General features: G+C 41.1%; 2 protein-coding genes across 2 annotated transcripts; both read right to left on the minus strand.

Annotated features, from left to right (window-relative positions):
* Positions 1-38,437: 38,437 nt before the first annotated feature.
* LOC115750808 (putative clathrin assembly protein At5g57200) lies at positions 38,438-43,216 on the minus strand. The gene is made up of 14 exons (XM_030688365.2): positions 42,994-43,216; positions 42,805-42,874; positions 42,493-42,590; positions 41,848-41,986; positions 41,621-41,748; positions 41,429-41,521; positions 41,205-41,321; positions 41,046-41,111; positions 40,852-40,932; positions 40,672-40,749; positions 40,398-40,583; positions 40,243-40,318; positions 39,757-39,884; positions 38,438-39,062 (listed from the first exon to the last, which is right to left on the minus strand). Exons 1-14 carry the CDS (start codon positions 43,081-43,083, stop codon positions 38,634-38,636), a joined length of 1,779 nt encoding a protein of 592 aa, XP_030544225.1. The 5' UTR covers positions 43,084-43,216; the 3' UTR covers positions 38,438-38,633.
* A 6,873-nt stretch (positions 43,217-50,089) lies between these two features.
* LOC115750809 ((DL)-glycerol-3-phosphatase 2) lies at positions 50,090-56,576 on the minus strand. The gene is made up of 6 exons (XM_030688366.2): positions 56,405-56,576; positions 52,964-53,188; positions 52,796-52,856; positions 52,461-52,608; positions 52,259-52,338; positions 50,090-50,459 (listed from the first exon to the last, which is right to left on the minus strand). The coding sequence occupies exons 1-6, from the start codon at positions 56,460-56,462 to the stop codon at positions 50,327-50,329; spliced, it is 705 nt and encodes a 234-aa protein (XP_030544226.1). The 5' UTR covers positions 56,463-56,576; the 3' UTR covers positions 50,090-50,326.
* Between the last annotated feature and the right edge of the window lie 7,687 nt (positions 56,577-64,263).

Here is a 64,263-nt window from a genome sequence, read left to right on the forward strand (position 1 = left end):
TTGTACATCTTTCGATCGGGCGGAATCCAACGAGCGACAATACACAGAATGAGCAACGAAACCACCATGAAACGACTAATGGATACTACAAAAACACTAAGTGGTTGGCTATATTCAACAACGAAACTATCCAACTCTTTAAGCCCTCCTCGAAGCCCGTGGCCGAATGCCCTCCCGAGCACAACATCAAATCTCACCGAGCCGATGTCAACCAACCCGATCGGCTCTCATAATCTAGTTATCCGAAGTCCGAAAGTGCTAAACCAAGCAAGCAGTTGCGCAATTAACCCTTATTCCAGGCTCAAGACAGAATACCCATCCATGATTTTCTAGTTCAATTTGCTCCAATTCGATGACACATAAGACAATCAGCTTCCATATCCTTAATACCCATGACCCAAAGACGCTATCTCAAGTGATGGATCGTCCGTTCAACGACGTTTTTCCCTCCATATACTCAAACACCCCCCCTTCCCCCATTTTCGAGATTGACAATCTGTGACGCCTAGGAAATTTGGATTATGTAATTTGCCCAAATTCAATAAAAAGGAAGAAAATTGAATTTTAGTCGATGCAAATTTTGGATCGCAAGGACAAAAGTGACGAATTTTGGACGATTCCCGAAATGTCGTTCGATTTCGATTGGGTCTCGAAATCGTGGTCACCGCGACTTAGGATTTTTAATCCTCGCGCCTAGCCTTTTTCCGGACCGAACCTAGCCCGTGAAATTCCAAATTTTATTCCCAATCGGTTGAGCCAAAAATCCGATCGGTCCCGATTTGTCAAATTGTGAAACCGCCCTCGGATATTATGCATAAGAGACAAAAAATTTTAATTTGAAGAGACCCGTGGGCCCCACTTTTGGTCAAGTCTCACCAACCGATCAACCAGTTAACTCTACCCACTCTCTCTCCTCCCTCTTCTCTCTCACCCGCATGATCTCTCTCTCCCCCGCTCTTTGTTTCTCACCCGCACAACAGCCCTTCCTCCTCCTTCCTTAGTGATTTTTGTGCGACACCACCACCTCCGACCAGTACCTAAGGCCCCCACCGTCGCTCAGCCACCTCGTCGCCACCGTCGCGATCACTGTTCACCGTTGTCGGACCCAAAACAGCCCCGGTGTCCAACGTGCTCTGTTTCAGCCACAATGGGCGTTCGGAGCTGTACCAGCCCTTGCGGCCACCTCCGACGACCACCAGCCGCCGTGATGTTGTCCTCTGCCACCACCACGAGCCTCTCGACATCAGCCGGCCGCCTGTCGCCCGCCGGATCGCCGTGAACAGCCGCCCAAAGCTTGCGTCCCCTGTTTCGCACCGAGCTGCTGTCCGCAGCCCTCGGCCGCGATTCAACCACACCCACCGCTCGCCGACCACCCCGTTCAACCACCAACCTCCCATCATCATCCCCCAAGGTCACCGGTGTCGCGACCCTCCCGAAAATTTTGTTTGTCGGTCGAAAGCGAGGGTTAACGAGCCGATCCTTTTCAAAACCCCGGTTATCGGTGGGATTTTTGGATCACGGGTCTCTCCCAAGACCCATTACTCGAATCGCGATGTGAAGAAAATTTTATCGAGATCGACCTTAGTGTGGTCGGGTGGCATGTGCGTAGTGTACATGCATTTTGGAGTCGCCACCGATCAATTTATTGGAGGGTGTGATCGGAAAACCCTACCGAGCGGTCGGGAGAAACCGTTCGGTTCTACGAGAACCGGAGATTTGGGTCCGGGGACTTGGTTACGCCAAGATTTACATTGACGCCCTTTCGGTTACCGATGTCGAGTGATTTTCTAACCTAAGAATTCATGCAGATGAAATTTCGGGTGAGGTAGGTTATAACGATATGAGGTATCATGTAGACGGGATTTTTCTACCTTAACAGTCACAATTAGAAAATTAATGTGCGTAATCAAAATAATCTCAGTCAATTAAAAAATCAATCATGTACATGTGTCTAGTACGGCCCTCTCGACCCACAGAAAAGTTGAATTTGAGTTCCGGGGTGGTTCGGGAAAATTTGGGGCGGAAGGCCCGGAAGGGTAGAATGGTCATTTTTTTGGGGTTCAGGACCCGAAAATCACAAAATTACGATCAGGCCAGTTGAATGTGGCCATTTCCTTTTTTTTTTTTGTGATTTTCTTGAATTTTTCTAATTTTTCTAATTTTTTTAGATTTTTTATTTATTTTCTAAAAGTCGGGAAATTTTCCGGATCGATATGTATCGACTCTCGAAGTCTCAAAATTTTTGATCCGGACTATAAGAGTCCCGAATCGATCTAGAAATTTTTTAGAAATCTTTTTGTGATAATCTGGGAATTTTTATGAGTTTTCTAAGTATTTTTGGATTTTTTGGAAATTTTTATGTATTTTCTTATAATATTTCCGGACCGGGTCAACCCGGTCAACGACCGACCAATCCAGTCCAGACCGCTTCACAAGTCACCCGACACCTAAAACGACATCGTATGTATTTATAGGATCATTTTTGATTTTTCGAAATTGATTTTCTATTATTGGAAATACTAAAAAAATGAATGGACGGCCGAGATTAGATCTAGAATCCATCTTGACCGTCGACTATCTCCCATATAAAACGACGACGCTTCGGCCTATCATCCTAAAACGACGCCGCACTGCCTAATCGAACGGATGGTCACGATCTAATCCGCATCTAATCTCAACCGTTGGTCGCCCTATAACCAAAACGACGCCGCATTGCTCAACAAATAGACGGCCGCGATTTGGACTAAAATCTAATCTAGACCGTTCACATCGCCTATTATAAAACGACGTCGAATCCGCCTTCTAGCCGTAAACGACGTCACACCGATTAAAACCTTGAACGGTCACGATCTATCTCGTAACTAATCCGGGCCGTTCGTCCTATCTAACACCGAAACGACGTCGCATTATATACATTAAACGACATAGTTTTTGATTTTTTGTATTTTTTAACTAATAAACTAATTATCCGAAAATACAAAAAGAAGATCCAACGGCCGAGAATCAAACTATCCTATTTATCTCGGCCGTTGGATCAGATCTGAGTCAGCCCGCTCGCGCCAACGGCCGAGCCGACTCGAATCCCGGCCGGCCCTATCACGCAGCGACACCTCAGCCTTTTGACCGCTTGACCGTGCCACCTCAACGTCGTCGTCTTCCTCCCGACGACACGGAATGGACGGCCAGCAATTCTCCGGCGAGATCCAACGGTGAGATCTCGCCGGAATGACCCCAAACCAGGACCAATCGACTCATTCAACACTTAGGATCAACATATCAAAAGATCAATCAAGTTCATTGGCTAAATCACAAGAAACAAGCTATATACGATCACGGCATCCCAGGCTTCAATCAAGCAATGTCTAGCATAACAATGCAATCCAAGCTTCGGGCACATTAAGATCAAGTTAAGAACACTTACCTCGAGCTCCGATTGAGCCCGGAGTTGCTAGATTTGCTTGGCCGAAGTTCGACCGGACCTTGAAGTGTTGGAGGCTCAACTCAGGTTTTTGTGCGAGATTAATGCAAAATAGTGACACGATCGTGGTTAGAAAGGGATGAGAAGCAAAAGGCACACAAAAATTTCAAAGATTGAACACGGGAGCACGAGATGCCATGATCGCACAGTCTGAAGCTCGGAAGGTCGACTCACCGTTTCTAGAGGTCCGAGGCCAATTGAACGTGCGCGATCGCTCCTCCAAAATGACAGGAAGCTTCTGGAAGTGGAGCGGTGAGTCGAGACGGCCTGGATTGCTCGGACGAACGGCTCACGATCCGAGCTCCGCCGAGGCGGTAATAGTGCTCGCGAGAGCCTCTCTCTCCTATTCTCTCTCTTTCTCTCTTTATTCCGGTATGAGACGAAAAGAATGAGCCTCTTGCTCGATCGAGAATCTTCCTTGCCTTTTATACTCGTTTTTGAAAAAATGGCGCGTCGGGTGTGAGCTGGCCAAGCCAATTCACGTGCACTCACGTGCCAATTGGCTCGCCGGACGGTGACGGAATCATTAGGATTCGGTCCAAGTCCGTTAGACGTCCGTTGAGCCCAAGCGAGTGCCAATTGCATGCGTTTTTGCAAAGGTTGACTTTTCTGTGACAATCGACGTGCCACAACCTGAAAAACAAAAGCCCAAAATCAATTAGTTCAATTAGGCATGAATTGACTTTCAATTTGATCACCAAAGTTAGTCTTCAAATCTGCAAAACCAGGTGCTCGCGCGAGGAAGAAGATGCACTGTTCTAGACGGGTTCAACCGGTCCGACCGGCGGTCGACCGGTCTCGAATCGGTTTAAACAATGGATTTTTGCAAAATTTCAAAATTAATTAAAATTGGTGGGGAATTTTTGCAATTAAACCTCAAAATTGCATTTAGGGGCTTGAATGTCATCTAGAAATGTGGTTTTGCGCAAAATTTTTCATCAATTTATGCAAAAGCCCCAAAAATTTTTTATTGCCCAAATTAAGGAAATGTTCAATTGAGTGTCAATTAGATCAAATTGGACCATGGGACCTATGCCAATCGATTCAGGATGTGTGAAAACCCTAGGGGGTAGTCCAATTTTGCCACGAAAGTCCATCAATAAAAAGTAATTTCAAAAATTGACAAGTTGAGGGACCTAATTGCAAAGAATTTAGGGATTCTTGCCCAATTTGTGCAATCCGCGCAATTGAGGGTGCAATTGATCAAATTGAAACTTGAAATGGCTGCAATTGAATGTCTAGACTCCAAATGTGCACAAATTGCAAATAAAAAGACTCAATTGGTATTTTTTGTGCAAATTCAACTCTAGGCATTGTAAAGAATCACCCAAAATGGAATGCAATTTTTTATTTTTCTTGAGGTCAATATGAAAAGGGAATTAAAATAAAAATATTGGACCTTTTTCTGTATTTTTGCGACCTCAAAAAGTATTTTTTATGAATTTTCTAATATTTTCCTATTTTCTGAAAATATTAAAAAAATGCGAAAATTATGAAAAATTATTTTTTGTTCCAAATTGGTTTCTTATGCTTGGCCAAGGCTTCTAATGTTGATTTTTTAATTTTTTGATTTTTTGTGAATTTTTGGTGAATTTTAGAAAATAAAACTAATGAAAAATTGATTAAAAATCGAGTGTCAACAAATGCCCCTTTTTGAAAGTAATCTCGATTAGAGGTTGCTTTCAAAGACAATGTGACACCTGAGTCCTTAATCGACTCTATTGGGGAGAAATTTAAAGAAAACTAGTCTTGACATCCAATTGCCTTACCTTCGCCGTTAAAGCTTTGACTCCCCGAGGAATTATTTCAGCTCATGCTCATTTTATGTGAAAGAGAGATGAGAAAAGAGAGACTTACCCGTAGCTTACTTGTACGTGGTCCGAGATTTGTTAATCCGAAGTTGAAGGAACGATTGTATGGAATTACCTTTAAATGGTTCGCGAGATTTTGTGATGGTCCGCGTCCGTCCGGTGTCGAGTTGTGTTTTGAAGATTTGGAAGAAAGGTTCACCCTTGTAACAAATGGGTTTTACCCATTAAAATGCAGATTGGTTATCCTCTAGGAAGGGACTCACCATCCGGAAAAAATTGGTTATCCTGTAAGAAGGAATTCACCATTCGAGATCTGGATCGGTTATCCTCTAGGAAGGGACTCGCCGTCCGGAAGAAATTGGCTATCCTGTAAGAAGGAATTCACCATTTGAGATACGGATCGGTTATCCTCTAGGAAGGGACTCGCCGTTTGGAAGAAATTGGCTATCCTGTAAGAAGGAATTCACCATTTGAAATGCAGATTGGTTATCCTCTAGGAAGGGACTCGCCGCCTGGAAGAAATTGGCTATCCTATAAGAAGGAATTCACCATTTGAAATGCAGATCGGTTATCCTCTAGGAAGGGAATTACCGTGCGGAAGAAAGGTTCACCCTTGTAACAAAGGGGTTTCACCTAGGAAAATGAGATTGGCTATCCTCTAGGAAGGGACCACCGATTAAAGTGAGTTGGCTATCCTCTAGGAAGGGACTCGCCGATTTAAAATGGGTTGACTATCCTCTAGGAAGGGACTCGCCGATTAAAATGGGTTAGCTATCCTCTAGGAAGGGACTCGCCATCTAGAAACATTGGCTATCCACCGGGGATTCACCTGTTAAAAGAGGAGGGTGCCATCTGAGGACCTAGGTTTACTAGTGTACCTACAGAAGCTCAAACCCAATTTTTAAATTTTTCAAATGAGAAGGTGCCATCTGAGGACCTAGGTTTACTAGAGTACCTGCAGAAAATCAAAGTTAGTCAAATCTTTAAAATATAACTTTTCTGAAGATTTGGGATCACCAGGGAACCTGCAGAAAATCCAATCAAATATCATTAGAATGACTTTCAAAATAATCCAATGAGTTGAGACCCTTGAATATCGGATAAAAGAGTGACAATTCTAAGTTCTGGGGAGAAACTTAAGAATTCCAGACAAATTTTCAAAGTACATTTGTGAAGGAAATGCGTCCAAACACAAGTTCGGACCTCCACTGGGGATGGATTTTGAATGACACATCCCGAGTATTATACAGAAGCGTTGTTTTAAAAGTTTTTCAAAAAGATTTTCCTTCCTCCAAGAGGGCTTCTCACCATTTTGGGAAGGTTTTTCTTGAAATTCGAATCCGCTCACAGGAAACCTAACCTTGAGGTTTCGGGATCATTCGAGATGCATACATTCTGACTAATCAGAGAAAGCATTTAAAAGGGACCATAATTTAGGCTAAGTCAAAGGTTTATCAAAGGATATTCATTTTGAGGCTTAGAAATGAATATTGATTAACAGGGTTTACAAGTCAAGAACCCCGAAGACATGATAAGACAGGATTGTACTTACATCTTTAAGCGGTAGCTTCCTGTGTGATCTCTTGCATTAACCCGATACACCTCTTAGATCAAAAAAGTTTTTAGTGATAGGTTGTAACTTGGTTCAAGGTAGGCTTTTTGAGAAAGGCCATATTTTCCAAAGAAGGGGTGAACTTGGGTGATCACCTTGATATTTCAACCAACGATCATATACTTTGAGGAAGTTTCATGATCGGCTTTCTTCAGCTTGCTTTGAGGATTTTCCTCCTTTTATCTTGATTTTTCAAACTTTGCCTTTTTTCGAGACGCTTTTTCATGGGTTTTGGCCTTGCTTTTACCAGGCACTTTGTTTTTTTCTAGCCCTTTTGTTTCTTGTCATTTTTTGCATTGGCTGGCTCCTTTGGAGACCGGGATCAAAATTCTTCCAATTATGCATTTTGATTTATTGCTGGTAATTCTTTTGGTTTACCCCAGTTTAGGGAGGTGATCACTAACAAGGGTTTATAAATGAAGATTACGAAGGCATAAATTGGCTTATCAAAGGATAAAGTGTTTGAGAGTATAGAAATGAAGCACTTTTCTTCACTTTAAGGTGTTCCAAGCCTCCGCAAGAAATCACCTGAAGTTATCACAAAAAGATTGATGCGGGTTAGTACAATAAAATCTTACCTTGATCTTTTCTCCAAAGAATCATCCAATGAACCTCCAAATATGCCCCAGTGTGGGGTGGTTCTTGACAAGGTTTTATCCAGAAAATTCTCCCTTTTTGGTTCGGAGTGGTTGTCAAGGGATATAAATGTGTATGGATAATTTTGAAATGGAAATGCCTTTCGTCATTTCAATCCATGTAATCATCGCGAATGATCCCTACGTCCCCAAAATTAAGCTCTTTCGCTGTCACTCTCACTCATCACTCAAGTGTATCGGGGACGTGTTTGAGGATAAAGTTTGCCTCTTTTCATTTGAAGGATCATCTTCTTGAAAAGCTTTCAAAATATACCCTTTTATAGAAACTCGGGGCATTTTTATCAAAATTCATCATTTACAAAAGTTTTCATTAAAAGGTGTATTCAAAAGATGTTTCTAAAACTTGAAAGGAATGTTTCTTTGAAAGGGCCTTATGGCTTTACAAATCCAAGTTTTTTCAATTTCAAACACGATAGTATATGAACATACTTCATAAAAGAGGAGAACCTCAAACCTGTCTTCTTCGAATGTTGACTTCTGTCTCCTGCGTAAATAAAAGGAAACAATCGGTTCAAAGAGGTTCAAAATTTTAAATCCCAAAGCGACTTCCTCCTGTCTTCTTCGGATGTTGATTCTTGTTTCCTGCATAAACAAAAGGAATCTGTCAATTAAAGATGTTTAAAATTTTAAATCCCAAAAGTGACTTTCTTGTTTGATCCATTGCTCTGCAGGATTCTACATGACTCCCGGTTCACCTGCAAAATACAAATGTATGCAAATGCATGTATGCAAATGTCATACGAATGCAAAATTTTATGTGACTCAGATCTGCTCATCAATCGCTTTGAAGCTTGATTTTATTTCAAGGATAACATCTCTTCACGGCGTCTGCATTTCTTGGACTTGCCAATTCCTCTCCATCCATGTTTACAAGTATAAGAGCTCCCCCGAATAAGATCTTCCGAATTACGTAGGGGCCTTCATAATTTGGCATGAACTTGCCTCCTAGGTGTTGAGCATTTGGGAGCATTTTCTTCACAACCAGCATCCCCGCTTCAAAATTTTTGGGCTTGACTTTCTTGTTAAAAGCCCCGGCTACTTTCTTCCGGTAGCTTTGACCATGGCAGATAGCCTTCAATCATTTTTCATCAATCAAATTCAACTGTTCGTGTCTCTACCGGTTCCACTCATCCTCCGTGAGTTCTACCTGAGACAAGACCCTTAAAGAGGGGATTTCCACTTCTACTGGTAGGACTGCTTCCATACCGTATACCAAAGAGTAGGGAGTTGCCCCAATTGAAGTACGAATCGAAGTTCGATAAGCCATGAGAGCATATGACAATCTTTCGTGCCGGTCTCGATATTTCTCAGCAGTTTTGGCTAATATCTTCTTGATGTTCTTGTTCGCCGCTTCCACGGCTCCATTCATTTGTGGGCGGTAAGGTGAAGAATTAATGTGTCGTATCTTAAATTGTTCCAATAAGTGGTCGACTACCTTGTTGTTTAGATTAGAGCCATTGTCTGTAATGATGGCTCTTGGAACTTCGTATCTTGATATGATATCTCGCTTGATGAATTTAGCCACGTTGTTTGCAGTGACATTGGTATATGAGCTGGCTTCAATCCACTTGGTGAAGTAATCAATAGCCACCAGAATAAAACGATGTCCGTTGGAGGCCTTTGGGTTGATAGGGCCAATCATATCAATTCCCCACATTGAGAATGGCCATGGTTCTGACATTTGATGTAGCTCATTTGGGGGCGCGTTTATCCTGTCGCCGTATACCTGGCACCGGTGACAAGATCTAACATGTTGATTGCGATCCGACTCGATAGTCATCCAAGAATACCCGAATCTCATAATCTTCTTGGCGAAGAGGTGACCATTCATATGCGGCCCACATTCTCCTTCATGGATCTCTTTCATAATGAGATTTGCTTCTTTGGCGTTTACGCACCTCAGTAGGATCGAATCAAAGGACCTCTTGTATAGGATCTGTCCATTGAGGAAGAATTTAGAAGCCATCTTGCTAATGTACTTCTTATCTTCCGGTTGATCGCCTTGTGGGAATTCGCCTTTCAGCGGGTAATTCTTGATGTCATGATACCATGGTTCTTCATTAGGTTCTTCTTTGATGACCATGCAGTATGCGGGTTGATTAAGGATGTCAATCCTTAAGGGCTTTATCTCAAGGCCATCTTGTACTTGTAACATGGCTGATAGTGTGGCCAAAGCGTCAGCAAAGTGATTCTGAGTTCTTGGTAGATACTCGAAAGTGATCTCCTCAAAATGTTGGATCAACTCTTCAAGGAATTTATGATAAGGGATAAGTTTGGGATCCTTTGTCTTCCACTCCCCTTGGGTTTGCAAGATGATTAACATAGAATCTCCGTATACCAATAGCTTCTTCACCTTTAATGAAATGGCCATTGTAATCCAAGGATGCATGCCTCATATTCAGAGATGTTGTTGGAGCATGGGAATACCAACTTGGCCGAGACTGGATAATGTTGGTCTTCGGGGGATATTAGAAGCGCCTCGGTACCTGATCTAGCGAGATTCACTGCGCCATCAAAGTACATTGTCCATTTATCTTCAGATATGTTCAAAATTTGGTCTCCCTTGTTTTGCTCTCAAACGTCTTTGGGAGGATTTTCAGCTAGCATGTCAGCAATTGCTCTTCCCTTGACAGATTTTTGAGGGGAAGTTTTAATGTCAAACTCTGAAAGCAAGACTTGCCATTTGGCCATCTTTCCTAATAAGGCTGGTTTTTCCAAGAGATATTTGATGGGGTCGTTCTCGGTGACCAGTTGGATATGATAATGCAGAGTATACTGCATCAATGCGTGGAGAACCCAAACCAATGCCACGCAAGTTCTTTCCACCGACGAGTATTTAGCTTCGGATGTTGTGAACTTTTTGCTCAGATAATATATGTCTCGTTCCTTTCAATCCTTGGGGTTAGTTTGGGCTAATAAAGCTCCCAAGGACTCATCATGAACTGTCGGATATAGAGTCAAAGGAACATTAGGGATAGGAGGTACCAGTACTAGGGGTTGTACCAAGTATTCCTTGATCTTCTCAAACGCTTGCTGACATTCGGAATCCCATTTCACTTTCGCGCCTTTCTTTAAAAATTTGAAGAAGGGTTTCGCCGTTTCTAATCGCTACGATATGAATCTGGATATATAATTCAATCTTCCAAGTAGACCCCTTACTTCCTTAACGGTAGATAGGGTCCCTATTTCCCATATGGCTTTAATCTTGGAGGGGTCGATTTCGATTCCACGATTGCTTACGACAAATCCAAGCAGTTTTCCGGATCTAGCACCAAATACACATTTCGCAGGATTCAGCTTGAGCTTGTACTTTCTCAATCGATCAAATAATTTTCTCAGTACTTGAACATGATCTTCTCCTGGTTTGGATTTGGCGATCATATCATCTACATAAACCTCCATCTCCTTATGTATCATGTCATGAAAAAGGGTTACCATAGCCCTCTGATATGTTGCCCCTGCGTTTTTCAGTCTAAAGGGCATGACTTTATAACGGAGGATCCCCCATTGTGTAGTGAATGAGGTTTTGATCTTATCTTCTTCTTTCAACATGATCTGGTTGTACCCCGAGAATCCATCCATAAAGGAGAATAGTTTAAAGCCCGCAGTGCTATCGACGAGTACATCAATGTGCGGTAGGGGAAAATCATCTTTTGGATCGGCTTTGTTTAAATCTCAATAGTCTACGCATATTCCGATTCTTCCATCCTTCTTCTTAATCGGCACGATGTTGGCGATCCAATCAGCATATGGGACAGCCTCAATAAATCCAACTTTAAGGAGCTTCATCACTTCCTCTTTGATCTTGTCTCGCAATTCGGGGTTCATTCTCCTGGATGGCTGATTAAGCAGTGTGCAAGCAGGATTTGTAGGCAGAGCATGTTCCACTATTTCACGGTCTAATCCCGGCATGTCAGCATATGACCGGGCGAAAATATCTTGATATTCCTTGAGTAATGCCGTCATTCTTAAAACATCTACTGCAGATAAGTGTCCTCCCACTTTTACTTCTTTAACGCAAGTAGAGTCCCCCGACTTAATAGTGATGGGTTCTTCGGAGATGGGAGGCTTGGACTCTTCAAAACAATCCCATTCTCTCTTAATATCGCTCACATTAGCCTCTTCTATATCGATTTCATATGCATAATCATCGAGCTGATCTGAGTCACATATTAACTTGTTATGCATAGGTGGGATGACATGCCCGAAATGCATCATGAAAGGTTAGTATTCAAAGATGATAAAATTAAAGAATGCATGATCTTTTTAACATGAAAACGTTTTTCGAATGCGATTTTTGAAGAAAAAGGAAAGAGAACTAGTCCACAATTTTTCGGACATCCTTGTTCTCAAAAAGCCATTTTTAAAACTCAAGATCATATGGCGGATCGGGCCTCAAGTTTCACGGTATAAGCAATTGTCATCATCGGACCAATCCGTTATTCCACATGTCTGTAATAAAACTTGAGATGACTTTCATTAATAGATGCAACTAAAAGTAATACAGTATCGCACTTCTTGGATCACAAGATGAGACCCAAAGGGTGCTAAAATAGCGAAAAGCTTTAAAAACAAATGCAGTAATCAAAATGCATTAAAAGGTAAAGTTTAGAAAGAGCATTTTACTCCAGGGTGGGGAAATCATCTTCCAGCCACTCAATGATCACGTGCACCCGATTATCCAGGAACGGGTTGAATAGGTCCAACTCGGTATCTTCAGAAATATCCTCATCTTCCAGCCACTTTCCTCTTTTGGAGAACACTTCGAATAAGGGATTTTGGAACATCTTCCCTCTAGCTTTCCATGCATTAGTACCGATAAAGCGACCACCTCGGTGTCCATGGCCTCCTCGGTCTCCGTAACAATTGTTTCGACCTTGGCCTCGACCCGTGTTGCGCCCTACTATCTCTTTATAGCCCGGACCTACCTTATGGTCATTAGAGCTTAGATTCAAAGGGTTACAAATCCCCTGACCGTACTTCCCTAATCCGGCACTCGGAATAAAACCATTTGAGAGTAGCACTCTTCTTGCCATAGTTGCAGGTTTAGACAGCTCCGAAGTAGTTATTTTTGTATCTGGCGATACATGCATGACAGATACGATGTCAAAAGTATGATAACTCAGCTCTTCCTCCTTTGAGGGTTCGATGTATGGAACCATTCCTTTTAGCGAAGCGCGATGCCTTGTCTCGCCATGGATGGTGATCAGCTGGCCTTTGACTACAAATTTTACCTTTTGATGCGGGGAGGAAGGTACCGCCCTGCACACGTGAATCCACGGTCTTCCAAGAAGCAAGGTGAAGGCACTAGGAATGTCCAGCACTTGAAACGGTAGAGAGAAGGTCACCGGTCCAATGGAGATGTCCAGTTCAATCTCTTCTACTACATTCTTGGAGACTCCGTCAAATGATCGGATAGTGGCCTTGGATGTCTTGATGAAATCTTCGTTTATCCCCAAGCTTCTCAAAGTGCTCGGGGGACAGAGATTAAAGGCCGAACCATTGTCAATTAGAACGTGAGGAACCTCCTTTCCGTGGCACTTTACGGCAATATAGAGAGCTCTATTGTGCACACGTCCTTCCCTTGGAAAATCTTCATCTGAAAAGGATATCTGGTCTTTCAAGAGGATAGCCCCCACGAAATCCCCTAGTTGAACTTCGTTAATGGTCTCCGGGACATGAACCTCCTCTAGCACTTTCGGGAGGGCATTCTTGTGCTTTTCTAAATTCTTGAAGAGATCTAATAAGGAGATTCGTGCAGGCATTTTCCGCAGTTGGTCGACGACCTCATATTCACTAGTCCTTACGATCGATTGTAACTTTTCAACCTCTTCCACAGTTGGCGTCTTCTTTTCAAGCTCCGCCTCCCTCGGAGGGTAACATCTTCCCGATCTCATAATGGCATCAATCTAGCCTGTTCCATAATCCCAGTGAACCGCCTTCGAGTTATACTCTTCCACAGGCGGCAATTTAATCTTCACCGGTCCGATCTCCTCCTAAGTTGATTCTAGTGCTGGATTCTTTTCCGAGCTAGAAGCTTCAGCCTCCCAGTTATCTATTTTGTTCAAATCAATCACGAAATGAATCGGGGTATCTACCATCCCGATCATCTCATCCTCATGAACTTCATTGGGGTTATGTTCCGGACATGGCCTTACGGGTGTGGCGTTTTCTTCATCCAGACGCCTTTGCCTTTCCCTTCTAACTCTCGGGATTATTCCCTCAATCCTCATGCCGATTTCCACCGGATGTTGGAATGAAGAATACGTGTATGCATACATGCGGTCAAAATATTCTGCCGGAAGGGACTTGAGCACGAACTCAAGCATCTCCCTTTCTGACGGTGGCGGTTGCACCATCACACCATGTTTCTTCCATCTCCTAGCAAAGAGCTCAAAAATCTCGTCTTCACTTTTTCCGATGTTCAACAAATTAGCCTTGGTAAAGTACCATCGATCCCAGACTTCAAAGTGCCGTATAAAGTGCTTTGATAAATCCTCCCGACTTGGGACCCGGTCTAGGTCGATTGATTGGAACCATGCCAATGCGAGGCCCGTCAAGCTATGTCCGAAGTTCCGGATTAACGTCTCGTCATCTTCATGATGGCTAACCATTTGGCGGAGATAATATGAGATATGCGCCGGAGGACATCCAGCACCATTATACTTCGTTCGAAAGGTCACTTTCGGGTTCACGCCTTGGGGCGGAACATTTCTCGCTTGAGTAATTGGCGTAATTAGCTCTTTCAACTCATCCATCTTCCTTGACACGTCACCACCTTGCTCTTGCAGTAGGGCGATCTTTCGATTTTGCGTCTCCATGGCCCGCCATATCTCCAGAATCTGCATATTCTCCTCTACCGCCCGGCATTATTCTTAGTCACTAATTGTGATAACTCTGCCACCATGGTCGTCAAATGGCGTATATGCGTCTCCGGATTAGAAACCCGCATATCGACCTCTTGATTTCTCTATTCATCATGAGGAACTTCTTGATTCTTAGCTTCATCAATTGTTCCGACGAATTCTTTGCTTTTGGGATCATCCATGCCACCCCAACCGTTGGGAACTATATCTCCAGAATTGACAAAAAAGCTTGGTGGGGCCGAATACAAGACTTTAAAGTTGTAACCGCCACTATCTTCCCCTAGGTTATCAACTATCTCGCCTCTCTCAAAGGCTTTTTGCATAAACCTTCTATCACCTCGGCGGACCTTTTCAAGGCGGAGTTCATACTCGTCTATCTCTTCAATTTCCTGGCTATCTCGGATATTCATCAAGTATCCCGATGGAACTCTCCGGGTTTTTCCTCTTGTAGCCTTCATTGTGAACTCTTCCGCCATCATATCTATAGTGATGTAGGTTCCTTTGAAAGAGGCATCTTCCATTCTTCCGATGATGCCTAGGTTAATTAGCTTCTCCAGGCATGCCTCCTTTTGTTCCCGGGAAATACTCTCTCCTTCCGGGTATTGCGAGGCCAATGCTAGGATGTCTTGCATTTTACACACATCCATTATGAACTCCAGAATATCCTCCTCTTCACCTTCAAAAATCGCGTTGACCTTGCGATGCTCGGGTAGAGGGTTTTATTGCACATTCGGTTCGGTCTTATCAAACTCTAGGACTTTTGCATCAATCGGGGCTTGCACTTTGTACTTGAGAGCTAGGCGGTTATCCACGTTGTGCCCCCTTTCTCCCATATGGTATACACATATCTAGGTCTCGTCAAACCCGGGAAATCTTGGAGGATTAACTCTAGGTGGCTCTTTTGCAACTATTCGATTCTCCAACAACATAGGTAGTAGTTTGGACAGAGGTCTAGGTAATGGGGTAAATACGGGTTGATTCCTTCTTCTAGGTTCTGGTGGTTTGGAAGTGGTCCGGGAAGGTGTTCCTTGGGTAGGGGTAGAAGATGAGAAACTTTTGGGCTTAGGCGGGTTTGGGACAAATGCCACTTCTCCGGTTTGCTCCATATTGTCCCTTCTCAAGGGGTATTGACGTCCGAAAGGTGTTTCGGGTATTTTTTTCTCCCTCGGTGCCCATTCATGACGTTCAGCCACTTTGATTAAGTGTGCGAACGTCCGACACCCAGAGGTGTTCAGCTTATCAAAATACTCAAAAGGCAATGCCTTGAGAAAAAGGTCTATCAGTTCTTCTTCGGGGACGGGTGGTTTTACTTGTACAGCCAATGCTCTCCATCTTTGGGCGTAGGCACGAACGGCCTCATTCTTTCCTTTTACGATTCTCGGAAGGTCCTCCCTAGTAAGGGTCGTCAAAATATTAAATTTATATTGCCGAAGGAACTCGTCGCCCAGCTTGTCCCATTCGGCAAGCCTTTCTCGCTCCAATTCGGTGAACCATACCAAAGCTGCCCCAGATAGGCTTTCCTGGAAAGTGTTGACCGGATGTGGGATGTTATCCGAGAACCGAGACATTCGGCGCAGATAATACTTCAGGTGCGCCTTGGGACACCCGGTCCCATTATACTTCCTCACAAAGTCTGGTTCCTTGTAATCAGCGGGAACCTCAATCTTTTCAAATGGCGCGACCTTGTCAAACCTCGAGAGTTCATATCCCTGGCTTGCCAAACATTCTTCGATCTTGGCAAGTCTTTTAATTTCCTCTTCCATTTTGAGGACTTGCTTCTCTTTCTTTTCTAGGTCAATCACAACATGAGGATCCTTAGGTGGTTGCTCCGGATTCAGAATGGGATTAGCGGCGAGTGCCGGATTAGCATATGCACTATCTAACGAGTCCGCGGGGGCTTGGGAATTAGGATCAACAGGGTATCTCCCCTGACTTGCAATCATCATCGCTTTCATTTCCGCCACCATTGTGGCGATCATATTCATTTGGTTCTCCAAGTTACCCACACGAGGTGCGAGCTCTTCCTATTCCATTCTTAATTGGCGCGTCTTGCTACGAGTCCTCGTGTTTATCAATCACCTGTTTTTCGGAACATCAAATCGGTATTGAGAACTTTCATGGATTTGGAGATGTTGATCCGTGGTAATTGAATTTTCTACATGTATACATGAAATGCTCATAAAAAAGGATAATATGCATTTATTACAAACCAAATTGTTCAAAAGTGTTTAAAAGATAACAAGTATGTGAAATCTAAATGGGGAGCAGATCTATCCAAGTCGAGGACGCTTCCACTCTTCTTGCTCTTCTGATCCATCAGAATCCCACGTATATGGGTCTTCTCCCTCTTCGGACACCCACCGCTCCGGATCTTCCGGAATGTACGGCTCCACTCCCGGGACATATGGTACTATATACTCGGGCTCATAGGACTCTACCTCTTCAATGCGAGGAGATACGCACTCGGGTACATACGGCTCAACCAATGATTGTCGGTACTCCTTGAACTTCTGAATATACTCCTTGGAGGCCCTATGGACATTCATCTCATCATCTAAGTAATCGGGCCATTCAACTTGTTGTAATGGAGAGCTCTTCAAAGCATGTAGAATGAGCTTGATCCGAGCCCGATACAACTTTTTCGTCTCCTTAGTTAGCTTTCTCCGTGTCATGTCAAATGAGAAAATCCTGGGACAAACATCTGGTGGCACTTCTTGTAAAATTCCAAATTGCCTCACCACACGAATGGGATAATATGCCACAGCACCAATACACCCTAGTAAGGGAATAGGGCTATCTTCAACACCAATGATGCGAGCCTCCAAGATCTTAGGCCAAGTCAAACGCCATCGAATATGCTCGGGCTTTAAATTATCCAATAGCTCAACCCACTTCTTAAAAGAGTATTTGGGTATGAGGGATTGACACTTGAGGAAAGATTTAAGAGGGTGAACATTCTCATTGATCTCATAACACCCCACTCGAAATTAGAAAGTTTTTATATGAGATGTGAACCACATGTGGAGTAACCCATTAGATGCTTGGAAAATGGCCTTTTTGGAAGTTTTGGAACGGTTTAGGGAGAGAAAGGTCTCAGCTAAAATCATGTATGAATAATTCCAACGACAACATGCTTGTCTGGCTATATGGATTATAGAAGGGTCAAAAGTGGTTCTAGAGGTTGGGAATAGGACGAATGCAAAGAAGGCTAAAATGAACACCTTTCCCGATTTATGACCGGTTTCGGAGGGTAGAGAGGAATAGTTGTCAAAAAGGAAGGAGAAGGTGAATTTGCCGGAGTTGGACTTATAAACTCTTTCTATTTCAGAGGTTTTGAGACGAAGAAAGCTCGATAGAGAACAAGTAGAATCCACGTCAAGGGGGGATTGAGCTATATGGTCGTCAAACTTGACCCCAATGATAGCGGTATACTCCTCAAGCGTAGGAGTCGGTTCAAGACCTTGGAAATTAAATGTCATCGTGTGCATATCCCATGCCTTGGCCAACGCTTGAATGAGGACCGGTTGATACTCGACTTTGATCAAATCCACCAATCGTCCCAAACGTCCTTCAACGTATGCTTTGTTGATTATGTCGAGGCAATCCCACCACAAAGAGAGCTCCTTGCGCGGTACGGGGATGACTTTGATATCTCTATTCCCCATGATCTAAAAAATGCAAAATGATGATCCTAAAGTCAATTACCACGGATTTAACATGAATATGCATGATATGTGATGCAAATGCACTAACCAAATTCCATGTCATCTTTTGGTAACATGAGGGTCAACTACTCTCATTTGACCCAAATAAGCCAAATAGGGTAATTATGGTCCAAATCTCACCCAAAGATGGCATGTAATTGATTAGGATCATTTAAGTGTAAATCGGGGTAGAAAGTCACTTTTACAATTTAAAATTTGACAACTCACGAAATTCACAAGTCTAGTACAATAAAGCCCATAGAGATAGGATATGAAAACATTAGAAGATGTTCGACCAATACATGTGAATGGGACATACATAATCGACTCAAAATGTAATGTACCCTAGAAATGCCCCAAAGTCGTACTAAACTAGGCAATCGAAATAGTGTCTTCATCCGATGAAATCTCCACTATCTCGGCAAGCTCAACATCTTCTTCATCATCGGAGGATATGGTGATGATTTCCTTCTTCTTAATCGAGGAGTGCTTTGGGGTCGTCTTGATTGCACGAGGTCGCCTTGCCAATTTCATGTATAACTCCCAAATTCTCTCTTTTTCGCACTTGAGTTCCAAATGTTGTCCACAACGAGTATAATCGCAATTCTCGCTACGAGTGCGGTTTCGTCCATTGAGCTCCCATCCATGGACAAATCCAAAGACTCGAAAAAAAAGCGGGCACTCGGTCCTTGCGTCGAATGGTCCTCCGCTCCCATGTGAATACATCGGGGACATCAATATGACTTCGGGGTGCCATCTATCCTAAAAAGGAAAATTAACCTTCAACCCCGATCACTTAAACGATCTTACAAATTGTGATGATATGCTCGTGAAAATGCATGATATGCAAAATTTAAATTTACAAAAATAAAGGGGGTAAAAAGCCTTACCAACCGATATTACTCTTTTTTTTGGATTTTTGGCTTTAGGTATACCAACCGTCCATTTCACATGCACATGGGACAAGTGAGGTTCAACTCTAAAGAAATCAAAAAGGTTCGGGTATGGACCTAAAAATACTCCCGCTATACGAATCGATGAGCCACCCACAAGCGCAATCAAACAACAAGTGGGTAGGATCATCAATCTCGCATAGCGAGCGAGATCAAATATGGTCAACCTAAGTGCAATCGAACACGGGAGCTTCCCATACCGATCCCTATCTATGGCGACCTATAAGGGTGATTTTGCGGCTCGGGTTTAGACGCTTGTGTGTGCGATATCGTGATCCTCAAAATATGCAAGACATGTACAGCAATTTACATTCAAAACACCGCTTCAATATGTACATAAATAAACACACAACCCGAAACACCATATCTGCATCAAAAAGGTTAACAAAGACATCACCCCTTATAACTTCCATCTGCATCAACATTTAACACTTTCGTTAGTGGACGTACCTCACCATCAAGAGCATTTGCGGAAAACTGGGTTAGAAAGCACTCAACATTTTTATCGGCTTAAGTCCTCTTAATGGTTTAGCAACCATTCGAATCCCCAGCTGAGTCGCCGATCTGTTGAGACCCTCCCGGAAATTTTTTTTGTCCGTCGAAAGTAAGGGTTAACGAGCCGATCCTTTTCAAAACCCCGGTTGTCGGTGGGATTTTTGGATCGCGGGTCTCTCCCAAGACCCATTACTCGAATCGCGATGTGAAGAAAATTTTATCGAGATCAACCTTAGTGTGGTCGGGTGCTATGTGCGTAGTGTACATGCATTTTGGAGTCGCCACCGATCAATTTATTGGAGGGTATGATCGGAAAACCCTACCGAGCGATCGGGAGAAACCGTTCGGTTCTACGGCAACCAGAGATTTGGGTCCGGGGACTTGGTTACGCCAAGATTTACATTGACGCCCTTTCGGTTACCGATGTCGAGTGATTTTCTAACCTAAGATTCATGCAAATGAAATTTCGGGTGAGGTAGGTTATAACGATCCGAGGTATCATGCAAACGGGATTTTTCTATCCTAACTGTCACAATCAGAAAATTAATGTGCGCAATCAAAATAATCTCAGTCAATTAAAAAATAAATCATGTACATGTGTCTAGTACGGCCCTATCGACCCACATAAAAGTTGAATTTGAGTTCCGGGGTGGTTCGGGAAAATTTGGGGCGGAAGGTCAGGAAGGGTAGAAGGGTCATTTTTTTAGGGTTCGGGACTCGAAAATCACAAAATTACGATCCGGCCAGGTGAATGTGGTTATTTCCTATTTTTTCTGATTTTCTTGAATTTTTCTAATTTTTCTAATTTGTTTGGATTTTTTATTTATTTTCTAAAAGTCGGGAAATTTTTCGGATCGATATGTATCGACCCTCGAAGTCTCAAAATTTTCGATCCGGACTATAAGAGTCCCGAATCGATCTAGAAATTTTTAAGAAATTTTTTTGTGAAAATCTGGAAATTTTTATGAATTTTCTAAGTATTTTTGGATTTTTTTGAAATTTTTATGTATTTTTTATTTTTTTTATAATATTTTCGGACCGGGTCAACCCGGTCAATCTGGTCCAGACCGCTTCACAAGTCACCCGACACCTAAAACGACACCGTATGTATTTATAGGATCATTTTTGATTTTTCGAAATTGATTTTCTATTATTAGAAATACTAAAAAAATGAATGGACGGCCGAGATTAGATCTGGAATCCATCTCGACCGTCGACTATCTCCCATATAAAACGACGACGCTTCGTCCTTTCACCCTAAAACGACGCCGAACCGCCTAATTGAACGAACGGTCACGATCTAATCCGCACATAATCTCAACCGTTGGTCGGCCTATAACCAAAACGACGCCGCATTGCTCAACAAATAGACGGCCGCGATTTGGACTTAAATCTAATCTAGACCGCTCACATCGCCGATTATAAAACGACGTCGAATCCGCCTTCTAGCCTTAAACGACGTCGCATTGATTAAAACCTTGAACGGTCACGATCTATCTCGGAACTAATTTGGGCTGTTCGTCCTATCTAACACCGAAATGACGTCGCATTATATACATTAAACGACACGGTTTTTGATTTTACGTATTTTCTAACTAATAAACTAATTATCCGAAAATACAAAAAGAAGATCCAACGGCTGAGAATCAAACTATCCTATTTATCTCGGTTGTTGGATCAGATCTGAGTCAGCCCGCTCGCACCAACGGCCGAGGCGACTCGGATCCCAGCTGGCCCTATCACGCAGCGACACCTCGGCCTTTTGACCGCTTGACCGTGCCACCTCGGCGTCGTTGTCTTCTTCCTCGCGACGACACAGAATGGACGACCAGCAATTCTCCGGCGAGATCCAACGGTGAGATCTCGCCGGAATGACCCCAAACCAGGACCAATCGACTCATCCAACACTCGGGATCAACATATCAAAAGATCAATCAAGTTCATTGGCTAAATCGCGAGAAACAAGCTATATACGATCACGGCATCCCGGACTTCAATCAAGCAATGTCAAGCATAACAATGCAATCCAAGCTTCGAGCACGTTAAGATCAAGTTAAGAACACTTACCTCGGGCTCCGATTGAGCTCGGAGTTGCTAGATTTGCCTGGCCGAAATTCGACCGGACCTTAAAGTGTTGGAGGCTCAACTCAGGTTTTTGTGCGAGATTAATGCAAAATAAAGACGTGATCATGGTTAGAAAGGGATGAGAAGCAAAAGGCACACAAAAATTTCAAAGATCGAACACGGGAGCACGAGATGCCATGATCGCACGATCTGAAGCTCGGAGGTCGACTCACATGTTTCGGAGGTCCGAGGCCAATTGAACGTGCGCGATCGCTCCTCCAAGATGACAGGAAGCTTCTGGAAGTGGAACGGTGAGTCGAGACAGCCTGGATTGCTCGGACGAATGGCTCACGGTCCGAGCTCCGGCGAGGCGGTAATAGTGCTCGCGAGAGCCTCTCTCTCCTATTCTCTCTCTTTCTCTCTCTATTCCGATATGAGACGAACAGAATGAGCCTCTTGCTCGATCGAGAATCTTCCTTGGCTTTTATACTCGTTTTTGAAAAAATGGCGCGTCGGGTGTGAGCTGGCCGAGCCAATTCACGTGCACTCACGTGCCAATTGGCTCGCCGGACGGTGACGGAATCATTAGGATTCCGTCCAAGCCCGTTAGACGTCCGTTGAGCCCAAGCGAGTGCCAATTGCACGCGTTTTTGCAAAGGTTGACTTTTTCGTGCGGCCGTGCCTTTGACCGGCGATTCCGACCACTCCCGGCTGCCATTGGCCGTGCCGCCGGTAACAATCGACGCGCCACAACTTGAAGAACAAAAGCCCTAAATCAATTAGTTCAATTAGGCATGAATTGACTTTCAATTTGATCACCAAAGTTAGTCTTCAAATCTGCAAAACCAGGTGCTCGCGCGAGGATGAAGATGCACTGTTCGGGACCGGTTCAACCGGTCCGACTGGCGGTCAGACCGGTCCGAACCGGTTCAGGCAGTGGATTTTTGCAAAATTTCAAAATTAATTAAAATTGGTGAGGAATCTTTGCAATTAAACCTCAAATTTGCATTTAGGGGCTTGAATGTCATCTAGAAATGTGGTTTTGCCCAAAATTTTTCATCAATTTATGCAAAAGCCCCAAATTTTTTTTATTGCCCAAATTAGGGAATTGTTCAATTGAGTATCAATTAGATCAAATTGGACCATGGGACCTATGCCAATCGATTCATAATGTGTGAAAACCCTAGGGGGTAGTCTAATTTTGCCACGAAAGTCCCTCAATAAAAAGGAATTTCAAAAATTGACAAGTTGAGGGACCTAATTGCAAAGAATTTAGGGATTCTTGCCCAATTCGTGCAATCCGCGCAATTGAGGGTGCAATTGATCAAATTGAAACTTGAAATGGCTGCAATTGAATGTCTAGACTCCAAATGTGCACAAATTACAAATAAAAAGACTCAATTGGTATTTTTTGTGCAAATTCAACTCTAGGCATTGTAAAGAATCACCCAAAATTGAATGCAATTTTTTATTTTTCTTGAGGTCAATATGAAAAGTGAATTAAAAGAAAAATATTGGACCTTTTTCTGTATTTTTGCGACCTCGAAAAGTATTTTTTATGAATTTTCTAATATTTTCCTATTTTTCGAAAATATTTAAAAAATGCAAAAAATACGAAAAATTATTTTTTGTTCAAAATTGGTTTCTTATGCTTGACCAAGGCCTCCAATGTTGATTTTTTAATTTTTTTATTTTTTGTGAATTTTTGGTGAATTTTAGAAAATAAAACTAATGAAAAATTGATTAAAAATCGAGTGTCAACAACCGGAAGTCAATCATCGCTCGTAGAGCTCGATTTGAGCCCCGGCCAGCCTCCCATATTTTAGACCCGATTCCCCTGTTCTGCGCTGGTTCTACTCCAGCCATTGTTCGGCCCTCTCCGACCATCTTCCGGTATTGTCACCGCTTCCCACAACTTCCCCGGACACCATCCAACCTTGGCCGAACTTCCCCCAGCCCGTGAGCCACCCAAAAACTCCAAGCCACCTCAAAACAGCCCGTTTCCCCTGTTGTTACTGCTGCCCTGTTTCTGGCGGTTATCGTTCACCGTCGGCCGGTCACTGTTCCGGCCACCGACGACCGCCAATCGCTACCTTAGGTCCCGTGCCACCTTCCCGAAGTGTCGCCAAGTCTTCAAGCCGTCCCGGATCGTGTTGAAGCCCGAAGTTCAAGTTGGATCGCGGATCGCCTTTAATCGCCGTGGGCCGGGCCAAGTTCGTGTCACCGCCGCTCGAGTTGAGACCGCCCGAGCTAGTTAAATTTGTGAGTTAGCCCCTAACTCTTGGTTAGGACGCTAATTGCGTTCGGATTAGTTTAATTAGCTAATTAGGATGTTTTGGTAAATTAATTACGGTCGGGCTAGATAGAAACGTGGTTTAGGCTAAATGACCGTAATTAGTTAAGATTAGTCAATTAGCTAGGTTGTCTATGGCTAATTGGTAAGTAGAAATGATTGATTTGGCTGATTTGATTGATTGATTTGATTGATTGTGTTGTTTGATCGCAAGCGAGCGATAGGTCAGAGACGAGTGCGCAATTGGAATTGAAATTGGGATTAATAATTGACCGGCCGCAATTGATTAATTGAATTATTAAATTGATGGTTGTGAGTGCCAATTTGGCTGTGGATTGTCGTGGGGGTCCGATTAGAGGTTAATCGCCTCAAATTACCCGGTGTGTCGGTCGATTTTAATTGCGCATTCATGTGACCATGTATGAGATAAAATTGCATGTTTTTGCACAAAAACGACCTTGGGCCAAGTATTTGAACATGCGAGTATGAGCATTCGACCTAAATCCAAAAAAAGAACTGGCTGGTTGTCGAAGTGCCGAGTGGTCACATAATGGGATAATTCCGACGATCATTGTCTTCCGGTCAATTGGTCCCGGCAATCATTGTCTTCTGGTTCTTGGATGCACGTCGATCATTGTTTTCTGGGTGTACATTTGCTGATCGCAGCTTGTGATGGGCCGAAGCCTTTTAAGGATTCCTATTAGCTCCGTGCCGTGTCGACAATCATTGTCTTTTGGTTGGTCGAGCGGAGTCACATGGACTATCAGAAGCCATCGCCGTAAGTAAGGGACGATACCTGGTCAGCCGGAAAAGCACCAACCGACTAGTGTGCGGGACTTACGGGTCGGATCTGATAATAAATGGACTATGTGTGGTGTCATGTGCATGCAAGTGATGTGATGCTTTGCCGTGAGTTGAATTGGTTTGGTTGGTTGACTATTGAGTCGAGTCCGCATTGCATTATGTGTGGCCTGGAGGGTAAGTTTGCCTGTGATTGAAATTTTTGCTCTATGCTAATGTGATTGCTTTTTAGGGTGTCTAAGCGAATCAACGTCCTAACCGAGCTTAGGCGTTGGCTCACTAAGATTAATTTCTCACCCCGTCGTGGTTAACAATTTTCAGCTAGTGATGGAGGCCATGGACGTTGAACCCGGAGGATTGTGGTAGGATTTTTGAGAGTAGACAAGGGATTAACCTTACCCGACCTCGTGTCTTTTTGAGGTCCTAATAAGCCGCCCCGAAGTATGGGGTTGTACATATTTACCGTAGCTCAGTAGGGTTAAAATTCATATGTTCTGGCTTTTGAATGAAGTTATATTTTTTGAATTGATTGTGTTAATTTTCCTGCTATACTATCCCGCTGTTTTGATTGTTTGGGAGATTTGCACGTTCCGCATGTGCCGAAATTTTCGTAGGTCGATAGCCTACTTGGGACGCTATCATTCATGACCCGAGGTGAGTAAGGTAGGAATGTCGCGAGCTCGAGAGTCGGGGCGTTACATCCCCGCCCAAGATGATACCATAGCAAGGTCAGGCTGATCCATTTGGTCATTGGCCTGGAGTAATAAGGAACGATTGAAATTGGGATAGTTAGTGGGTTAATAATCGTTGTGCATGTGATTGTTGTTGTGGATTTAAGTTGTGGGGCCGCCTTCTGACCGCGCTTTCTATGGGGTATACGGAACTCCGTAATTTGCTTGCGAGATGAGCAAACGCGGTAGGAGAGTACCCCGAGGACCCCGGACCGGGCCTATTAGGCCGATAGGTGAAATCTTGGAGGAAGAAAGAGCGTCGCGTGCTACCGAGCTAGATGGGCAAGAGTCGACTATGGCTGGGATTCCGTAAGCTCTATGAGCTATTGGAGATTTAATGGGGCAACAAGTGAGAAATCAGAATGCTGCTACCGTTGCTGCTGCTGAAGTCCCACCTGTGAATCCGCTAGTTGGAGCTGTGAATGATGGGCACCTGGCTTAGAGACCGGTAAAGCAATTCCTCAAGCTGAAGCCGCCTAAGTTCTCTAGGAGCGGAGATCCCGATGCTGCTACTTCGTGGATCGAGGAGTTGGAAAAAGCTTTTGACCTGTTGAGGTGTGTCGTGACCTAAAAATCAGGTTTATAGGCTAATGGATTATCAAGCTAATTATCCGATTAACTTAACTCGGACTCTCCCAAGTCCATACCAAATCGCAACTTATGGTTCACTATCTATCAAGCAAAAAGATTTTCAAATTGGAGTCGCCACTAATCATTTTATGGTAGGCTGATTAGTCACCTAAATAAAGTATCGGGAGAAATATTTTATTCCTACGAACCGGAGATTTATTGAGTTCGGGAACTTGGTTACGCTAATATTTCTATTAACGCCCTTTCGATACCTTTCATTTCAATGAAAATTATCTGAGTCGGCAACTTTTGAAGATTGTGATTTAAAGTTCCGAAGGTGTAATTATTTTTTATTTAAATGGATGATGCAATGCATGAATGTGATGGTATTCTGAGAACATGATTATTCTAACGAGATGAAAAAGTGACGACTATTCTAATATAACATGAATGCATGAAGGTTTTTTTTTTTTTTTTTTTAAGTTTTTGAATGCTAATGACATGCAAAGCAACGTGAATTCTAACCTACACGTTATGCAAAAATGACATGAATTTAATCTAAATGACGTGTTATATTAGACTAGACTAATCTACTAATTTAAAATGAACGAGCCTTATTCTAAATGACGTATGAATGCGACATGGCATCAATGACTTATCAAATTCATGACATAACGTATAATACGACACGTAAAAAATAATATGACGAAATGACATGCCAAACTATATGATATGTCAAACTTTGATGACGTGGCAAAATATATTACATGACTAATCAATGCGACATGAAAATGACATAATGGCTATGCGACTAGGCCTAAACAACGTGCATATGTAAAATGAATGTGTTCAATCTACCTTAATAGAATGTTCTAAACTATATGCAATTTACATGAATGAGATATTTTTGGTGTTTTGAATGGATTTTTTTTATTTTTTATTTTTTATTTTTTTACGTGACAAATCAAATCATGCATGATCATTTATGAAAATATCTTCCAATTCGAATCAGATAACGGATTGGATGGAGGAATCAAATCCGGTGGTTAAGATTAGATATCTCGATCCCCGTGCCATCGAGACAAATCTCGGGGTTGAGATTAGTCCGAATTTGCACGTTGTTGGTAGAAAATCACCCCTCTAATTCGAAACGGTTTTTCTAATCTAAAAATATGCTCAAGACATCAATAAAATAGGCAATTATCACATACTACAATATCAACAAACAAAATCTTGCCTAGGTGAAATATCATCCAAAATTCATATCAATTCGAATAAGAAACGAACTTGAGCAAATCGAATTTACCTAATCTGAAATATTTCAGATTTTTGTTTCTTGTATTCGAATCTTCTACGGATCGAGATGGCTTTCTGATCGTGATCAACGGAGGGGCGCACGACCAAGGCTCGAGATCGACGGACGGCACCACTAGGTTCACGTGCACAATTGATTTGCGGATGGATCAGCAAATAAGATCGGCAATAATGCTACGGGGTTCTCGAGCTTCCACGGTTGGGCATCAACAGGCAGTTTAACTAGACCACCACTAGCAGACGTTGGAATTCTTAATGCAATATCACTCGTGGATGAGGTATCATGGCAGCAACTTCATGGACGTTTATGGGTGCATGACTAAATCCTCTTCTCCTTCGATTTTGAACACATGAGAAAGAGGGCAAGAGACAACTTACATTCCATAACTCTTTGAAATCTCCTCTGCGCTCAAACCGAAATCTCACGACATTTAGCATCCACACGTCAATGAGCCATAATGCATCAAGATTCGGCCGAAGACAATGAACTTCTCGTGTGTGCAAATAAAGACCGGCAAGAATGGTGATCACAGTTTTTGCTCCCTCATTTCTACGTGAGTTTCTGATTTTTTCCAGAGTATGAGTCGAGACCTCAGACTTTTCTCCTACTCTCTCTTTTTCACCCGCTCAAAAACTCAGGTGCATCTCTCTCGAGACTACACTAGACGAAGCTCTCATTTTTTTCTTCTCTCGTCAGGTTCTCACTTTTTCTTTATCTCTCTCTCTCAACCTTCCTAGACGAAGCTTTCACCTTCTCTCTCTGTGTCGCTCAGTTTGTGAAAACCCCCCTGTGACTTTTCTGCACATTCGTCCTTTTTCAACGAAGCTCCCCCATGTTCAAGTGAAAATTGCCTTCTTTTATAGACGACGCGCCTGTGCCCCTTTTAAGCTGTGAGAGAACTGATTTTCGAAATGATCCCACTGAAATCTCCACGTTTGTTATTTTACCCCATTTTTCAAAACCACCAAATCGGCCAGAATCTTCTTTTCGTTCGTGCACGTACGTCCTCCTCTTGGCGTTATACATGTGCCCAAGATATTTTCTCGTAATTCCTTCTGAGGCGGGACCTCCTCCTCTTTTCATGCGATTGTGCAACCCTCAAATCTCTCAGTTTTTTCATATTTTTTTTTTCAAGTAAACTGTCATGCACGAACATCATGGGGCTATGCTGATTCCCTCAGATCTTAGTCAATAAACTCAAGGCTTCAAAAATTCAACTTCCAAGTTTGATTTAAGCCACCTAAATGAATTATGGGCTTATTCCAATTAATCGAATTCTAAGCCCATCAATCGTCGACCCGATGGATATGCAAAACGTATGCGGCCATGTCCGCACGACTAGCTCAAGTCCGTTTCTATTTTCGATTCAATTAAATGCAAAATGCAATGCCTAAATGACAAAATTAAATATGAATAATTAATTTAATTTTTTTTTTCATGAGAACTAAAAGTAACTCTTGATTTTTTTTTTATGCAAAAGTTAATGACTAAACAGGATGGCCAAAATTTAGGTGTCAACAAGGTGTACCAATGAGGATAAGGTCACCCTAACCATGTACCAGTTGCAAGGGAATGCAAGTACATGGTGGAGAGCTTCAAAGGACAGAGTGTTTCCCGAGGGTACGGTCCCGACGTGGGATGCCTTCGTGGAAGCTTTTAATGGAAAGTATTTCTTGGACACCGCGAGGGAACAGAAGATGGCAGAGTTCTTTTGCTTGCGCCAGAATCGGATGACAGTTGATCGGTATGATGCCAGATTTGCTGAACTATCTAAGTATGCTCCGAGATTAGTTGAAGACCCCGTGGATAGGGCCGGAAGGTTCAGAGATGGGCTGAAGCCCAAGATCGGGAGCGTACTTGTGCCATTCAACCCGAAGGACTACAATGACCTTTACGAGAGAGCTCGGATGGTAGAGCAAGATCTGACAGAAAGGGCCACCGCTTCTGGATCGCGGTTTGGGACATCGCATAGAAGAGATATTCGGCAAGGGAAGAGGCCGATACAAGGAAATCGATTCAACATCCCGCCTAATCGCCGAGGAGTGATTAGTAAGCCGGTGCCTTGCCGAGACGATATCCGCCGCCTGTGTAACCAGAAGCATGGATCCGCTTCGTGTTCGATGCGTGGAGTCTGCTTTGGATGTGGCCGACGGGGCCATCTTGTGAGAGACCGCCCGCAGAAGCAACAAGCTAGGTCACTGGGAGGCCAAGTTGGAAGGATTGCACCACCGAATTACCAGAACAAACCTCGGGCGCAAGGACGGGTATTTGTTGTCATCCGAGATGAGGCAAAGGACTCGCCGATCGTTACAGGTACGGTCCTTCTATAGAATAGCATAGCCTACGCTTTGGTTGACCCCGGTGCTACACATTCTTTTGTTGCGGATCAATTTGTTAGACTGTCTGGATTAATTGTGGTACCATTAGATGTGGTTGTCAAGGTGTCTACACCTTTAAAGGATAGCGTAATAGCTGTTGTAGGCTGTCCTGGTTGTAGATTAGTTGTGGATGGTCATGAGAGTGAGATAGATCTGGTTGTACTGAAGATGTACGATTTTGATCTGATCGTGGGAATGGATTGGTTAGTGAAGCAAAGAGCCACGATGGATTGCTATCGTAAGGCGATTCAATTTAGGCCGTTGGATATGGCCGGTTTTGAATTTGTGGGAAATTGAGGAGGAACCTCGATCGTAGTGATCTCGTCACTAGAGGCGACTCGGTTGTTGGAAAATGGTTGCCAAGGTTATTTGGCTGCGGTAGTGGATACGTCTATTGGGGAAACTAAGTTGGAGGATATTGCCGTAGTATGTGAGTTTCCAGACGTTTTTCCCGAAGAACCGCCTAGATTGCCGCCAGATAGAGAAATAGAGTTCGTGATAGAGTTAGCTCCGGGGACGGAGCAAATCTCTAAGGCGCCGTATAGGATGGCGTTGTCAGAACCGAAGGAACTTAAGGTGCAGATGCAAGAGCTATTGGATAAAGGATTTATCCGCCCGAGTGCGTCGCCATGGGGAGCACCCGTGTTGTTTGTTAAGAAAAAGGATGGGTCTATGAGGTTGTGTATAAACTATAAGCGGTTGAATCACGTGACGATTAAGAACAAGTACCCATTGCCTAGGATTGATGATTTGTTCGGTCGGTTGCGGGGAGCATCGGTGTTTTCTAAGATTGATCTACGAACGGGATACCATCGGTTGAGGATCGGGAAAGAAGATATCCCGAAGACGGCATTCAAGACGCGTTATGGACACTATGAGTTCACAGTGATACCGTTTGGTCTAACGAATGCTCCTGCTGCTTTTATGGATTTAATGAACAGAGTGTTTAAGGAATTCTTGGATTGCTTTGTCATTGTGTTCATAGACGATATCTTAGTGTACTCGAAGAGTTCTGAGGACCATGAACAACACCCGAGGATAGTGTTGGAGACTCTGAGAATGCATCAGCTTTTTACCAAGCTCGGTAAGTGTGAGTTTTGGTTGGCTCGTGTGGCGTTCTTATGCCACGTGATTTCTGGCGAGGGAATTACAGTGGATCCGTCTAAGATTGAAGCGGTCATGGACTGGCCAAGACCGACGACAGTAACGGATATTAGAAGCTTCTTGGCATTGGCAGGCTACTATAGGCGATTCGTGGAAAAAATTTCAGTTATAGCCACACCTATAACTAAGTTGTTGATAAAGAATGTGAAGTATGAATGGACAGACAAGTGTGAGCGTAGTTTTCAAGAGCTTATGCATAAGGCGATTATGGCTCCCGTGTTGACGATTTCGTCCGGTCCCGAAGGATTCGAGATCTATAGTAACGCGTTTCTCGGAGGTTTAGGTTGTGTGCTGATGCAACATAGAAGGGTAATAGCGTATGTGTCTCGCCGATTGAGACCCCTCGAGTTGAACTATCCGACGCACGATCCGGAATTGGCTGCAGTTGTGTTCACCTTTAAGATTTGGAGGCATTATCTGATCGGAGAAATTTTTCAAGTGTATATCAATCATTAGAGCCTGAAGTATCTATTTTCTTAAAAAGAGTTGAATGTAAGGCAACGTCGATGGATGGAACTACTTAAGGATTATGATTGTGAGATCCTGTATCATCCGGGCAAGGCGAATAAGGTTGCGGATGCCCCGAGTAGAAAATCAGCGATTGCTCAATTATGTGTGAGTGAATGACGTTTGCTTGAGCAAGTGAGAGACTCGGACTTTAAGTTGGAGATAAGTCGTCTATCGAGTCTAGTGGCTACTTTGAGAATTAAGCCAGAAGTGCAAGTGAGAATTAAGACCCTACGGCCGCGGACCCCACTGTTCGGAAAATCCTTCAAGAGGGCCCAACTAAGTGAAAAGTCGATTTTCAAGTGGCCAAGGATGGGATACTGAAGTTTAGAGGACGTCTAGTTGTGCCGGTCGATGAAAGTCTAAGGGAAGATATCTTATCGGAGGCACATCGTAGCGCTTATAGTATCCATCCGGGTAGTATGAAGATGTATCAGAATTTGAAGCAATACTATTGGTGGAATGGTATGAAGGCAAATATAGCCAAGCATGTGGCTATGTGTCTAACCTGTCAGCAAGTTAAGGCGCAACACTGTAAACCGGGAGGACTATTGCAGCCTTTGGAGATTCCGGAGTGGAAATGAGAGCATATCACGATGGACTTCGTGATGGGATTGCCAAGAAGTCGGAGAGGACATGATTTGATATGGGTTGTAGTCGGCTGATTGACGAAGTCGGCACACTTCATTCCAAGAAGAAAAGACTTTGCCTTGGACAGATATGCAAATTTGTATGTGAGGCACATCGTGAGATCGCATGGAGTGCCGGTGACAATCACTTCAAATCGTGATCCCAAATTCGCTGCCATATTTTGGAAAAGTCTGCAGGCTGCTCTAGGAACAAAGTTGCAGTTTAGTACGGGCTATCATCCACGGACGGATGGCCGGCCTGAAAGGACGATTCAGACACTAGAGGATATGTTGAGAGCTTGTGTCTTAGATTTTAAAGGCAGCTGGGAAGAGCAGTTGCATCTAGTTGAGTTCTCCTACAGCAACGGTTTTCAGCTGAGCATTACAATGGCACCATTCGAAGTATTGTATGGTAGAGCGTGCAGAACGCCAATCTGTTGGGATAAAGTAGGTGAAAGAAAAATCACCGGTTCTAAGTTGGTAGAGCAATCTATGGAAGCGGTCAAAGTTATCAGAGACAGACTAAGGACCGCTTAGAGTCGCCAGAAGAGCTATGCAGAGAGGAGGCGTATGCCTTTGGAATTCCAAGTGGGCGATCATGTTTTTCTCAAGGTGTCCCCTATGAGAGGGACATCTCATTTTGGCAAGAAAGGAAAGTTAAGCCCTAGGTATGTCGGGCCTTTCGAGATTTTGGAGCGGATTGGAAATTTGGCGTATCGTCTTGCACTACCGCCAAGATTAGCTCGGGTGCATAATATGTTCCATGTGTCAATGTGAAGAAAGTACGAACCGGACCCCTCTCATGTGCTGAGTTATGAAGAAATCGAGCTAGATGAGCGAGCTGCGTACGTGGAACAGCTAGTCGGGATCGTTGATAGGAAAGAGTAAATGCTCCGGAGCAAGACGATTCATTTTGTCAAGGTGGTTTGGCGACACCATGGGACCGAAGGAGCTACATGGGAGAACGAAGAAGTTATGAAGAGTAGTTATCCGTATCCTTTTGAAGAATCGTAATTGTATTGTAATTTCGGGGACGAAATTCCCTAAGGTGGGGAGAGTTGTGACGCCTAGGAAATTTGGATTATGTAATTTGCCCAAATTCAATAAAAAGGAAGAAAATTGAATTTTAGTCGGTGCAAATTTTGGATCGCAAGGACGAAAATGACGAATTTTGGACGATTCCCGAAATATCGTTCGATTTCGATTGGGTCTCGAAATTGTGGTCACCGCGACTTAGGATTTTTAATCCTCACGCCTAGCCTTTTTCCGGACCGAACCTAGCCCGTGAAAATCCAAATTTTATTCCCAATCGGTTGAGCCAAAAATCCGATCAATCCCGATTTGACAAATTACGAAACCGCCCTCGGATATTATGCATATGAAGCAGAAATTTTTAATTTGAAGAGACCCATGGGCCCCACTTTTGGTCAAGTCTCACCAACCGGTCAACTAGTCAACTCTGCCTACTCTCTCTCCTCCCTTTTCTCTCTCTCCCCCTCTCTCTGTTTCTCACCCGCACGACACCCCTTCCTCCTCCTTCCTTGGTGATTTTTGTGCGACACCACCACCTTCGACCACCACCTAAGGCCCCCACCATCGCTCAGCCACCTCGTCGCCACCATCCCGACCACCGTTCGCCGTTGTCGAACCCGAAACAGCCCCGGTGTCCAACGTGCTCTGTTTCAGCCATACCGGGCGTTCCGAGCCGTACCAACCCTTGCGGCTACCTCCGACGACCACCAGCCGCCGTGATGTTGTCCTTTGCCACCACCATGTGCCTCTCGACCTCGGCTCTCCGCGCGTCGCCCGCCCGATCGCCACGAGCAGCCGCCAAAAGCTCGCGCCCCCTATTTCGCTCCAAGCTGCTGTCCGCCGCCCTTGGCCACGATTCAGCCACACCCATCGCTCGCCAACCACCTCAAGCAACCACCAACCTCCCCTCACCATCCCCCAAAGTCACCGGAAGTTGATCACCGCCCGTAGAGCTCGATTTGAGCCCCGGCCAGCCTCCCCTGTTTTAGACCCAATTCCTCTATTCTGCGCCGGTTCTGCTCCAGCCACTGTTCAGCCCTCTCCGGCTATCCGTCGGCGCCGTCACCGCTACCCACAGCTTCCTCGGACACCACCCAACCTTGGCTGAACTTCCCCCAGCCCGTGAGCCACCCAAAAACCTCCAAGCCGCCTCAAAACAGCCCGTTTCCCCCGTTGTTACTGTTGCCCTGTTCTCGCCGGTTCTTGTTCACTACTGGCCGGTCATTGTTTCGACCACGGGTGACCACCAACCGCTACCTCGAGTCCCGTGCCACCTTCCCGAAGTGTTGCCAAGTCTTCGGGCCGTCCCGGACCGAGTTGAAGCCCGAAGTTCAAGTTGGATCACAGATCGCCTTTAATCGCCGCGGGCCGGGCCGAGTTCGTGTCCCCGCCGCTTGAGTTGAGACCGCCCGAGCTAGTTAAATTTGTGAGTTGACCCCTAACTCTTGGTTAGGATGCTAATTGCGCTCGGATTAGTTTAATTAGCTAATTAGGATGTTTAGGTAGATTAATTACGATCGAGCTAAATAGAAACGTGGTTTAGGCTAAATGATCGTAATTAGTTAAGATTAGTCAATTAGCTAGGTTGTCTATGGCTAATTGGTAAGTAGAATTGATTGATTTGACTTATAGAATTGATTGATCTAATTGATTGCGTTATTTGATCGCGAGCGAGTGATAGATCAGAGACAAATGCGTAATTGAAATTGAAATTGGGATTAATAATTGACTTGCCGCAATTGATTAATTGAATTATTGAATTGTTGGGTGTGAGTGCCAATTTGGTTGTTGATTCTTGTGGGGGTCCAATTAGAGGTTAATCACCCCAAATTACCTCGTGTGTCAGTTGATTTTAATTGCGCATTCATGTGACCACGTATAAAATAAAATTGCATGTTTTTGCACGAAAATGATCTTGGGCCAAGTATTTGAACATGCGAGTATGAGCATTCGACCTAAATCCAAGAAAAGAAGCGGCTAGTTGTCGAAGTACCTGAGTGGTCACATAATGGGATAATTCCGACGATCATTGTTTTCCGGTCGATCGGTCCCGGCAATCATTGTCTTTCGGTTCTTTGGATGCGCGTCGATCATTGTCTTCCGGGCCGCACGTTTGCCGTCAGACTTGTGATAGGCCAAAGCCTTTTAAGGATTCCTGTTAGCTCCGTGCCGTGTCGACAATCATTGTCTTCTAGTTGGTCGAGCGAAGTCACATGGACTATCAGAAGCCATCGCCGTAAGTAAGGGACGATGCCCGGTCAGCCGTAAAAGCACCAACCGACTAGTATGCGGGACCTACGGGTCGGATCTGATAATAAATAGACTATGTGTGGTGTCCTGTGCATGCAAGTGCTGTGATGCTTTACCGTGAGTTGAATTGGTTTGGTTGGTTGATTGTTGAGTCGAGTCCGCATTGCATTATGTGTAGCCTAGAGGGTAAGTTTGCATGTGATTGAAATATTTGCTCTATGCTGATGTGATTGCCTTTTAGGGTGTCTGAGCGAATCAACGTCCTAACCGGGCTTAGGGGTTGGCTCCCCGAGATTAATTTCTTACCCCGTCGTGGTTAACAATTTTCAAGCAATGATGGAGGCCGTGGACATTGAACCCGGAGGATTGTAGTAGGATTTTTGGAAGTAGACGAGGGATTAACCTTACTCGACCTCGTGTCTTTTTGAGGTCCTAGTGAGCCGCCCTGAAGTATGGGGTTGTACATATTTACCGTAGCTCAGTAGAGTTAAGATTCGTCTGTTACGGCTTTTGAATGAATTTATGTTTTGTAAATTGATTGTGTTAATTTTCCTGTTATACTATCCCGTTGTTTTGATTGTCCGGGAGATTTGCACGTTCCGCATGCGCCGAAATTTTCGTAAGTCGATAGCCTACCCGGGACGCTATCATTCATGACCCGAGGCGAGTAAAGTAGGGATGTCGCGAGCTCGAGAGTCGAGGCATGACACAATCTGCACCAATAAACGATGAAGGGGTAATCTAGTAGTAAGGATAAAAGTTTACTTGCCTTGAGGTCGCTCTTGAAGAAGACGGAAACCAAAACGACACAAGAACAAACCCTATCTCCCTCCTCTCCTTGTGCCGTCCACGGTTGAGAAACCGACGAGGGATGATGTGGTCGGGGACAGTGGAATGGCTGAGGTCATGGTTGAGCTAGACGGAGGAACAGGGGTGTCGAGCGTCGGAATAGGAGGAGAAACCGTGGGTGTGGGTTCGGGGGGAAATGAACGAGGAGAGGGGAGGGGGCTCCACAAATGAAGAGGAAGAGTGAAGGGGAGGAGAGAGAATGAGGGGGCACTTATAGGGGCAAGAGGCAGTGGGGGCTGTCCTTGAGGCTTCACGCTCAAACTGCGAGCCAGCTCCGACACAAGTCGACTTCTCGAAGGCTAAAAGCAATCATTGGGGAGTAATTGTCCATAAATCAAATTTTGTATCGCCCCCGTCTTTTGCCAAAGTCCAATAACCATCTCGCAATAACAAAAAACTCTCAACTCATAGTTAAATATAACTTAACCTCTACATCGATCAATTCATCCATTAATCCAATCGGGCAAAACTTATGCCATCACAACCGGCCCCACTGGCTATGGGCTGCAGCAGCCGCGCCTCACCATCGAGGCCCTACCCTACCTCTTTTTTTTTTCCTTTATGTTTTACCTTTTAAATTTAATATTTTACCTTTTGTGGTTTTTTTAATTTTATTTAAATAACATTCGAAAAGAAAATAATAAAAATGCCACGTAAGATAGAGAAATTAATTTAAAAATGCCACGTCAACATTTTTCGTTAGACAAATTGACGGTGTTAACGAAATGACTCGATTGCACCAATTTGACATGTTTCAGCACTTGATTGCACTTTTTGAAAGTTTTAGGGTTCAATTACAGGACAAGTTTCAAGACTTTTGGTGCACTCATCCCTGTTATTTATTAATTCAAATCCAGTCGAGCCAAAATGCTCATGTGATATAAACTTAAGTATCCATTTTCAAATCAAAATCAATGTAAAAGGGCAATTGTGAAAGAAACACTAAACTAAACCTGGTAAAGGCTGCATTTTGCTTCTATCACGCATTCAACGTCAAAACGAAAATCGACGGCAACTTGCCCTTCTCCGCACCTCAAAAAGTTCTTTTTGCGAAGCATTTGATAAATGATAGATTAAAGAGGCGGATTCGACGAAATTGTCACTTGACTCGCCTTGTACTTGTAGAATATAAATGGCAACTGACGGTCCAAATGCTCTAAAAGTCTAAAGATGCTTATTCATGAAATTTCTATAAATGTGCACGTGCATAGAAATGATAAATGGACGATAACAATTTCATTGCGTGGTGGGAACGGCATTTACATTCTACAAGGAAAGAGTGAAACTAGTAAAAACGAGGGAACGGAGAAAAACTTGGTCCTTGAAAAGTTGATGAAAATAATTGACTATCTACTATTCTATTTTGTCAAAGGCATGATGAGTTCACCGCTAGTATAGAATCAAGAAAGATTAATACGTGGTAGTGCTTAAATGAAGGTTCAAGATCATTTGTGCGTTGAAAATTTTGAGACTAAGTTATTTTCGCAACTCATTTGGTACAGTTTTGGCTGAACTGCAGTCGTGTTATGCGGTGGCGAGGCCGCATATAGTAAAAAGTTAGGGCATCTGTATATTGAGTTGCTTGTTTTGTTTTTCGAAGATTCAGCCCTTCATATGAGTCTAGACCCTCTCAATTTCGAGCACTTTCGAGTGAAATTAAAAGCCTCAACATAGGGTGAGACGACTTTCTAAAAGCTACTGTACAGTCCTGCAACTTTGAAGGTGCTGCAGTTGTGAGGTGTTTGCCAAACACTATATGAAAGATGTAATAGCCCTCTTCACAGCCGAAACTGCTGTGACAAAGTTCTACCAATCATGCCCAATTTCCGACGAGTGAACAGAGAGTCGGTAATACATAAAGATCTCCCCAAATTTTTTGCTGGTCTATCCTCTTGGGGAGAGGTTTGGGTTCAATCCAGGTTAGAGCAAGAGAAGTACGTCATGTTAATGACGCTTGAATGATCAGGTTAGGCGTCAAGAGCACGTTGAAATATCCATTTGGTGCTTGGAATGTCAACAAAAGAAATAGAAGGAACGGTTTGAATGCTTCGGTTTAACATAAATGGAGGTGGAGATATGGTAGCATGTACATCAATAACAGATGGCGATTAAAGGGAGATCGAGGGAGCGTGAAAAAACGCATAAATTTTGCTTAGGATTAGATTGTTTTATGGCCTTCCAACTGAATATAAAGAAGTTTATTGTCTTGTTTCATTCATCTAAAGACCCTAGTACTAGCATATCTCATAAATGCCGAGCATGATTAAATTTCAGCCTTGTCCAAATTCAGAGAAGCAGCTATATATTTCCTAAATTTGTGCTAACGAGGAGTACAATGCACAAACTTCATGGAAATTGACCCTGATTTTTTTATACAAGAATGGATCGATGACCTCCAACAATGAATTCAAGAATAATTAGGCTTTCTAATTATATCTCAGATTAAAATTAGCCAAAGAGCAGGTGAAAATAGCCCTAGAGTAAATGGTGGTTCTCTTGCTGTTGCATTGGATGCTGTGGAAAAGAAGGGAACGGATCTCCAAATGGATTGGAAGAACCACCTGCTTGTGGCATGTGCTGAGGCTGCTGATGATGCGGTTGTGAATACTGCATCACTGAGTCGTATGGCACCATCATCATCGCGTTGTGTTGCTGCTGCTGCTGCCACAGTTGCTGTTGCTGTTGAGCCATCAAGGCCATTTGAACATTGGTCGGGGCGGCTATGTTGCTGGACATCGCAAATGGGTCGTGTTGTGGTTGATGATGATGCGGATGTTGATCGAATGGATTGTGCAGTTGCACGGCCATTCCTTGTGCGTACCCTGCATTTTGCAACTGAATCTGTTGCCTCGCGGCTTCATCCTCATACAAGCTATCGAGCAATAGATTGTCAAATCCACCGGCCTGAACCAAAAGGATATTCAGGTTGAACCAAAGCAATATTCGGGTCGAATTATCATGAAGCTGGAACTCATTATGCATAAGGTACTGTTTTATGTCCGCTAACGTAATATAACTGTAGGTTTAATACTCCAGAAGTCCAAGATTTCTTTATGAAACAAATAGAGGACTAAGCTTCAAAGTTGGTGCACTCTAGTGCACTCAGATCTTGAGCCTTTTATGAAAAGCGGGATCAAGCAGCCAGTCATCCTTGGCCTGATTTCACATACACGACGACTTTCAAGGATGCCGCCTACGCAAGTTTCGGTTCCCATGTAGGCCTTTTGTCGAAAAATATGATAGGAGTGACTTGATTACATTTTTCTTGAAAAAAGAAATACTATTTAATTGCACCAATCGAAGGGTTCAGCACTCCGATTACCTGTTATAGATAAGATTTAGGAGTTCTAGTTAACTCTTTCACCTAAGTTGAATATGCATGCTAATCTTCCTATCGGATAAATGTGACATTTCCCTAGACAACACAAAGATACAAAAGACTTTTGGGAAAATATGGGTATCTAATCTAACGCAGAAACCACAACTAAATGAAAAAGTTTCTACTGTACCGAAGATTCTAAAAGATAATCCTGTGATATACTACATGACTAAATGCACGAGTTAATAACAGATAGTTAAAGAGATTATTAATACAAACCAATCTCCTTTCCACGGGTTTGCTGATGTCGACGGTAGGAGTGGTAACCAGTGCTAGCTCCCAACCAGAACCACTCGACATATCCATTAAACTTAATCCATGGTTAGCAGAAGATAGCGGATCGCCGCCTGCAATTATCGAATTTTTGTTAACATCTCGAGTAAGCATACAAAATTATCTTTTAAACCTATTCAGGAAAGAACAAACACTTCACTGAAGCATATAGAAAACAATAAGCACGGTTAAACATATCCCATTTTTCAGTTTATGCAATTAATCAACAAGATGCTTGTCATTCTATAATTAATTGCTGGTGGAAAATGTTAAAAGTCTACGAAACTGCCAGGAAACAGAGTGCAAAGAACTTGAAAAGTATAATGGTGCCATCTTTTCAATGAAATTTCAAAAAATGTTATGGAGTTTATATTAGCGTTTTATCGAAAATAATGTTGATAACCAGTTCATGACTTCATCGAAATGACTGACCGGGTGGTATAATTGCAAGGGCCAAGGCATTGTTTTCCTCTAGCTCTGCAGCTTTAGGGTTTACTTCATTCAAACCCTGCAAGAAATCTAGAGTTTAACACGCGTATTTATGACTTCAATCCAAAAGGAAACACGATATATTTATTCATAATTACAAGGAGATCGCCGGAATCTGCTGTTGATATCAATGGCGGATCTTCAACCTCTTCCTTGGGTTGCTTCTCTTCCACTTCTTCTACCACTTCATGTTTCTCTTCAACCTCTTCAACTTGTTTTTCGCTCTCTGATGGTTCGGCAGGTTCCTCCATCTTCAGTGATAGGTTATCGGTTTCTCGATATTCCTAGCGAAACAATCGATTGTTGTTACGTAAAGCACAAATTGAGAAAATTCTCCAGGTTGAATCTAAATAACCATATTAGTATGCTCACCAGCCTTTTACTCACAGAACCTGTCTGAGGAGCTTCTTTAATGTATTCTTCCATAGTTGCAAGAAATGATGGAGGTGGCTGTTGCATGCCATTAAGACAAAAATGAAAGAAACAAGTCTTCTGAGACAGTGCTTTGAGGATCATTAGATAACTCAACTGTAACTAAACATGACCAGATACCTGTCTTAGCGTTGGAAATTGAAAATTCCTTGCTAGCTCCAAGCCCTTGCAGTACTCATAAAAGTCCGCTAAATTTTCAGCCTGGGCAAAATCGTAGAAGAATGATCATTTGAGACAAAAAAAAACAACCGAAAGCCATTGCACTTATACATATCAATAAATATTTATGGCACACAAAAGGGACCGGTAATAACCTGCTGTCCGGCTCTTTTGTACATATTGAGCGCCTTGACAGCGTCGTGTCTTGACATGTCGAAAAACTACAGGAAATCAAATATTGCGTTAAAGCAATGATGAAGTATTTTAACAGAGATCTAACGTTCCTTCAGGGAATATATATTTTGGCGCCATACCATGTCCACAAGGTTGATGATTCCGTCGTTAATGGCGCAATATATTTTGAAGCTCTCTTTTAGTACCAAGGCCAAGGCATACTGTATGAGATAATTGCAATAAGCTGCTCCCTCAGGCTGCAACATTGTGAGGGTGAGACATTAAAATGGCAATCACATAAAGCAATATCATTTCTAAGAATTATAACAATCTAAATCATCTCAGTATCTTCACAATTGAGTACTTGGCAACCGATAAGGCGGTAAAGAAGCTGTTGTAATGCCGGTAATTGTTCTAGCAATTCATCCCCATTCAAAAGTCGCGTTCTGCTGTGTGCCTATAAAATTAAGTTCAGTGAAAAAGAAATGTTATGTAAGTGACTCGATATGAGAAGAAAAGGGACAAAAATGAAGGTGAAAAAAAAAAACATATGTACCTTTGTTGATCCTGGAGATGATTTGGTTAAGCGCTCGGTTTCAATGTCGTACTTCAATATTCTAAAGCACTCGAGTCGTTCCTCAAGAAAGAGAGCATAAGTCCGCACCCACGCAGAGCAATCCCATGCTACCAAAATGAAAAAGAAGAAGATACTTTCCGACATGAGTATGATTTTAAATTGGTGAGATTTGTGAACATTTGATCCAATCCGAAGGAGCTATTTACCAAGAGGGCTTGAATCGTCTTTGAAGTTGGAAATCTGAAGAATATGCCCTCTTTGTGAATAGTTCAACAGCTCTTCTCTAAATGTTGGGTCTCCCTCTCTCAAAGTCCTATGAATGACTACCAAAGTCTTCAACGCCACCTTACAGAAGCACAGAAAAGTAAAAAACTAAAATCAAAATTAATAAGTGTGGATATCACAAAATAGCAATCACAATGAAAACCCTAATGGAAAATTAAACATAAAATAGATGAAACTGCTCCTGTAATTATAATTCTCGTTCATTCATTTTATAATCTTGAATTTGCACATCCTAAGGTGTCCATTCTACTATGAAGTTCAAACACTTCCTGGATTTTTGAACTTAGACACCCCGCGTGGGTTTTTATCCTACAGTACTGTGCATTTTCGGGCCGGGGAATATCGATCTATTCACATTGTAAATTGGTGAAAATGATCCTCTGATCTGCTCTTGTCATTAAGTTTTTGTACGAGGTTTAGGTGACATTAGAATCTTCAGAATTCGTTAAGAAGCTCGATGGGAACTGAACTAAGGGCTCATTTTCACAAAATTTACAAAGTAATAGGGCTAAAAAGTGTTCTTCAAGCAATGAACAAATTATGTAGGGTATAAGAGAAGTCCTTACTATCCAATTTCGCGTCTTGGATAGTCTCTTCGAAAGCGCATGGATGCAGTACGCGACGTCTGCCCTCGGCCGCACAACTGATGTTGCCGAAAAGATTTCTGCAGGCAAAATTCAAGAAAGCAATGAGGCTACACGGAAAAATTCCTGAAGAAGACAAACCATGCTCCTCCTGTCATAGATCAATACATTCAAAACGATCACGTTCTCTTAATCCACCATTGAAACTCATTCATCGACTGGATAATTATCCGGTATAGATACACAAGTAGGGCGAATCGCGAATGAAATTCTAGGGCGACCCTTTAGACTCACTTCGGACGTGGCGCTCCTTGGGCGGACATTCAACATGGTTGGTCGCTTTCACGATGGCTATGTCCAAATCCTAAACGATACCCGAGAAAGAAAAGAAAGAAGCACGGTCATCCACATTGCCGAAGATCAACGAATCGATCAACATATGTTCGAATGGGACGGTGAGGGAAAAGAAGAAACGAGGCCAACCTTGAATTCACTGTTGACTTTTGCCAGGCCAACCTTGGTGGAATCCTTGAGCGCTCCATACGCCTTCCTGAAACTCTCGAACGTGCCCATTCCAATCTGGTCTTTTATTTCACAATGCAATACCTGAGTTTCGAGAGATCCAAATCGGTGAAGTGTTTGATAATATTGGAGAGAGGGGGAGAGAGAAGGACTTGATCTCCAGATTGAGAAGAAAAGCTAAAACGCCCTCTCTCTCCTCTCCAAGAAACTCGCAACAAGAAGGGACCAACAAATGCTGCTTTGATCGTTCAACTGCTCTAGTTAACATTTTTATGGATTATTGGACCAAAAAAAAACTTATTTTGCGCCAAGTTGTTGTCTCTGCCTGCCCATAGATTCAGCACCAATTCGAAAGATTGACCTATTCAGGAATCTACGGATTTATGTTAATTTTAACTCCCTTGAGCATTTCGTCACTTACTACACCTTCCTCGTCTGGGTGTCGAAAAAAGTTCGATTTTCTTTATCACGCGATATTTTGTGAGACCACTATGAACTGTTCTAAAAGTTTAAGTTATTAGATAAAAGCGTGACATAATTTTAAATAGGGTTAATACCATAAAAAAAAACTCCAAACCGATACATCTGCGACAAATTTACCCAAAATTATTTTTTTATCACAAAAAACCCCAAACCGGTACAGTTGTAACAAATTTACCATAAACTAATTTTTTTTACCACAAAAAACCTCAAATTGGTACATCTGTGACAAATTTACCATCGGTTAAATTAGGTTACTATCACGAAAAGCAAAATTTTGCATCAAAACAAAATTTTGCTCAATAGCAAGCCATACTATCTATGCTTGATTTTGATATTGAATTTATAAATAGTGTTTCAAATTCACTTCCAGATTTTCTTTCAAGAGAATTTCTACGGGGAAGAAGCCATGCCTCCCAAAAAAGACAAAGGCAAGGCTAAGCCGAAACTTCCATATCCCAAGGGAATCTCACCCCTGTCCGAAGCTGGCTCCAAGTAGCCCGGACTCCGGAAAAATCTTTAATGTTGCCCTCTCCTTCAATATCCCCTAGCCAGCAATCCCCTTCAATATCAATCTTCCAACTGGCTACAATACTTCCCAAAAATATCCTTAAAGATTTGTAAAAATCTTTAAGAACTGATATTTTCATATCCGAAGAGGTACAGTCCCCCTCTCCCATAAAAACAAAAGGACTTTCTAGCGAGGTGGTTATTCGGCCCTCGACAACCCCTCCTATTTTAGAAGAAAAATCAAAATTTTTTCAAAAACCATATTTTGAGAAACTATACACTATTGAAAAGGGTTTTTGCCATGATGATCCATTCGTATTTGCAAAGAATATGTTTGGTGAAAATAGGTTTTATACTCCTCCTTACCTTTTAAAAACGGTTGAGTACTATGATAAAATACTAGTACAAACTGGTTCAATAAAATTTAAACATTTTCAGGATAAGAATAATCCTGGAATCACAAATTATTCCACTACAAGAATCATAAGGGTCATACACCCTTCAAAGTGGAATACCAGCCCATATACGGCGGTCAAACACAACACCAAGATGATCAAAATCCTTTCATATCGTCCATCTTTTACATATTTTGACTATCAACAGGCTTGGTGGAATACATTTTTTAGTCAAAATACCAATCTCCGCCATACCTGGCTCTTCTATTTTGAAGAGAATTTTGACATATCTCATCTTCCATACCGGTTCCTCATATGGTGGTAATGCTTTGGTTCTCTTCCTGAAATACTTCCTCCAAATGTTGGGGAAGCATACCAAATATTTGTAACCTCATACACACCCTTACCCATTGAAGAACCCTTTTCCCCACTTTTCATATTTTCTCTAAATTTTCATATTTCATGATTTCTGGCTTGGTATTTTGGTTACGAAAAAAGTCCCTTTGATCCTAATATTTTAATATTGGTAAGGAGATACAAGACCAAATGGTGGGATGGCTTTACATTCTAGGATAAAGTTTCCTGTATGGCAGTCTACAAATGGCTTCTAGATAGGAAGATTCTTATCAATACCTTCTTTCTTCATAACGGATCTATTGCAGTTTCAAAACTAGCAAAAGCTTCTATAGAAAAAGACTTCTACCAGCTGATGAAGCAGGCAGTAGCTGAATACAAGGAGTCTCAAGCGTCTTCACATGGTGGCAACACAAACGAAGATGATTATTATGGCATCGACCCGACAAAAGAAGACTCTGATTAGATAACAATTTTGTATACCATATTTTCACTATACACTGTACATTGTAGAGGCTTTTTCATAATCTTGTAGCGCTACAATGTAGCCACAGTAATTTCATATCCATTTTAAATACCCCGGTTCAGAACGTTGGGCAGCAGGCAAGGAAAAAACAGAGAGACCAGAGGACAGAGCATCGAGAACCTTCAGAACCTCTTTGAAATCTCTCACTCTCTCTCTCTCTCTCTCTCATTCCAAGACCTTTCCCACCTTGAATACCCTTACATACCTTCAAGAACCCTTCTTGAATCTTGAAGATCTTCCATACCGCTTCCCGGAGTCAAATCCAAGTAAGTATCTATCTTCGATATCCCCGCTTTCACTTCAAAGTTCCAGATTTGTTCATGATCTGTGGATTTTTAAGTTTTCTTTTGATATATGCACTTGTACACACCGGACATGTTTATCCTTTTTCATATTTATGCAATTTTTTGTTGTAATCTTTTAATTTCTTTCAATAAAAGTACATATTTCTTTTGTAACCTTCACATACCCATAATCGGCGGGTTTTATCGCCTGTGGAGTTTTGTGAACTATTGTCTACTTCTATATCTGTAATTTATTTATATTTTCAGATGTCCTAGAATCAAAAGGTCGAGCCTCCCGCTAGTGGTCTGTTCTTTTATATTTATGTATGAGATCTTGTTTCTTTTCATAGCATCCATTTCTTATCATATTTTCGTAATAATTACTTGCATAAATTTAATACAAGACGTTGTAGAACTTGTTTATAATTTTATAGATTATTTTGATTATTATTTAGATATTCCAGTTGAAGAACTCTTTCATACATATTTTAATAATCGATAGTTATTTCATCTCTATCATTTGGCCATAAGATCCTGCATGCTAATATATACACACACGTGTTTAACCCTCATTACTATTCTACCATGATTATTAGGAACATTTTTCAACACTCCCTCTTAAGTTGGGATGTAGATATCAAATAATTCCAACTTGTTGCATAAGAAGCACTTTCTATTTTCACGTAGAGACTTAGTAAAGATGTATGCTAGTTGATCCTCCGTCTTTGTGTGTTGAAGAATAATATCCTATATCTGAACTTTTTCTCAAACAAAATGGCAATCAATCTCTATGTACTTAGTTGGCAAAATGAATAGCGGTATAACACCGATAGATTTGGCAATGACATTCCAATCTCTAATAGCAACATTCTCAACCATAGTAATTCACCTGTCACATGTGCCATAACTCGATATTCAGCTTCAAAGCTTGATCGGGAAACTAAATGTTATTTCTTGCTTTTCCACGCAACTAAATTACCTCCAAAAAACAACAATAGCCCAAAGTAGATCTCTTATCCATATCATATCTAGCTCAATCTGCATCGGAGAAGCCTATAGTGTTTAGATGACCATAATTCTTAAATAGTAGTCCTTTACCTGGTGCTCCTTTCAATATTTAACAATTCAAAACACAGCATTCCAATGAGTAGTATGGGGAGAACTCATGAAATGGCTTACCATGCTAATGGAAAAAGATATATCGGTCTTGTGACTTGGAAGATAGTTTAACTTACCAACTAATCTTTGATACTTCACTAGATCATGTAATAATTTTTCTTATTCTACATCTAGTTTTACCTTGGGGTTCATAGGGGTATCGACTAGCTTTGCACCAAGAAATACAACCTCACCAAGAATGCCAAGTACACACTTCCGTTGCGATAAAGTGATATCAGCATGTGAGTAGGCTACTTCAATACCAAGAAAATATTGAAGACGTCCTAGATCTTTAGAACTAAATTCTATATGCATAAATTGCCTAAGTTTACGAATACCACTTGAATCACTACCAAAAATGATGATATCATCCACATATACCCTTTGGAAGCATACAACCGGTGAAGAGGCAGAGCTGAAAACTAAATGATTTACCTTACACTGTTTTAATCCAAATTTGAGAATCGCATCACTAAACCTACCAAACCAATCACGAGGAGATCATTCAAGTCCATATAATGCCTTTTATAAACGACATATCACATTCTCCCCTTGAGCAACAAACCCAAATGGCACAACTAGTTGATGAATAAACCAGCCAAATCGCATAACCAATGAAATAAATACACAAACAGATGGAATTTTGGCCATCGGAGAGAAGGCGTCATCATAATCGACATCATAAATCTTAGTATACCCTTATGCAACCAACCGTGCCTTCAATCGGTCAAGAGTACAATCCACATGAACCTTAACGGTGAAAATCCAACGACAAACAACAAATTTCTTACCTATAGGTAAGAAAGTAAGGGCACGCATAACAACACTTCTGAAGCAAAATTTCTGCTCCCGAAGTGCTTCTAAAACAAAAATCCGTTTGGTTACCCAATTTCATTTTTCCACTTCTCTCAAGCATTTTTTCACTTCAGAAGTTCTTTTTAATCCACTTTCAGAAGTAAAAAAAAAAAAATTACTTCTGTTTCAAAAGTAGAAATCTCTTGACACCAATCTCTCTCACTTCATCCTTAATCTCTTTCACTTATATATCTTTTCATTTCTCTCTCTCTCTCTCTCTCTCTCTCTCTCTCTCTCTCTCTCTCACTTCCAACACGCCTCTGCCTCCACCGTCACCTCCCAGAGCCATTGATTCCAATTTGCGCGTCCGATGATCTCATATCCCCTTCTCTCTCCATTGCTTGGGTTTTACAAAATTCAATTAGGATCATAGTTTTCCCCAATTCATGGGATTTCATGTCCTAATTGAGCCAAAAACTCAAATTGGGCCCTTCTTGTCATTTTCTATCTTTGAATCAGTTATGATATTTGATCTAGAGACATTTAATTTGACTTTAGTCAAAACAATTTCACAATTTGGACATAATCAAAATTTGACATAATTTTTAAGGAGTAGAAAGACACCTCAAGTGCCAATATTTGTATACGGTGCTCACTTTTGTGCCAATATTTTTATTTGAGAAAATTTCAAACAATGGACCGAAATACTCTTATTTTCTCAAATAAGAGTCCCAAGTGAACCTTTTTATAAATAATGGCCTAAAGTGCCCTCATTTTTTTAAACGATGGTCTAAAGTGAATTTTATTTTAAATAAGGGCCTAAAGTGACCGTGAAGTCTCAAAAAAGGGCTCGATTTCAAAGGTATTTTCGTCATTTTTCTTTAGTTGATTTTTTTCTTTTTTATTATACTTTCCGCTTTTCTATCTTCTTAAAAGTTTAACAAAAAAAAACACACACACAAAGGCGGGAGGGATGCTTGCGGCCACCGCTCCACCGCCGGGGAGGAGGAGGAAGTGAAGGCCGGCGACACTCGCTCCGACTAGGGGATGGTCGCCGACACCGGCCACGACCGGGGGAGGGCCGGTAGGGTCATTGGCCCTCGCCTCTAGTCAAGGCGGGGTCGATGGCGGCCAGCCCTATCGCCTGTGTGGTTATTTTTATTTTTTAAAAAATTTAAAAAAAAGGGAAAAAATAAAGAAAAAATCAAAATGGAGAAATGACGAAAATGCCCTTTAAGCCATACCCTTTTTTGAAATGTTATAGCCACTTCATACCTTTATTCGAAATGTGATATACCACTTCATGCTCTTATTTGAAATAACGCTCACTTGGAGCCCTTATTTGAGAAAATAATAGCACTTCATGCCCTTATTTGAAAATTTTCCTTTTTATTTTGGATTACTTAAGTGCCAATTTTTATGAAAAATATTTTTTTGAGTGCCAACTCCGATGAGCTTCAAGAAATTTTTCGTGGCTCACCAGAGGATCCTAGTCGACAATACAAAAAAGCTCAAAATTAATAAAAAATTTCGGGTAGTATTAAAAAAATAAAAAATAAGCCAAAAAGCTAAAAAAAAGTAAAAAAATAAAAACAGTTAAAAATTTTGGTAAAAAGCATCAGAACTTCAGCATTTTTATCTGTAAAATGACAATGCAATCTCCAACACTTTTTATATGCAAAAACATCAAAATTTGATCACTTATTTGTCCTGAAAAAAAAAAAAGAAATAAGCTAAATAATTAAATAAAAAATAAAAAAGCTGGGTTTCAGTATATTTTTTCAATAAAATTGCCAAGTTTATTTTTTTTAATGAAATTTCCACGTGGACTGATTTTTTTAAAAAGAATTGCCATGTGGAGTCCACGTAGACTTATAGATGACGTGGCACTATAATGTTTTAAATATAAATGCCACGTGTATTTTTTTGCGGGAATCTCTCACCATTGGCACTTAAGTGGTCGTTTTTCTCCGATTTGATACTCAAGTGAGCCAGCAAAAAATATTGGCATCAAAGTGAGCACCGTACACAAATATTGATACTTGAGTGTCCCGCCATTATTAAGGTGCTTTGGACCCAATTTGGGGTTTTTGTTCAACTGGTCAATTTCGTGCGAAACTGAACCTTTACCCAAGCATAATTGACCATGGGTAATTCGTTGGCGAATTCAGATATGTAAAATTGTCATTAAAGATTTGAATTCGTCCATTTACGCTTAAATCTGTCATAAAATGTGGGGGGTTTTATTCCTAATGACCCCAATTGGACAAAATTTCCCAACAATTAGCTCATAAATATTTCTTAAGAGTTGGTTCACGTTTTTAGTTTTGAGGAAATTGGTTAAAATAGGGTTTTTTTTTTGTCAAAATCAAAATAGGGATTTTTTTTGGTCGGATAATCAAAATAGGGTTGAAACCTATGTTGCACGGACACGCCCTTCAAGGAGTTTTTCGCATGTTGTACACGTGTCGGTGTCGGACACACTCGGACATGCGGTCAGATGCATGACCAAAACACCAAACAAGCAGATGTTCCAAACAATAAAGGCTAATTCATGCCAAACTAATGGAGACAGTTCATTTTGTTAGATAGCAATTGCCGTGCCACGAATTCCTCATCCAGAACATGATTCTGAAATGTGAGCCCAATATTGATGTGAACAACAGATGCTAGCAATGCGAATAATGGCATTTTGGTAATCCAAATAAAGTGTACCCCAATCACCCTCCATCTTTCAGAAATGAATTTGACATGAGATGCCATTGCACATTGTCTGATTTTCAAATAAATTCTCAGCTTTTCTGTTCTTCAAAGAGGGGCAAACCCCAATCTGATGGATCGAAATCCAACAGAGATTTCAATACTTGGTCTGCTGCATCATGAAAAGAGCAATCAAGCCTGGGATCTGGCACCATAACTGCAAACCTACCAAATGTGTAGGAATATATTAGCTGAGGGAGCAAGAGAAATCCAAACAATCTGATGCTGCAATCTTTTGCTATTAACAGTAGGAACAGCAGTTGGGTGAAAGAAAATTCTTTGTTAGAACTCAACATGGTCAAGGAATAGAATCGAAGAGATCTATGAAATAGAGCAACCAAATGAACTATAAATCAGTCAAGTATCAAAGAACAAAATGAGGGCAGCAAATAAAGGTACATACAGAATGAAGTTGAGCAGGAAGGAAAATGTAATTGCAGGAGAAAGGAAAACCGTAGAGGATGGATCGTCTAAGCCACATTAGCACTATAAAATTAAGCTCCAGAACATTTGACCAATTCTACCTTACACTTGGAAAGTCCCGGACAGTGATCCCAGATTTAGACCCCATAATATGTGTTGTACAGCCTAAAATATGTGATTAAGCCCTACATTACTGCATGCAACTGTTCACATCCCTGAGGTCAGTTAAAATCGCCATTCTCTGTTATTATTCTAGTCGAAGGCTAACAATGACAAATGCATAAAGATGCTAAAAGCTGATCGTTCGGCGATCCAATAGCACAGAAGTAACCACTTAATGGAACTTCTCAGCATCAGTACATGTGCATGTGATATTCCAAACTAAAGTTTTACAAGGAGGATCCTTTAGTATTCTGCATTCCTTATCCTACTTCTCTTAATTTCGTGTTATGGTTGGCAAATGAACTTTCACACAAACATATACAATGTCCTCAACTAATTGACTGCATTGAATTCGAAAGGAGATTGGACTTCCTACTATGCACGACAATTCCACCAGATTTTAGATCAAAGATGGTCATACTTCAAGCGTTACCCTGCAAAAAGAATCTGCAAAAGCAGCCAGGCTGAACATAATCTGACTATTCAAACTTGACGACAACCTTATTATTGAATCAAGCATATCCACTAATCTGCCTTCAGATGTATCAACCAGATTTGGAATCCATTTTACAAACTATAGGGAATACCATTTCAGTCATTGGCGCTACGAACTCAAGCATTGTGGGAACTTTCATGATGGTGCATTGCTACGACTGAAACTGTTTTTCTGCTTTCAGGATCGAGAAAGACTAATGAATTTGAAGTTCATCACAATGATTGCAACTCAAGATCACCACCTAATCGGACTAAAGGACTTTGCAACGATGACAGATCTGCATTTTCCTACAAAAGTTTCATGGATAATAGCACTTAAAAACAACTCCCAAAATTTCTTCGTGTGTGACATCATTGCCAAACATACGCACTGTAAGGATTTTCATTCACAGCTTTCTAGATTGCATATTTTTTCCTCCTTTTGCTTTTTGTGTATCTTTCTTCAGATTATTAATTCGCTAATCCCATGAGCAATTGCATTATATCTCTCTTACATATTCATAGCTAGATGGGATACATAGATCCAGGCCTAAGTCAACTAATCGTCCTATATAATCGAGTGATGACCATGAAACTCCATATTGGCCAACATGCTCCGTGTATTACAGATTTCCTGTAACTTTTTCTCAAAAATCGTAATTCTGAGCAATGCCCACCTGCTCTACTTACTTTTCTTAAAGTACATAGTTCTTGGTATTAAACAAAGAGTAGAACATCGAACATCAGTGAAACTGTACAGAAGCAAAGAAAAGATAACAAACATGACTAGACCCTTACAGTAATCTAAAACTTGACCTTTCAAAATTACAAGCATGAGATGCAATGCAGTTCAACAATTTCCACGATAATCAAGAAGCATAATCACTATCAACAAGCTCACTTACATCCCAGCATTTTTAGCTGCATTAACTCCTGATGGAGCATCTTCAAACACAAGAATATTGAGTGGATCGACCAATCCCCCCTGTGAATGCACAAAATTGAACAATGTCATACCAATATAAGTCTGCAGAACGGCTGCAAAATTTAGAAAAACGGTGAATAGAAAAGGATTGACCAAAATAGCACCCATCAGAGAGCCATTACCTCAAATCTCCTGGCTGCTGCCAGAAATATATCTGGTGATGGCTTCCCTTGTTTGACTTCAGGGTCATCACCAAGCACAACATGATGCATCAAGGAAAAAAGTTCACCATGTCTTTGAGTCTTCAATTCAAAATGGCGCCGATGGGAACTGTGGAGTACATATCAGATTGACAGTAATTCCATCCGAGAAATGCAAAAGGAGTGTATATATGATACCCAGGAGTTGAATATTTTCATACAATACTTCTCTTTCTCTTTGTTCTCTAAAATCTCTTCTCTAACCAAACACCATCCCCGGATAAAAAGGAAAGAAGATTGTTTGATCAAATTGTTACCCTGTTGCCAAGCAGATGGGTATCCCTTTTGCATGAAGATGTCTGATCAAGCGGCTAGCCCCTACAATGAGTACAAGGTGAATCATATCAAACTGTATTACATGGGTAAGAGTGAAACTTACAAGAACAAACTTAAGTTTCCAAGTACGATGCCGCAATGAGATATGCCTGGCATTAGCTCGCTTGTGGGAAACATTGTTTTTAACATCTCTTCCCTTTCCACTAGAAAGTCCTCAGCAGTGAGAACATCACTGATTCCAGTTTCTTCAACAAAGACTCGAGAAGCTTCAATTGCTTTCTTTCCCATCATTTTTGCCTTGAGAGACCAATCAAATGTTTTATTATATCTTGCAAGTATGATTTCCTGGACTTCTGTGTAAAATTTCTCCGTATCTGCAGCATACAGCAACAGAATGCCCCTCAAAGGTTACTCCTTTCCCAGGAAACTGGAAACTACTGGCTCTCATGCATAGTTACTTTAACTAAAAAAAAAAGGCAGGACAATCATCCAAGCAAATGAGACAGCTGGAGCACAAATGGCAATTGATTTATCAAGCAAGTCAAAAAGGCTCTTAGTTTGACCAAAAAAAAAAAAAGCTCTTAGTTTTCGGCAACGCGAAGTTCAACATCCTTTAAAACATTCAACCACAACCAGGAGAGATTAGAATGGAGCAAGAACAGCATACGTAAATGTAGACAATGCTTACGTATTTCAATATGAAGTTCACGGACAACTTGATTAGAGATTGCATATTGAAAACAAACAGTTCTTACAGATGCCAACCTCTAATTCCAATATTAGTAACACTCTTGTGATAGAGAGTTGTGGGTCCAGGAAATTGTGCTGGATAGATGCTTTATCTATAGTTATGATTTTGAAGACAGTAACTGTTTATCTCCAAAACTTGAGAAATATTGTCCAAGCTAAAAAAACTCTTTCTAGAATCAGCTCAAATTTTCCTATTCTAACTTCTATCCGTTCGCATATGATATTCCTTGCTGCACAGAAAACGCTTATATTATGAGTCTTATCAGTAATAAATTATAGCATATCATTGCACACTTTTACAGCAAGAACATTGATATAAATCAGGATAAGGCACACAGACATAATCAGATATACGTATGAAATTTAAATGATTGCCAAATAAAATTCCTTGTATCTTGTTTTTGACAAATAAGAATTTTTACTTAACGACAATTTATAGAAGTGCAAGGATGAGATTGAGACAAAATGACAGATTTAAATGGGAATGAAATGATTTAAAGATAATCGATGCTCCATTCAGTATCTAAATTGGCCGCCCCTCAGTCGGATATGTTCTCCAATTAATATCAATCAACTTTTTCAACATAATGCTGCGAGGGACAGTCTACAAAACATTGCAGTCAAACTTGAGTGCCAACAAGACAAGTTCCTTTATTTACTGGCTAAGACCCAGCAAAGATATCTCTGAATTTTAACGACTTTGTGCAAGTACACAATGTACTACAAGGTTGTCGACCGATTCCCCAGACTTAAGATACATATAACAGCAATTCGCTATAAGAAATCATCTTTTCATCATATTCTCCTTTACAAGTATCCTTTCCAAGATCATTGTCCATACAAACAAAATGACCTTAGTCAGTACATGCAACTTTCAAATTTTTCCCTCAAAATTCACAGAGAAAATCTTCTCCTAAAGCATTGTAATGGCATTTGCCGTTGAAGTTGAGGTTCTTGTTGACGTTGCATTGCAAAGAATCAACCTCTTGCTATTTCTGTGGAATAATACCATATCAAAAGAAGAGATCCCCTCCAACTCTCAGCCTTTTCACTTCCCTAGTAAAACTTGAAAGAAGAAGGTTATCAACCACCTGTCACATCACAGATTCTACAAGAGCCTCTTTACCTAAAGCATATGCAATTCTGGGAAAGAGACCTTCAGAGGTTGCTTACCCACCAAATATCATGAAAAAAGAACTTCCTTTCCTAGTCCAATTCTTAAGGAAAAGTAGTTTCCCACCCTTCCAGATGTGTTTTTAAAGACTCTAATCATGACCTATTCTGGTTCAACAGCCACCAATATCCAGTCCACGTTAATAGGTCACAATCGATTTTCCACAAGTTGTCATCACTCGCTGCATATCTCTTTCGAAGTTCACCCAAAGGTTCCTCACTAGCACTCCTAAGATTTCTTATACCCACAAGTAGCATTTTGACTAATCGAATGAAACTTATGCCTTCGATTTCATCCCACAAAAAAAAAAAAAACCCTTCTTTTCATGACCTCTGAATTGTATGCCATTAAGAGGGACATGGCACAAGGAAATATGCAGAAGCTTAATGATCTACTCTCAATATAATAATCTCCTATCATTTGACATATAGATGTTCTTCCAATTTGCTGACTTCCTTCACATGCTCCCTAAATCGCCTCTCCAAACAGATTTGTGGGGACAAACACCAAAAGGAAGACTATTCATTGGCGCAGACCAACTTTACAACCGAAAATGTAGGCTCGAATGTCCTATAGGAACAACTTCACTCTTGCTTAGATTGATTTTCAAGCAGACTTAGCTTCAGAAGAGGAGCAAGCATGTCAAATCTTAGTATATCTCCATCAACATCACGTTGACATTCACAGGGCAAACCTAGTGTATCATTAGCAGATAAGGGATGTGATTTGAACCCAACCTACTTCACTCTCTGCAGAATTAGAACATAAATATCACTCCCTCTACTGCTCCAAGAACAATCTTCAAGAAAGCTTAACCACTGAGACGCAGGATTTCGCAGTAGAAATGCAGACTTCAATCAACTTCTTCCACTTAGCCCAAATGTCATTTTGTCCCACTGATATAGTAAAAGGATCCAATTAACATGGTAATAAGTTTTTTTTTACAACATATAATTTTTGACACATTCCGAAACTACTGGCCTTAATCCTGCTGTCAAGCACTCATTAGCAATTAAAACAGCATCCCTAATTTTTCTTCCATGAATAAAAGCATTCTGATAAGTTAAAAAAATCTTATCAATCACCAACTTCAGCTTATGGGCCAAAATCTTTGCAATTAGCATATAATTACTCAACACAACAATTGGCTCTAAAATGTTTTCCACCCTCTGCATTCTGATAAAATCCCTCAATGAATTCCTACATCTCAAAACCATGAACTATATCCCACAATCTTTCCAAGGTCAGTTCCGTTGGCGAAGCGAGCAACTATAAGAGGATCTTATTCTCAGGAACAAAACGTGCCCCTTCATCATACGGAATCGTGCGCCACTCCAGAACAATTTAAAAATCCTTGGGTGATTGATCACGATAATTCGTGAGTTCAAGGTCAGCACAGCAAAGCTCCCACACTTTAGGAGGCTAAATGAGCATAACTCTTGCGCAAACAGAACACCCACTTTCTACGAAGAAGCCAGAGACTGCGCCACACGCGCACATACCACATGCACCACATTCCCAATCGTAACATCTCCTGAAAATTTCCGTACGCACGCATCGAAGCCTTCGCTGCATCCTAACTGGAGTATGTTCGATCCGACAAGAAAGGGACGGGATCTAGAGCTCCAATGGACCGAATCTCGCAAAAGGGTTTGGAAGGAAGTACCGAGCAAGAGGCCGTCCATGTCGAAAATGACGTGAGTGATGGTTCCTCGTCTCGCCATTACGAGAGCGGCCGGGCGCGCGCTTGATGTCGGAGTTTGAGGAGAGACAAGAAGCCGAAACGGAGAGAGAGAGAGATGCTGAAAAAGATATCTCCCAATCGTCCGGAATATATTCCAATTACTTCCACTTTTACTTTTTTTTATTCACATTTTTTTTTTTTTGGTCAGGTGCAATGGTATTCTAATTTACTATACAAATCACATTATATGTGTTATGTGCTGTACTTAGGTTGTGAAATCCTGCTCTCTCCTTATACGTCCTTCCGAGAGCGAGGATTCGAATATCTCTCCTCTCCTTTCCTAAATAAAAAGAGTGAGTATTGAGGCAATTCTCTAATGATTTCACATTTTTCTTGTGATTATAGAATTCTTTTCAACTATGGTTTTTTTTTTTTTTTTTTGAAAAAACTCAAAGACTACGTTTGGTCGTCCGTATAAAACTCGGGATAGGATATGTTTTATCCTATCCCGTGTTTGGTAGGTGTCCCAAATAGTATAATGTCGGATATAGGGGATATAACCGGGATAAAAAAATCCTAGGGGAGGGGATAGGATAAGGTCGGATAGGATTTCTCTTATCCGTCATATAAAAGCTAACTTTCTTATCTCATTTGTTTCTATTTTCATTTTATTTATTTTTTTTGCAAAGAGGTTTGAAAATCTAATAAAATGTGTATATTGTCAAGTTTTTTGTTTTGTGTATGAGAACATTATTTTTATAGTAATAAGATCGGAATATTTCATGAGCATCACGTAGGGCATATATGTCCTTTATATTGATATACGGTTTCTACTAAATGCGGGATATGATAGGATATGAAAATATCCGACTTTAAATCCGTAGTTCACCAAATGATGGATAGGATATGGCCAAATCCCTAGATTTCTTATCTTATCTTATCCAATCATATCCTGACCAGAAATCCCGACGACCAAACGCGACCAAAGATACTAATGCCTCACAAGTCGAGATAAAGTTTAGATTTTTGTTTTTTTGTGAAATAATACTTTTCTCCTAGCACTGCGAGTTCTTAGCATAATCATGCTACCGAACTCATTTCTAAAAGATTCGTTGCCCTGCGACCTGCGGTTGTGGACTCGGGTGGCTAGCTCTAATAAACCACTAATTGACCGAGTTTTTGTATGCTGCAATTGTTGGGGATTGAGCAATGCTTGGACAAGTTCTGATACCGCGTGCCTCTCGATAGCTCGAGAGAGGTCCCAACTACTACACATGGCCGGTTTGGCCGAATCGCCGGTTCCCGGGCTTGTTCCGATTCCGTTTTTTAAATTTAATTTTTAAAATAATAAATAATAAAATAAACATAATAAATTATAAATTATAATCAAATTGTACATTGTAATAAAATTTAGAGAAAAAAAAAGAGCAGAAATGGACTTGAATTTAATGAATTATCATTAAGCACCTACATATTTTCTTGAAGATAGAAGAATCAAAGCTCATGTAGTTCTTTTACCTTTGATAACCCCAACTTACCTCATCGTCAATCGTCGTTACCCGTTGTGGTACCCGTGGCAGTGGTATCTCTATAATCCTCACTAAAAAATTCATGTTCTCGATTCAACTTTTGGTGTCAAAATCTAGCCTTCATCCAATCGTCGACACAAGCTTGAGCTTCCACGGACTTCGGACTTAATCTTGAATGCGAGAGTCCAAAACTAATCCTCCAGCGCTAAATGTTTGTTCAATCGCAATTGTTGAAGAAGGGGTTACTAATATACGGCGAGCGATGGAGCGAAAACTAGGTAATCGATTAAGTGATTCTTCCACTACTCCAGGATTTGGAAATTTGTACTATATTCGACATCACGAAACTCAAATTGAGTGGTTAAATATTTTTCTAATTCAGAAATACTACATGTTGCTACCTTTTCTTTTTTTTTTTGTCTACTCTTGAGTATATTGTACCCTCTACTAAGTGAACTACCGGTTTCGCTTCGATCCGTGAGGCGATAGATTGTAAAGATCCACAATCACTTAAACCATATCTAGTACAAAATTCTCCATATAATACTACTATAGATTATTTAGCCTCTTTTGTATATTTGAAATATCTATTGCATCTTTCAAATGTAAACAATCATAATAATACACATTCATATAATCTAGTAAATCATCTAATTTAATACGTGAATCAAAAACAATATCAACTAAATAAACAAGATGAATTTTGAAATAATAATGCAACCATTTTTCTCGTATTACTAAAATAATCCGAGCTAATTCAGTATCTTTTTCATATTCACTAAAAATACCACCACTATTAACACACTCTATTAAAAATAAATGCGTAGTAGGATAATAAATACCAGATAAAGTATTAGTAGCATCATTAAAAATTTTCAAAAAATCTTAAAAAATTTTGCAAACATCCCAATGTTGCGGAAGTAAAGTAATTTCGGGAATATTTTGCAAAATAAACATACATAATAAATCTTTGTAATCAAAAGTTTGACGAAGCAACACGTAGGTAGAATTCCAACGAGTCGGAATAGCTTTTGGAAACCTTTTTGCCCTTCTCCCATGTTATTTACAAAATTTGCCTCATGCTTTCATAAAATGAGCACGACTCAATAAAAATTTAATTGCACTCTTTATTGAGAAGAAAGAAGTCTCAAGAGTTCGTAAACCATTTTGTACACATAAATTTAAAACATGGCAAGCACATCTAATGTGAAAAAATTATCCGCAAAAAGAGGATTTGCAAATATTTTCTAATTTGGAAATGGAAGAGATATTTGCGATGGCATTATCAAAACCAATTGAAAATAATTTATTTATCAAAATATATTCTTCTAAAACTTGCCTAATTATTCTATAAATATTATGAGCCGAATGTTTTTCATCAAAAACTCAAAATGCAATAAATCTTTTTTTAATGGTCTAGTCATCACATATCCAATGACACGTGACACCTATATAAGAGTGAATTTGCCAAGGATCACTCCAAATACCGCTACCTAAATGCACACCTCCATTGAATTCCGTAAAAAATTTTGTTAAATTTTTTTTTATTTTTTATAAAGATGCAAAATTTCACGTTTAAGAGTACTTTTCGGAATAGTTTGTGCTTGTAGAACCAACGCAGTATTTATCAAATATTTCAAATTAAAATTTTCACCAGTAGTAAACGGAGCATGATGAAGGGTAACATATTCAGCTAATGTTTAATTATAAAGTGCATCGGGGTAACGGAATAAAGGATGAGTATTAGAATTGGCGTACTTGGAAATTTGTTGTTGCGTAGTGTCGATCTCTACTTGCGTTGGATGTTTTTTCTTCGGATGCCGACGGAATGTTCCGTAGCCGTCTCCTTTCGTAAATTTGTATGTTTGCAAACAATATTTATAATTTATATTATACTTACATTCACTTTCATCATATACCTTGTCGAAGTGCAGCAACAAGTCGGATGTACTCTCGGCCCTTCCGTTCCTGCTCATTTGCTGTCAACGTTTCTTCGATACTAATATGAGAATGAAGACTTTCTTGTGTTGGGACATGCTCGACGTTCGGAATGGGAACAACGTTGATATTATCATCTTCGTCTTCCCAACATGCATACTCACGAGGATCATATCCATGAATAGGATACTTGGAATCTCCCATCACCATCTTGGCATTTCCAATATTTCTGCTTCCACTTGCCATTTTTTAGAGAATTGATCAAAAATCCGATTGAGAGAATTAAGGCGGGATTGAGAGAATTTGAGAGAATTGAGAGAATTGTTGAGAGAATTTGTGAGAAAAATGAAATGGGGATGATAGGTATTTACAGAAAATGGAATAGTTATTATTATTTTATTTTTTTTTGGTAAGGATGGAATAGTTATTTAACTTTACAAAAAATCAATTTTTTTCTTTTTTTGGGTGAGCAACGGTCAATTTGGCCGTTGCATGGCAACAACTCTTTGTAAGGGGTGGGGCGGGGGGAACCGGTGAAGAGCCCAACGGCTCTTTCCCCACCCGGCCCCATCCCCACTTTTTTATAAAAAAAAAAAAAAAAATTAAATGGGCCGGTTCTAACAATTATGAATAGGAATCGGCCCTTGAGGGCCGATTTCAGTTCCAGGTCGGAACCGTGGGCCCGATCAACGAGCCAGTTCCAGGCCCACGGTTCCATTTGGCCATATTTACCAACCGCTATTATTGCCGATGGAAACAACAAATTCGAGCTGCAGTTATTCATGGTTCTTATCGGAACGGGCTATCGGTCACCGCTGTTTGATTCAACTTTTTTAGAGGGCCTTGGAGAAATGCAAATGAGTTTAGTCTAAAGGGCTTTGGGGAAATGTTTTGTAAAATGTGCTTTGAGAAGTAACTTTGAGAGAAACGCGTTTGGTAGAGAAAATTTGAAAAGTTCCTTTGAGTGATTAATTTATTTATTTTGTTAAAATTTGAATTTGTTTGAAATTAAAGAACAATGACTGCTACTTTTTTTCATTTAAATATTGACAACGATGTCAATGATATGTACCAACAAAGTTATTAAAAAAATATTATTATTTTTTGGCTAAGAAGTGCAAATGGAAAGAAATTAAAGAGCAATTTCATTACAATAAATGTGGTGGCATATGTCTCGAGAAAAGAAATTCGTTCTCCTTAAAAATTACAAACACGTTAATGCTGCTCAAAGGCCGTTCTCTCGTGAAATCTATGTTAGAACAAACTGTACGATCCTCCCATCTATTCTGGAATTTCACAAAAGAGTCTAAGATCTATGGCCAGCAACTACTCTCGTAGCTTAGCGTGACGGAACTTGTGCCTACGATCGGCATTGCGGTGAAGTCCAGTGTTGCCATGGCTTCCAACTCTTGAATTGCATTATCGGTGCTAATCGAACTAATCAAGTGAGGCCTTAGTACAACAACTGATTCCTTGATCTTCGATAGCTACAGAACACATACATAATCAAAGGCTGGACAAAACATCAAGTACTAAGTTTGTGCTACCACTAGTTACTTTGCTAAAAAGAACAAAGGGCAGGGAAAGATTGTACAACGAGCCTTTGTACAAAGCTACAGACAGGGACGCTGATCCAACTACCCATCACAGTATATTCATAGCATTCAAACAAATAGTTTCCTCTATACAATGAGGAAACCGACGCAAGTGAACTGTTAATGAGCTAATTTCGTAACAGGAAGCTCTCGGCGAGGAACACGATAGGCAATTCTCATTGTAATGAAGCAATTTCTATAGGCTATGCTAAATATAAAGAAGCATGACATCGGTGTTTATTTCTTCCAACAAGCAGGCACAATGATCTAGCTTAGGAATATCATCAAACACGTTGCAGGCATTCGACCAAGGAACAAAATGAAACAGTAATGGAGAAAGATTCGCACTGCTCTTTTGGTCTCAGACGACGCAGAAACATGCCAACACATGATACATCGACGAAAATGGGAGACAAGAGCACGCATAGAGGGGGGCGAATGGCGAGGGGAAGAAGAGCCCACCTCACCTTCTTCTCTTCCTCGTGTCCTTTCAGCTCAGATCAGAACGAACAAATTTATTGAACCTGGAGCAATTCACCAATTCAACTTGGAGAAAGAGACCAGAGTCATTCACGAAGAGAGAGAGAGAGAGAGAGAGAGGGAGAGGAGAGATTTAACCTGCGAAGGAGCAGCGGGGAGGGAAAGAGCGAGCGAGGAGCAACCACGAGGGAGTGAGAGCAGCCGAGCAAAGCAGCAGCGAGTTTTGGCATTCGAGCGGAGCAGACGATCGAGAGCAGCAGACGATCGAGCAGTAGGATTTGTTCTCCAAGGGGGTAAAATTGGGCTTCTATTTAGTTTTCTAGGGCAAAAGAGGACACCTACCAAATTTCATTAATTCTTCATTTCAGCATTCCGAAAATGCTGAAAGCTCAGGACTGGCAGGACCAGCCACTTGAAAAAACTTACCAAACCCCTCAAAATTTCCCAAGCAGCTTTAGAAGCCTAAAGCTCCATGGGAAGCTCAACCAGGGTGCGTTTTGTTGTCCAGATTTCTAGTCATGATAGAACTAAATATGATAGGACAAAAAATCCAAGATATTTGTCATATCATATCTATGGTTTGGTGAACTATAGATTCAAAGTCAAATAAGTAGAGGCAAGCCATAGTTGAGATCAACTCTATTTTGCTGAAATATCGGGATACATTAGAAATTATTCACTAATGAGTTCTTGTTGAGCAAATTTTGTGTCATCTAAATTTGGGCACATTGAGGAGCAGACCCCATAAAATCGGAGATCTTGATTTGAAGACGAATCATTTGAGAATAACTTGTTGGCCTTGCTCGTTGTCTTATTGAGTGAGTAAACAAGTGCTAATGAAACTAATTATTTAGCCTTTTTTCACAAGTTGAAAATGAACTCATGCGGGTTGTCCAGAGAGCCCTTTCAAATGTCAAGACCCCTTTTAAAAGTCAATGATCGGGCTCGAGTCTGTCATAATATGTCGAGACCTTTTCAAATTGTGGAAAGGTTTAATCTATTAAAGAACGAGAGATATGATCTCATATCTCGCCAAATAATCGAATAAAGAACAAAATCATGAAGATATCCAACTTTGCAATCGGAAATCCCAGCCTAGCATCGTCAAACATGCGGCCATATTTGATGGTTGCCGACACTAGAGAGGCACACCCCCTCCTCTAAAGAGGCAACCCGCACGACAGAGAGATGACCCAACGCAGAGGAGAGGAAGTAGTTGTGGGAAAAATCAAATTCTCCTCATATATGCTCTCTTGAGAAATCATATCATATTCTATCTCACTCCCTCCTTTGAAATTTTCTTATATTGGCTATATGCCTCCTTTATCCTATTCTAGACAATCGCCAAACATAGGATAAGATAAAAATTATCATATCCTAACTTATATCCCGACGACTAAACACGGCCTTAGTGTATTTGGCTCGGTTTTAGAAATAGGCATTAAGGAAATGCAAAGACCTTTAACCTAAGAGGCTTTGGAGAAATAAAAATGGCATTTGGCAAAATATTCTTTGTAAAGTAATTTTAGGTTAAATAATACTTGGCAAAAAAAAAAAATTGCAAATGGCTTCGGCTACTTTGTTTCCTTTTATTCATTTTTGTTTCTTTTGTTTTTTTTTCTACGAAATTCAGCGAGGGCCACCCTCTCCTGGCTTACAAGAAAAAAAAAAGGAAAATACTAAGCAAAATAAAAGATTCAGAATTTTTATTTTGAAAAATTGTTCATATTGTTTTAGCAATATAATTATTTTAGAATTTATAAGAGACAAGTTTTCCTAGATTTGGTTAAATATGGAAATTTTTTAGCAATATAGGTCATGTCGAGTATGGGATAAATATGGGTTGGCTTGCTAGATTTGTATTGTATGAAAAAAGGGCCAAAATGGGTTAAATTGGTCAATTTGGGCCGGACTATTTTCAACCCGATCCAACCCATCCGTTTGATAGGTTTATGTATGACCGACAAGGGCAACCCTTGCCCACCCCTCGCGGGCCATCACACGAAATCCGCTCATGATGAAAAAGAAAAAAAAAAAAAAAAGGAAAAAAAAGGAGAGAAATTCAGAAAAGTTTTAAAAAATTATCCACGTCGGTATCGGCCACGCCATTTATGAGAGCCCGAGCTCTTCAAGTCAAAAATTGGCCGAAAGGATTACATGTGCAAATGAAAAAAAATTACTAAAAATATCGAAAATCTATTGTAATTGTACAAATTCATATCTAAACCTAAATTTTCTTTTTTGCCAATTTAATCCTAAATCATTTTTAATTGTGTCAATCCAGTCCATTCAACAAATT

The sequence above is a fragment of the Rhodamnia argentea genome, chromosome 4 (genome assembly GCF_020921035.1).
Source record: "Rhodamnia argentea isolate NSW1041297 chromosome 4, ASM2092103v1, whole genome shotgun sequence".
Classification (NCBI taxonomy): Eukaryota; Viridiplantae; Streptophyta; class Magnoliopsida; order Myrtales; family Myrtaceae; genus Rhodamnia; species Rhodamnia argentea.

Bases quoted from the DNA above. Each gene is read 5' to 3' on its own strand.
- LOC115750809 (XM_030688366.2), bottom strand. From the start codon at position 56,462: ATGGCGAGACGAGGAACCATCACTCACGTCATTTTCGACATGGACGGC. The intron at 52,609-52,795 runs GTAACAATTTGA...TGTACTCCACAG, and splicing joins CCCATCTGCTTGGCAACAGG to TTCCCATCGGCGCCATTTTG. The intron at 52,339-52,460 runs GTAATGGCTCTC...GTGCATTCACAG, and splicing joins CAGCAGCCAGGAGATTTGAG to GGGGGATTGGTCGATCCACT.
- LOC115750808 (XM_030688365.2), bottom strand. From the start codon at position 43,083: ATGGGCACGTTCGAGAGTTTCAGGAAGGCGTATGGAGCGCTCAAGGAT. The intron at 41,112-41,204 runs GTATGGCGCCAA...GATTTCCTGTAG, and splicing joins TCATCAACCTTGTGGACATG to TTTTTCGACATGTCAAGACA. The intron at 40,319-40,397 runs GTAATTATGAAT...GATTTCTTGCAG, and splicing joins CAGATTCCGGCGATCTCCTT to GGTTTGAATGAAGTAAACCC.